Below are 72,089 nucleotides of genomic sequence, written 5' to 3' on the forward strand. Positions count from 1 at the left end.
CCTGGAACTCGGCGAGTTGTATGAACAACTCGGCGAGTAGGTTGAAGATAGCCTTGGACTCGGCGAGTCTGTTCTTGGACTCGGCGAGTCTTGTCGAAGAGTCCCAATATTTTATGGTCGAGTCAAGAATCGGTGAGTCAAGGGATGACTCGGTGAGTTGTGTGCGAGTGGACTCATAGTTGTTGAACTCGACGAGTCTCGGGGTGACTCGGCGAGTGAGGTCGCAGATTGAGGGAAGTTCTAAGTATGGGGACTCGGCGAGTCATCGGGTTGACTCGGCGAGTAGAGTCAGTCAGGGGTTGACTTTGACCTTGTCTTTGACCAAGGGTTGACTAGTGGTTTCCAGGGGCATTGTGGTAATTGTTGATTATTGTTTTGAGTTCAGTGCATTGGTGGTTGTCCAATGGTGGAGATCGTATCAGCGATCGGAGCAGCTTGGAGTATCTGTTCAGTCGGCAGTTTCGAGGTGAGTTATCCTCACTATATCAACGGGGTTTAAGGCACCAAGGCCGACCCTTTATCGGATGGAAATCTGGGTAGTTGTCTGTTGTTATGATATTACGGGATATGGGCCGGAAGGCATTATGTTATGGCCGGAAGGCATTATATGTTGTTGGCCGGAAGGCATTATATGTTGTGGGCCGGAAGGAATTGTGACGTGGACTGGAAGGTCATGGCCTGGAAAGGCGTATGTGCGTAATTAGTATGTTGGATGAGTCGTAGGGGGATGTTATGCTAGTGATCGGCTAGGCCGATATCTTGGTTAGGGTGATGATATGTTCTGTGATCTGTTTGACCGATTTGCTGACTGTGAACTGTTATATGATTATATGTTATGTGCACTCGGTTGCCTGGACTGGAGTTTGACCTGATATGCATGGCTGTTCTATATTCTGTTATGTTATGTATGCTGTTACGTTATGGGCCGGAAGGCAATATGTTATGGGCCGGAAGGCAATATGTTACGGGCCGGAAGGCAATATGTTTTGGACCGGAAGGTCGTGGCCTGGAAGGGCGTATATGTGGTTAGTATTTTGGGGGTATCTCACTAAGCTTTCGGGCTTACAGTTGTGGTTTTATGTTTTCAGGTTCTTCAGGAGATCGTGGCTAGGCGAAGGCGTGATCGTATCGCTCCTCATGATTTTATAGTGATGTGATTCTGGGAACACGTTAAATGTTTTGTATTGAAAACCTTTTTTGTAAAGATTTTAATGAAATCGAGCTGTTTTGAAAAATTTAAAATTGGTTGTGTTTTTTGGTCGTTACAAGTTGGTATCAGAGCCTTGGTTTGAGTGAATTGGAGGAACACTCGTGTGACTCCAGTCTCAAATCGAGGAAGGTTTTAAAAGAGAAATTAAAATGGTTTTTAAATTAAGTAAGAGGAGGATGCGGAGGTACGATCAGCCGGAGCCAGTAAGTAACCCCAAATTACCATTCATGACATTTGATTTATTGAGCTTTGATAGAACAGCATGCTAGTGATAGGCTAGGGATCTTTAGGATTTCATGATATGTTGCCTGATTTGTGATGCCTGTAGCCTAGGGTTCCTTATGGGAGATTTTCAGTGTTCCTCTAGTGGTGAGGGTTGAGTGTTGTTATGCATGTTTCTCTAGGGTGTTGTGGTAGTACTTCATACAAATATGGGTAGGTGTGGAAGGTAGTATGGGCCCGTACTACTGAAAGCACAGGACCCATACGCGTATCAGGGAAACCATGATCTCTAGGGATGGGTTGAGAGAGTTGGATCCTAGGATAAGTGGGAAGAGTCTGAGATTTTGTGTGGTGTTTTCCAGTATGGAGATTCCGAGGCATGATGAGAGTGGATCCGGATCAGGATCGGGAGCTGGAGAGAGAGTTCCGGGCGGATCGGTGCCGCCCGAGGTCATCGGTCAGATGAGCATGTACGAGTTGGATGCGAGGATTCGTGAGATCTTGCGTGATGAGATTGTTGATTTGTTTCGGGCTGAGTTGTCGGAGTTGTTTGGGTCGATCAAGACCGCCATGGTTGAGTATTTTGATGAGCGCTATGCGGCTCTCACAGAGACGGCTGTCGCGGCGGCTACAGCGGCTGTAGCGACAGCAGGGGGAGGAGCTGGTCGGGGTTTTCAGTATCGGGACTTCGCTAATACGAAGCCTCCCACTTTCGATGGAGTTCAGGACCTGATCGTCGCTATGAGATGGTTATCAGACGTGGAGGGGTGTTTCTTCACGTGTTTATGCCCTGCTGATCAGAGGGTGAGGTGTGCTCTGAACCTGTTGAGGCTCGGGGCGAAGGATTGGTGGAGATTGACCATGGGGTCATATTCAGATGCGCAGAGGGCTACGGTATGAGGGGATCAGTTCCGAGAGATGTTCATCACTCATTATGTTCCGCAGGTTGAGAGGGAGAGATTGGCTCAGGAGTCCCTTGAGCTGAAGCAGGATTCGGAGTCGGTGACTGAGATCACCAGGATGTTCACTGAGAGGGCAATGTTTTGCCCTGAGTTCGCTTCGGAGCAGGCTCAGATGTCCCGATATCTGGATATGCTCAAGAGGGACATCAGGCAGTTTGTGTCTGCGCAGAGATGCGGGACATAGTTGGAGATGCAGGAGGCTGCTAGGCGGCGTGAGTTAGAGATTGAGTTGCAGTTGCGTGAGCTGAGGCAGGCTCCGGTGCAGTCGCAACCGGTGCCGAAACGGTCCAAGACCGTTGATGTTAGAGTGGGGGATCTGAGCAGCCACACTTGTGGGAAGTGTGGGAAGGGTCACACCGGGGTTTGTTGGTCCGGTGGTGCATGCTGCAAGTGCGGAAAGGAGGGGCACTAAGCGAGGGATTGTCAACAGTCAGTGCAGGCTCGGGGTTTAAGGATCTGTTATCATTGTCATCGGATTGGACACTTGAGGGTCAAATGTCCACTGTTTGCTGCAAGACCGGTGCAGGCTCCAGCACCGGCCACTTCGAGGATTACAGGTGGAGGTCAGGGTGGAGCGGAGCCCCCAAGGGCTCAAGGTCGAGCTTTTCAGCTTGTAGCAGAGGAGGTCAGGGCAGTGTCGGATGCAGCTGCGGGTATGTATCTTTCTTGTTGCCTCGTGGATTTCTGATTATTGTGGAGTATCGTTTATCTGCTAGTCTCGTTGGAGAGTTTTCATTTTGGTATCCGTTGTTTCTTGAGAGTTTGGCATGATTATGGATTTGTGTTTCGGGTTTTTGTTTTGGTATCCGTTGCTCCCTGAAGGTTTGGTATGGTTATAGTTTGGTGTTTTGTGCTGGTATCTTTGTGTGGTTTTCGATGCGGTATTCGTCATCTTGCAGGTTGTGGTTTTGGTCATGGGTTATTGTTTTGGGAATTTCGTTGGTTATCATTCATGAGGGTTATTAGTGGAAACCCGACCTTGGGTTGCAGGCTGGGTAGCATCTGCTTTCTGAGGAGTGGTTTGATGCAGATTGAGTTTCTTTTGAGCAGGTTGATCAGTGTTGATGTGAGATCTCGTTGAGGTTGTTTATGCTTTTCGGAAGCAGTCCGCGTGTAAGTGTTTTCCTTGTGGAAGAGTTGTTCTGGGAGGTCGGTGATGGCGACCGGTGATTGATAGTTAGTGCCCAAGTGGGGGAGAATCGGAGAATTCTCCGGGAGATCGATGAGTATTTGAGAGTGCTTAGCTGTTGGGTTTCAGCAAGTGTTCTGTCAGCCTAGAGTATAGGCTGATAGGAGTAAGTGTCGGATATGCGGGGCGGGATTCAGAACTAGGGAATTTGAGTGTGGAGGGCCTGGGATCGGGCCGGGATTGAGTACGTATGTTGGAGATAGAGTTCGGAACCCTTAGAGGGCGAGAACAGTATGCATGGGAGGATTCCCGGAGTGATGGCTCGGAATGATGAGTGTTGTTTGAGCGGTCCGGAGAGACTGATGGCCGGAAGGCGAATCAGTCAGGCCGTAGGCTCGGGAGGACGGTCCAGCCAGACTGAAGACCTGGTGAGATGGACTAGTCATGCTGAAGACTCGGCAGGTATATTCGGATCGGTCCGAGGAAATGGGTTGGTTATGTTGTGATGTGTTAGCACTAGAAGGTCTGGCCCCGGGTATTGATCTTGATTAGTAGAGATGGTGCATGGACTCGAGAGTCCTTGCGAGCAGATTCAGGGCATATGTGTTGCATGGATAGCGCTTGCGCTAAAAAGGGTGGTGTAGCGTTGGGCGAGCACCATGGCACTTGTTGGAGTGGCGTTATGGCCAAGTGGATTCCTTGGAAAAGGAAGTGAGAGAGGTGTGTAACTCCGAGAGGGAGTGCAAGTTCACGGAAGTGAAAGCGGCAGAGCAGAGTTATGTTTAGAGTAATTCGAGTATAGTTTTTGAGCAGCGTGTTTGCGGCAGTGGAATAAAAGCTCATCTGGTTTGGGATGTCTGCTGAGGTTGCGGAGGAATTCCGCAGATGTAGAGCCAAAAGACTCGGAAGGGATGTAGGGAGAGAGTCTTGGGCTCTTAGTGTGATTTTGATCATGGTATTGGATATGTATTAGTGATTCATCCTGGGGGATGTTGGAGGATACCATCAGTGTATCGGTTTTTCCCAACCTGAGGGTGCTGGAGAAAGTTCAGCATATGTATGTGATTGCAAGAGGAGAACTCGTGGGAGTTGCTCTGAGATCGAGAATGGGTCTTTCCGTCATCACGGAATGGATAGAGTGGGATTCCGATCGGGGATCCGATAGTTCATGGCTTTCTAGTCCTTATGGGACGAGTGATTGTCGAGATTTGGGGCAGTGATGCATCATGGGTAATTCTCGGTTGTTGAGTGTGATTATCAGAGGGTACAGCCGGTGCCCGGCTCGAGACGATGGTCAGGACACCATAAGGAAAGAGAAAGTATGTTTGAGTTTCGATGGGTATGCCATGAGGGACTTGGCCCGGTTAAGGCCAGGTGGCGCGTTGTGGGAGTATCGTTGGGATTGAATTGCAGTAGGCTTTGAGGACGAAGCCTAATTTAAGCGGGGGAGAATTGTAACATCCCGAAATATCAAGAGTAGAGTAGAAGGGCTAAAAGAGTAAATTGGGAAAGAGTGACTCGGTGAGTCCATGGGTGGACTCAGCAAGTAGAGTCGCGACTGGGTCGCGTGTTAAGTAGCCGACTCGGCGAGTCAGTAAGATGGACTCGGCGAGTAGGCGCTGAGTGGAGAAAACCCTAATTCTCGGGGTTGAGCCCTATATAAAGAACATAACAGCCCTCTCTCAGCCTCTTTATTCATCCTCAAGTCCAGAAACCCTTAGCCTTCATGTGTGAGTGATCATATCTCATTTGGGAGCTTGAAGGAGGTGTTTGTTGAAGGAATTTTGGGAGTTTGAAGGCTTGGAGCAAGGGGCTTTGCTTGGATTCGAGTTTCATTGTAGTTGGGGCGTTCCTTGGAGGTAATATCTCGTTCTTGGGTTGTTGTTACGTTGTTTCTTCATTTTGGGGTTTGTGGGGAGCTTGTCTTTGGATGTAATTGGAGTCTAGAGGTTAGATCCGAGGTTTCTACCTCAGATCTGGAATGGAGAAAGATCAGGGAGCATGAAAGTCCCTGTGTTGGAGTGTTTTGTGGAGCCATCATTTCCCAAACCCTAGCCCAATGTGCAAAAGGCCTAGATATCTTTGGATTCACGTAAAGTTTGCCACTTTACGTGATGGATGAGTTGTAGGAGGCTAGATCTATGTTTTGGATCAATTGCATGGTCTGGAATGCTTCTGTATGGGTTCAGACCGATGGTACTCGGCGAGTCACATGGGTATACTCGACGAGTTGCTTGAAGATGAGCTGGAACTCGGCGAGTTGGAAGAACAACTCGGCGAGTTGGATGAAGATGGCTTGGAACTCGGCGAGTTGTATGAACAACTCGGAGAGTAGGTTGAAGATAGCCTTGGACTCGGCGAGTCTGTTCTTGGACTCGGCGAGTCTTGTCGAAGAGTCCCAATATTTTATGGTCGAGTAGAGAATCGGTGAGTCAAGGGATGACTCGGTGAGTTGTGTGCGAGTGGACTCAGAGTTGTTGAACTCGACGAGTCTCGGGGTGACTCGGCGAGTGAGGTCGCAGATTGAGGGAAGTTCTAAGTATGGGGACTCGGCGAGTCATCGGGTTGACTCGGCGAGTAGAGTCAGTCAGGGGTTGACTTTGACCTTGTCTTTGACCAAGGGTTGACCAGTGGTTTCCAGGGGCATTGTGGTAATTGTTGATTATTGTTTTGAGTTCAGTGCATTGGTGGTTGTCCAATGGTGGAGATCGTATCAGCGATCGGAGCAGCTTGGATTATCTGTTTAGTCGGCAGTTTTGAGGTGAGTTATCCTCACTATATCAACGGGGTTTAAGGCACCAAGGCCGACCCTTTATCGGATGGAAATCTGGGTAGTTGTCTGTTGTTATGATATTACGGGATATGGGCCGGAAGGCATTATGTTATGGCCGGAAGGCATTATATGTTGTTGGCCGGAAGGCATTGTTTGTTGTGGGCCGGAAGGAATTGTGACGTGGACCGGAAGGTCATGGCCTGGAAAGGCGTATGTGCGTAATTAGTATGTTGGATGAGTCGTAGGGGGATGTTATGCTAGTGATTGGCTAGGCCGATATCTTGGTTAGGGTGATGATATGTTCTGTGATCTGTTTGACCGATTTGCTGACTGTGAACTGTTATATGATTATATGTTATGTGCACTCGGTTGCCTGGACTGGAGTTTGACCCGATATGCATGGCTGTTCTATGTTCTGTTATGTTATGTATGCTGTTACGTTATGGGCCGGAAGGCAATATGTTATGGGCCGGAAGGCAATATGTTACGGGCCGGAAGGCAATATGTTTTGGACCGGAAGGTCGTGGCCTGGAAGGGCGTATATGTGGTTAGTATTTTGGGGGTATCTCACTAAGCTTTCGGGCTTACAGTTGTGGTTTTATGTTTTCAGGTTCTTCAGGAGATCGTGGCTTGGCGAAGGCGTGATCGTATCGTTCCTCATGATTTTATAGTGATGTGATTCTGGGAACACGTTAAATGTTTTGTATTGAAAACCTTTTTTGTAAAGATTTTAATGAAATTGAGCTGTTTTGAAAAATTTAAAATTGGTTGTATTTTTCGGTCGTTACAACAGAAACCACTGAAGGCTGAATTAGAAACAAAAATAAAGGATTTTAGAAGAATTCAGGCAGAGTACAGTGAGAAATGTGAATTGTAAAATTATGTTAAAAGGAAAAATGATGCGCTGACTGCTGAGCTTGATACATTGAAGAAAAGATTTGATTCTGCAAACTTTTCTTTTCAAAAATTTGATGGATCAAGCGAGGTAGTTGCCAACATGATCGATCATTGCATGGATTTTAAACGAAATCAGTCAAAGGGTCTAGGGTATGATAGTGTTCCTCCACCTTTCAATCATAACTACACATCCATCCCTATGACACAGAAAGAAATTGACAGGGAGGCACATCTTCGATATGGCGAACCAGCTGGATTTGTGTCAGGAGGTATTCAAGTTGAATATACTAATGCTTCTACTTTATGTGCAGGTAAAGTAGCATAGGATGAGAACAAGGAGAACACCATTGAACAAACCAACATCTCCTTGAACTCTAAATATGTTGCTTCGAACTCAACTGCTTCTGATAAACCTGCTGTTGAGAAATACATGCCACCAATTCCAGGGAAATAGAGTGCCTCCTGCAAGTGTGCATGTGGGAACAACAAGAGGCAAGGCAAAGACACGCCACCAGGGGCAGGAAGAAACAACTTTACAGTGAAGAAAAAGACATGTTTTCACTGTGGAACACCTGGACACATTGCCAGAAATTGTCCAAATCACGCATACGTTCCCTACTATGCACAAGGCTGGCAAAACGCGCCAAGAGGGAGATACTCCAAAAGAAACCCCTCAAGGTCACGTTCAGACCATGATGACTGGAACGCAGAAGGCCAAAAATCAAACCCAAAAGGCCAAGAATCAAAATCCCAAAGTCAAGAAGGGAATGTCGGCCAAGAAGCCAAATTCAAGAGATGCTCCCGTGAAGCCAAAATCAAAGTCATCTCAACGACCAACATCAAGATCAAAAGCAAGTACTGAGCCACCCATCAGATCAAAAAAGAAGTCAGTTAAACCCAACTATAAATGGGTTCCGAAGGCTCAATCTCCCAAATCAACTAATGATTCTAATATTTCTATGTCTTCTGTTTGTGATAAACAGGACATGTCATGGGAGAGAGTACCGTGCAAGGATGACAAAGGTCGACCCAGTTTTAAAATGGACTGGGTTCCAAAGACCAACTGATCCCGCTTTGTGTCGGAGCAGCTATGGAGGCATATCATCAGACTTCGGTTTGTTGGTAGTGGTTGTTCCTGGCACTTGATAGGAGACATCTCTCAATTGTACAACACTCAGAACATTGTTTGGGAGAATGTCTCCTCTGCGGGAAGGGAAGAAAAGAAGTGATCACTCACGGGGTTTGTACTTAATGACATGAAGAATTTTCGGATCTATTTTGAGTTTACGCGTGCTGTTCTCAGACCTTCTGGATGCAAATTCAATCAGTGACTTATGGTTTGAGTTTTCTTCTCTATACTACTGAGTTTTTCTTAAGTTGATTCGCTTTAAAGAAAAATTCTTGTTTTAAGATAGTTTAAATTTGTGCATTTACTTTCGTTTCTCTCCTATGTACAAATTTAGGGGGAGAAATAAAAACAAAACAAAAATTAGAAAAGTTTAAAAAATCCAAAAACATTAGAAAATCAAAAAATCAAAAAAATATATATGTTGGTTATGAAATGTGCTTGAGAAAGATGTTCTGGGAAGTGATATGATAAAGTGATAACAGGCAACCTGAGTCTGCGTAACGTACCCGAAGTTGAAGGGTCTATGCTTTGGTTTGATGCGTCGGTAGGCACGAAAAATTTTAAATGGACTTGACTAGGGAGAGTTGAACTTAGGAAATTTATAGACTTGACAAATCTTGACCTAGTTAGATCCATTCAGCCTGACAATACGTCGCTCGGATAGGTTGAGCAGGGAGATATATATGGGAATCTACTTGTCACATTAATGAACCCGTACTTGGAACCGTGGTTTAACTTTTCCTCGATGTGCGGATTCTGTCCTTAATTCCGGTTGGATGGAGCGACTGGTAAATTCCGATAAATTAGGTCTGTAGAATATCATTTTCTTTCGTTCCGTCTGTTAGTCATATGTTGTCTCCTTTTCGCGACTTCCAATCCGACCAGGTACACAACATATGCAACTCTATTTCTCTGCAGATTATATATGTGAAAGACTTCTTATCTGTTAGCCATATGCTGTCTCCTCTGCGCGACTTCTAATCCGACCTGGTACACAGCATATGTAACCTTCTACTTCTCAACCCCTCTAAAGTAATAAGTAATAAGTAATAGAATTCTGAATCTATCATCTCTCTGAATGGTTGTCTGCTCACCTGATGTAAGGAGTGCTCTGGAAGTTCTTGATGGCTGGGGCATATCAGGAAGCGGGAAACACGTTCTAGTACACTTAAAATTGAACACATACAGATTGTCTATAGATCTCGCTGCTCAATTTAGGTGGACAACAATATCCCTGGTCGTCGTCAGATGAATGGTCCTTAAGATATAGTATCTAAGAAATTAGGATCGGATATAATTTTTAGGAACTTAAGTTCACCTTGTCTTGTAACAAATAGTATGTCCTAAATAAGTCACAATTTTTCGTGTTTAAGTGGACAACAATACCGACGATCAACGAGACAAAGACGTGAAGATAGAAGGTACCGACAAGTGGATAAAGGTTGTCTAAAAAACTTTGATCCCAAATCTCTTTTAAAGTTAGATATCATTTTTATTTTTGTTAAATTTGTCATAGTTTCTTCTAATTTAAATATTATGGGAGAATTAAAAAAAATCAGAAAAATTTAAAAATCCAAAAATAGTGTTATTTCTGTTTTATTTCTTGTTCAGAAAAATCAAAAATCCAAAAATATTTTTGTTTCTGTTTTAATTTGTGTGCTAAGTTTTATTTTAGTTTTGTTTTGTCTTGAAAACTGATTTCAGGTATAGATAAGACTCATGGAGTTTGTGTTGAAGATTTCTAAGCCAAAGCTTCATCTGTGAGCATCGAAGAATTCGCATTCAAAGGAGCAAGAAATGAAGATTATTCTTTCGGCATTCAATCTTTCAACCCTAGAAGCAAGGTGAAGATGAAATTGAAGAATATGTAACGGATTGCATTGAAGCCTCCTCAATCAGTCTGCTGCTATTGTTGTACCTGCTGAACTGATCTAGAAGATTTGTTCTCTCTGATGTTTCTCTCTGAAGATTCTCAAGCTAAAAGCGCTATCTTTCAAGAATCAGTACGTAAAGCCTCCTCACCCGACGTGCGTTCAATGCCAAATTCTGAAGAAATGCCCAACTGCTCAAGATGAAGTCAATTATTGAAGATTCATCAAGTTCATCTTGAAGTCGTGAAGAATTTGAAGATAATAGCTGAAGCCAAAGCTCCCAACGAAGATTATCAAGAAAGCCAGCTACTTTTTAGGGGGAGCTTGTTGGGTCATTTAAGAAAAGAAAAGAAAGCTATAAACCAAGGGGGAGATTGTTGGGTCCATATTTTGGTTTATACTTTGCTTTTCTAGGAAATTAATTTGTTATGTAATATTATATAGATGTTTACGGCCCAATGGGTGTTTACGGCCGTAAACCCTGTTTACGACCCATATTCTCATGTGTATATATATATATATATATATATATATATATATATATATATATATATAGGGGTGAGGGGTGTGAGGAAAAGAGTGATGAACACCAAGGAGCTTAAGTGTGTGTACTCGAAGGTGTTCTAGAGAGAGAAACTAGAGAGTGTGTGTTAGTGTGTGTGAATCTTGTATCCTGATCTTCATTCTAATCATATCATAAAAGATTCATATTAATCTTCTTCAACTTCTCTTCTATTTGATCTAATATCATCCGTTTGATTGGGATTCCGCACCATCAAACGGATCTGATTGATACATAGGCATTTTTGGGGACTTACATGGTTACACAAACTCTGTGTTTTTGATCTTGGATGTGTACACCATGCACTAAGTGAAACCCAAAATTCAACATCTTTAAAGAATTAACGGTGAATTTTAATATTCAAGCTTTGACTTGTTACCTAAAGAAGTCTCATTTTATTTTCTTGTGTGCTCTTTATGAAATTGTCTAAAACCAAGACATTTCTTCCCAAAAAGATCCAGTTTAGTTTTTGTTTTTGAGATTTCTATTATCCATTCTACCACTTCCCACGTATCCAATCTCCTTTTTCAACAAACCACATTGGTCTCACAAGGACCTCTTCCAACATTCGGTCTTATGTTAAGCATCGAAGTTCGGTTGAGGTTTAGCCACCCTCTAAAAGCCTATGTTTAAAAAGAAGCCTTTCCATGTTTCTTAACAAACAATTGATCGTATTCTCACGGGATACCATACAAGCACTTCAAGTCTCTCTTGACTTTGAAGGAAGAGATTCGTGCCCGGGATCCTCAATTTTATGTCATACTTGACATCGCTCACCTCCCATACACTTATCGTTATATTTCTTTTTCTTTGACACACTAATGCACGAGAATCTTTATGATTCTCCATCAATCCTGAATGTGTTGATTATGAAATTTCATGATGTGTTGATCAGATTAGAAGTTCAAACGTATTTTTGGATAAGGGCGCGTGAATTTGAAACGGCTCCTAATATCACGCTTGCTGACGTCTATCTGGGGAAGCCAACTATCACATCCCTACTTTATAGGCGCCTTTTCAGAGATTGTATCATCATTATAACAAGATTTTTTCTCTCTCCTGGGAGCCGTATATAAAGAATTGATGACACTATTCCATCTTATTATCTTCCTCAAAACTTTCTCAAGAATTACAGGCAACGTTTAACTATTCATCTTCTTCACAAAGCTCAACAATGGCGGATTCTTCATCAATTCAGGATCAAACTGCATCGTCATCCCTGCTTTCGATCAAGCCTAATCAGAACATGATCATTCAGATGACACCATTCCCGTATGATCATTACATGCTTCAAGTTTTGGAGTCCCTCAAGTATTCCCCTCTCGTAATCGCCTTAACTCAAGTGGAATCTGTTCCCATGTCACTCCTGTCTCAAGTATACTCCACAGCCCACTACGACAAAATCAAAGATCGCATCTACTTTCAGATTCATACTCATAAAGTTTCGATTTCCAATGTACGATTTTGCTCTCTTCTAGGGCTTGCAGTAGACGCCTCATTCATCTCCCCAGACTTCATCACTACAACTCAATTGTTCAAGATGTTCTATGAGTTGGGATACACTGAGGTCCTTACCACCTTCACCAAGTTCAAGAAGTTGTGCTTACCTCCACAGTGGAATGGGTTGCTCACCCTTCTTCACAAGGGGTTAGCTGAACGTGCTGGTGGCTCTGATGGATCCAACAAATGCTTCATGATGCTCCTACACGGTATCTACAACGGAATCAATTTGGACTATGGGACTTTAATCTGGTCCCAACTTGTGCAACGTTTGTCCTCCTCGACCAAGCATTCTGAGATTTCTTGTGGTTGCTTTTGGACTATCGTCGCTCAAAGGGCAATCACATCCCTCAATGTTCCATTCATGAAGGACTCTCTGCTTTCCTCAATTTCATCCTTTCATACCAAAAAGATCATCATGGCTGATCCAACCAAGTTTTTTAACAAAGGGTCTATTCCGGAATCTATGTACCGGTCTGTCTCTCAAGAAAGCAAACTCATCTATGAATACAAACTGCTTCCTCCGACGAGTCCATGATAATTAACTCCAGAGATGCAAGCAGCCTTAGATAAGGTTGAAAAACCAGCTAAGCGAGGGTGATTCCTCTGCTCCTAAGAAGCTCAAGAAAATGGCTCGCAGACACCTCACCTCTTCACCTTCACATTCAGACCCGAAGGACGACCAGTCTGAAGGTGACGATGATGAAGGGCAACACAAAGGTTCACCTAGGGGTAATACACATCCTTGGTCTCCAACTCCTAAGGTTATTGTTAATGATTCTATTCCAACACCCCCTCCATCTCCACCCAAGACCACTGTTCAGGTCACTATTGCTCCACTACCGCCTGTCATTTCTACACCAATCACTACCTCTCCATTACAACCACCTCTATTTTCCAACGCAACCCTCACCTCTACACCTATCATCACTTCAACCATAGATTCTTCTGTCAACATCAGCACATCTGATGTGGGGGCGAAGACTGAAGAACCTCCTAAAGTCACCACGGAGCCTCTTTCACCAACTCCTTCTAATGAATCTAGTCTAGTTTTTGGAGGAGTTGATTTTGAATTTGATTCTACATATTACAGTCCCTACCAAATTCCTAATGAGGAAGATGAATCTGCTATAGCAACAAAGCAGCACTTTGACAGTGTTCATGAAAAGCTTGATAACCTGATCGCTTCAACAAAAAAGTATAATGATGTTGTTCTTAAAGCTTTCATGGATACAACCCTGAACCAATATACAGATTCCATCGACAAGTGTATTGCTACAATCGATGATTCAACTTCTCTATGCAGACGAGCCTCTGCTGATGTTAAAGATCTCATTCAGGACTCCAAGGTTTTTCTTGACTCTCTCAAGGGTCATGCTAATTCCAATGCTGCCAAGCTCACAGAGTCCATTGATTCGCTTTTTGAATCTCTTCAAGTGGAGCAGACCAAGTTTGAAATAGTCAGCTCCGACCTCTCTGCTGACAACAAGACTTTCTTGTCTTTCATTGACTCTCGGTTTTAAAAGCTCACTGCTGATCTTCTTATGGAACGACAACTCAAAGATGATCTAGCTCAACAGACGGCAATCAATGTAGCAGAGCAGACAACAGTTACCAAGGCTGAACACGAAATTGCCCTGTTGAAAACCGAACGGGCCGGTTTTCGCAGTTTTGCTAGGGATGTTCTGTCTCAGTTACATAATCTGTTTAAGGCTCATGATCCTATTCTCACGCTCTCTATTCGCAATCATTTGACCTCCAAACTACTTCCCTCTCTTGAACTCTTACGCGAAATGAAAGGTGTTTCGGAGAGAATTGTTCCTCCCCAACAAGGGGGGAGAAGAGAAGCCACACCCTATTCCTCTCAAACGGAAGGTAAAAACCGAATTGAAGGATAATTTAGCTTCAGGTTCTGGTGTCAAAGAATGAAAGAAGCGTGTTATTGGAGAAGATGATGAGGATGACGAAGATCAAGAAACTATTTCTATGATCTTGAACCGAAAGAAAGAAAAGGAGGAGATAGATGAAACTCTTCAAGCAGATAAGGAGGGTGTAGAAAAAGAAAAGAAGAAGAAAGAAGAGGATGATGCATTAAGTTGCAAGAAGGTGTTGTTCCCTTCCTGGACAAGAGAGACACTTATTGTCTTTCATTGACAATACAAGGGACTCGCAGTTCGACATGCCTATTACTCGAAAGGCTTTTGTTTTCCACTGTTTAAAACCGACGGTTGATGTGCCTTCACCCCATCCTCAGGTCGACCGTGAACTTATACATTTTTATCTTGAGTTCAATCAGCCTCAGTACCTAACGAAGTTTATCTCCCTGGCAGAACTTCCTAACCTGAATCATCATGATTAGATTCTGCTCTTCAATATCTTGCTTACTAATGCAACAGAGTATGAACCAATCTTAAGACATCTGAAAAGGATGTTGGCCTCTTATATTCATGAGGTGGCGAATATGGATCAATAGGTAGCGAATGTTATGAGGAAGAAACCAACGGTGAAGCCAACTGTGAAGCAAGGAGATGTCAACAAGATGGCTCTCGAACAGATTGATGTTGGTCATCTTATTGTGATGTTTACAAGAGCTAAAGGTGAAAGGTTCTTGTTTGCTCTGGTGGGCAAATACTTGTTCTCAATTGATTGCCTGGATATATCATCAATATTATTCATCGGTGCAAGGCGAATTCTGAGTCTGATAAGAAGAATTTCACAAACATGCTTCAGTGGTACATTACTTTTCGACAAACTCTTTTGTCCATCATACCGAATGTGTTCAAGACTATCAAATAGTCTGCTGCAAATCAGTTAAAGTAAGCTCTCGGCTCCATTGACGCAAAGGGGGAGATTGTTAGGTTTGATGTATTGCGTCATGGGCTGTTCTTTTGTATATCCAGTTTTGGGCCTGTCCAACTGTGATTATAGATTAGGGTTACATACTATATATACTGCATGCATGTATGCCTTAGTATGAGATTGATTAATTATCTTATGCATTGTAACCGTAAACACCTCTACAGACGAAGTTCTTAATCGACCTCTTCTGAGGTGTCAAAGGTTAATCATTCGACATCATTCAAACCATTCTTGTGTTCTTAATTTTTTCATTAATTGTTTTACTGCTTGAATCTATCGATCTTTAAGGAGTATTATTCCAACAGATCTTGATCTCATTAGGAGGGATCACAAGGGTTTCGTCAGATAAACACTTTTTAAGGTTTGAGACGTGGAAGACAGGATGAATATTGTTAAGCTCTTGTGGAAAACGAATTGTGTATGCTACGGGACCTATCCTAGCGATGATCTCAAATGGTCCTATGTATCTCGAATTCAGCTTTCCAAGCTTTTCGAAGCGTATCATGCCTTTCCAGGGTGAGACCTTCAATAGAACACGGTCACCAACCTGGAACTCCAAGGGTTTTTGTAAGTCCCTAATCTGCCTGTGTATCATTCAGATCCGTTTGATGGTGCGGAATCCCAATCAACCGGATGATGTAAGATCAAAATAAGAAGAAAAGAAGAAGAAGAATAATGTTGAATCTTGAATGTATTAATGATATGAATTAAGTTCCTTACACAAAAGATTCACACACACATAAAAGCTCCTGTTTCTCTCCTCTCTGGCCGTAAACTCCTTAGGGTTTATCAATCATCAATCACTACTCCTCACCCTAACACCTCTATTTATACATGTTGGATATGGACCGGAAACAAATGGGCCGTAAATGAGTTTACGGCCGTAAACTCAGCCGTAAACATGGCCAACAACTCCATAATTATTACACAAAAATACAATAGCCCAGAAAAGTAAAGTATAAACCATATTTTGACCCAACAATCTCCCCCTTGGTTTATAGCTTTCTTTTCTTAATTGACCGAACAAGCTCCCCCTAAAAAGTAGCTGGCTCTTCTTGTCAATCTTCAATGAGAGCTTGGCTTCAGCTTTAACCTTCGATTTCTTCACAACATCAGGATGAATATATGAATCTTCAATAATTGATTTCATCTTGAGCGGTTGGGTTTTTCTTCAGAATTTGGCATTGAACGCATATTAGGTGAGGAGGCTTGACGTACTGATTCTTGAAAGATAGCGCTTTCAGCTTGAGAATCTTCAGAGAGAACTTCAGAGAGAACAAAACTTCTGGATCACTTCAGCAGGTACAACAATAACAACAGACTGATTGAGGAGGCTTCAATGCAATCCGTCACATAATCTTCAATTGCAGCTTCACCTTGCTTCTGGGGTTGAAGGATTGAATGTTGAAAGAATAATCTTCATTTCTTGCTCCTTCGAATGCGAATTCTTCGATGCTCACGGACGAAGCCTTTGGCTCAGAAATCTTCAACACAAACTCCATGAGTCTTATCTATACCTGAAATCACTATTCAAGACAAAAACAAACTATAAGAAAACTTAGCACACAAATTAAAATAGAAACAAAAATATTTTTGGATTTTTGATTTTTCTGAACAAGAAATAAAACAGAAATAACAGTATTTTTGGATTTTTTAATTTTTCTGATTTTCTTTGATTTTTTTTATTATTTTTATTTTTTTTATTTTTTTTTTTAAATTTTTAATTATCCCCAAATATTTAAATTAGAAGAAACTATGACAAATTTAACAAAAACAAAATTAATATCTAACTTTAAGAGTGATTTGGGATCAAAGTTTTTAGACAGCCTTTATCCACTTGTCGGTACCTTCCATATTCAAATCTTTGTCTGGTCGATCGTCGGTATTGTTGTCCACTTAAAGACGAAAAATTGTGACTTATTTAGGACATACTATTTGTTACAAGACAAGCTGAACTTAAGTTCCTAAAAATTATATCTGATCCTAATTTCTTAGATACTATATCTTAAGGTCCATTCAGCTGACGACGACCAGCGATATTGTTGTCCACCTAAATTGAGCAGCGAGATCTATACACAATCTTTGAGTGTTCAATTTTAATTGTACTGGAACATGTTTCCCGCTTCCTGATATGCCCCAGCCATCAAGAACTTCCAGAGTACTCCTTACACCGGGTGAGCTGACAACCATTCAGAGAGAGAAGAGATTCAGAATTCTATTGCTAACTACTTCAGAGGGGTTGAGAAGAAGAAGGTTGCATATGTTGTGTACCAGGTCGGATTAGAAGTCACGCAAAGGAGACAACATATGGCTAACAGATGAGAAGTATTTCACACATACATATATATCCTGCAGAGAAATAGAGTTGCATATGTTGTGTACCAGGTCGGATTGGAAGTCACGCAAAGGAGACAACATATGACTAACAGACGGAAAGAAAGAAAATGATATTCTACAGACCTAATTTATCGGAATTTACCAGTCGCCCCATCCAACCGGAATTAAGGACAGAATCCGCACATCGAGGAAAAGTTAAACCACGGTTCCAAGTACGGGTTCAATTAATGTGACGAGTAGATTCCCATATATATCTCCCTGCTCAACCTATCCGAGCGTCATATTGTCAGGCTGAACGTATCTAACTAGGTCAAGATTTGTCAAGTCTATGAATTTCCTAAGTTCAACTCTCCCAAGTCAAGTCCATTTAAAAAATTTCGTGCCTACTGACGCATCAAGTCAGAGCATAGACCCTTCAACTTTGGGTACGTTACGCAGACTCAGGTTGCCTTTTATCACTTGATAATATCACTTCCCAAAACATCTCCCTCAAACACATTTCATATCTAACATTTTTTTATTTTCTGATTTTCTAATTTTTGTTTTGTTTTTATTTCTCCCCCTAAATTTGTGCATAGGAGAGAAACGAAAGTAAATGCGCAAATTTAAACTATCCTAAAACAAAAAGTAGTCTTTAAAGCGAATCAGGTTAAGAAAAACTTAGGAGTATAGAGAAGCAAAGGCAAACTGTAATTCACCGATTGAATCTGCATCCAGAAGGTCTGAGAACATCACGCATAATCTCAGAACAGATCCGAAAATTCTTCATGTCATTAAGCACTAACCCCATGAGTGATCTCTTTTTTTCTTCCTTTCCCACAAAAGACACATACTCTCAAACAAAGGTCTGAATGTTGTACAGTTGAGAGATGTCTCCTATCATGTGCCTGGAACAGCCATTACCAACAAACCGAAGTCTGATGATATGCCTCCATAGCTGTTCCGACACAGAGCGGGACCAGTTGGTCTTTGGAACCCAGTCCATTTTGAAACTGGGTCGACCTTTGTCATCAATGCAGGGTACTCTCTCCCATGACATATCCTATTTATCACAAACAGAAGATGTAGAAACATTAGAGTCGTTAGTTGATTTGGGAGATTGAGCCTTCGGAACCCATTTGTAGTTGGGTTTAACCCATTTCTTTTTCGATCCGATGGGTGGCTCAGTACTTGATTTGGAACTTAAAGCCGACTGCCAAGATGACGTTGACCTAACCGGTCTTGGCTTCACAAGAGCATCTCTTGAACTGGGCTTGTTGGCTGACATTTCCTTCTTGCCCTTGGGATTCGGATTCTTGGCCTTGGGAGTTGAATTCTTGGCCTTCTGCGCGTTCCAGTCGTCAATATCTGAACGTGACCTTGAGGGGTATCTTTTGGAGTGTCTCCCTCTTGACGCGTTCTGCCAGCCTTGTGCGTAGTAGGGAACATACGCGCGATTAGGACAATTTCTGGCAATGTGTCCAGGTGTTCCACAGTGAAAACATGTCCTTTTCTTCACTGTGGATTTGTCTCTTCCTGCCTATGGTGGCATATCCTTGCCTTGTCTCTTGCTTTTCCCATATGTACACTTACAACAGGCACTTTGTTGCGCTGGAATTGGAGGCCTATATTTCTCAACGGCAGGTTGAGCAGAAGCAGCAGATTTAGAGTTCAAGGGGTTATTGGTTTGTTCAGAAGAACTCTCCTTGTTCTCATCCTCTGCTACTTTACCTGCACATGTAACAGAAACATCAATATTTTCAACATTAATAACCCCTCCTGACACAAATCCAGCTGGTTTCCCGTATTTAAGATGTGCCTCCTTGTCAATTTCTTCTTGTTTCATAGGGATGTATGTGTAGTTATGATTGTAAGGAGGAGGTACACTATCATACCCTAGACCCTTGCTTTGATTTTCTTTGAATTTTAACTGGGTCTCATATAAGGACTCGACTGTCTGACTTGACGTAGTATAATTTTTCAAACTGACATCAGTTTTTCCACACTTAATTTTTAAAGCGTCAAGTTCTTCAGTTACAGCAGCAAGTTGACTCTTAACATAATCATAATTTTCACACTTGTTGTTGTACTCTTCCTGAAGTTTTCTAAAGTCCTTGGTTTTTGCTTCTAACTCGGCCTTCAGGGGTTTTTGTCCTTTTCTGAGTTGATATCCTTCATATCTCAGGTCTTCAACTTCTCTTTTGAGTATATCAATTTGTTCTCGAAGAAATTTAATCATGGCTTCACAAGCTGGAGAACATGTAACTTCAGTGACCGGAATACTTTCAGAACGCATTGTTTCTCTACACTTCAAAACATCAAGTTCTTGAATTACATCAGCAAGACTAAGATGATTGAGATCTTTTGTCTTCTTGATGATAGCCACGTTCATATCCCACGATTTCGGAAGTGAATTTAGCAACTTTTTGTTTATCTCGGACTTGGTCAAGAAGATCCCGGCTATATTCATCTCAGTAGTAAGTGTAGTAAATCGCTGCAACTGAGCTTCCAGGGTTTCTCCAGGGATAAAATCGAAAAAGTTGAAATTTTGTCTTAACGTCTCCTGACGACTCTCTTTCATGTTTTCAAATTCCCTCGTATACCTTAAAATCAATTAATTAAAAAAACAACTAGAAGCAAACGTCAAATTTAAAATGCCTTTTTTTTTTTTTTTTTTTAATTTTCTTATTATTATTTTTTTATTTTTAAAAAAACCTTAAAAGTCAAATTTAAAAAAAATTAAACTTGAAAAGTCAAACTTAAAAATCAAACCGAAAGGTTAAATTAGAAATTTTAAAAATTAAACGAAAAAGTCAAAGTTTAAAAATCAAAATTTGAAATAAAAAGTCAAAATTAAAAATAAAAAATAAAAAATAAAAACAATTATTATTATTTAATTAATTTATTTATTATTTTATTTTAATTTTTTTAATTTGGATGAAAAAGGAATTTAAAAAATAAAAGAAATTTAGTTTTTGGGCAGAAAGTGTCAAATTGGCGAAACTTTTGTGCGAATGGTAGTGGTTAACTTTAATATTTCGGAGGTAAGAAACAAAGTCGTTGCTGGTGGAGTTGTTAAAGGCGCTGTGTTATGGAGCTGGAGGTCGCGGGTTCGATCCCCGACACCTCCAATGCGCGTCTTATTTTTGATGCGATGCGAAGCTAGTTGGGAGGCCGAGGTGCGAGGATGAGCTGCGATGCCGTAAACCACCGAGGCCGAGGCCGCAAGCTCCGGCCGTAAATGTGCGAGGCCTCGGACTGTAACCTCTGACCGCGAACTCTTCGGAACCCTAGCCGTCGGCCGCAAAGAAACCCTAGCCGCAAGCTGTTTACGGCCGAGAACCCTTCAATGGCCGTAAACCCTTCAAAAAACGATGTTTTTCATCCCTTTTTGCTTTAAAACTCGATCAAAAACCTTTTTTTATGAAAAACACGAAGAATAAACCCCCCTTATTTTTCAGAGATCTATCCAAAAATGCAAAAATATTTCAAAAATAAGATCAAATTATGCCGCAAATAGAGTTTACGGCCCAAGAACTCGGAGTTTACGGCCGTAAGCTTGGACCGTAAACACAGAATATTCGATTCCAAACGAAATAAAACCTTTTGACTGATACAACTTGGCTCTGATACCAATTGTAAGTCCCTAATCTGCCTGTATATCAGTCGGATCCATTTGATGGTGTGGAATCCCAATCAACCGGATGATGTAAGATCAAAATAAGGAGAGAAGAAGAAGAAGAATAATTTTGAATGTTGAATGTATTAATGATATGAATTAAGTTCCTTACACAAAAGATTCACACACACATAAAAGCTCATGTTTCTCTCCTCTCTAGCCGTAAACTCCTTAGGGTTTATCAATCATCAATCACTACTCCTCACCCTAACACCTCTATTTATACATGTTGGATATGGACCGGAAACAAATGGGCCGTAAATGAGTTTACGGCCGTAAACTCAGCCGTAAACATGGCCAAAAACTCCACAATTATTACACAAAAATACAATAGCCCAGAAAAGTAAAGTATAAACCATATTTTGACCCAACAATTTTCGTCTCTTATCGGTGTAGCTCTTTTGTCTATCTCTTGAAGCTTTTAATCGTTCCCTAATTTGTAAGATATTTTCCGTGGTTTCACGGATGATTTCTGGGCCAGTGAAAGAGCTATCAGAAACTTGACCTCTAGCTAACTGTGTCACCCACCTCAGCCCAACACAAAGGAGATCTACACTTACAACCATAGAGGGATTCAAACGGCATAGCTTTGGTGCTAGTATGATAGTTGTTGTTGTAGTAGAACTCGACCATAGAGGGCTTCAACATGTCTTCCAATGTCTGAATGGTTCTGTCACTCTGCCCATGGGTTTGTGGATGGTAATTTGTGCTCATATCCAACTTACTTCCAAGATACTTCTGTAGTGACTGCCAAAATCTTGAGGTGAATCTCCTAACCCAATCGGAGATAATGGACATAGGCACACCATGTGTACGAACTATCTCTTGGATGTAGATTCGTGTAAGTGTTTCCATCTTGAATGTTTCTTTTATTGGAAGGAAGTGGGCGGATTTAGTCAATTGATCGAAATTACCCATATGGTTTGTACCCACTCGGAGACTTGGGCAACTTAGTGTTGAAATCCCTCGCAATCCTTTCCCACTTCCACTCAGGTATTTCTGGCTGCTGAAGTACACCTAATGGCTTTTGATATTCCATTTTCACCTTGGCGCAAGTCAGACACTTGCCCACGAAAGTAGTGATCTCTGCTTTCATGTTTGGCCACCAATAGAGCTTTTTGGGATCCAGGTACATCTTATCTGAACCTGGATGAATGTAGTATCTAGACTTGTCAGCTTCGTTCATGACAACCTCCTTTTAACCACTAAACTCTAGGGTCCAAATCCGGTTCACGAAATAATAAACTCCGTCTCCTCTGATCTCCAAGTTGTTTCCTATTCCCCCTCAAGGCTTCATCTGACATGTTCTCTGGTTTTAAGGGCTCCAGCTATGCCTCTTTGATTTGATCGGATAGATGGGAATGGATGATCATTGTCAGTGCCTTCACTCTATGACCTGAATACTCTTTCCAGATGAGGGCATTCATTACCACATTGGCTTTGCTGGGATGATAACGTATCTCACACTCATAATCATTGAGTAGCTCCACCTATTGCCTTTGCCTCATGTTCAATTCCTTCTGATCGAAAATGTGATGCAGGATCTGATGGTCAGTGAAGACAGTGCACTTGGTTCCGTCGAAATAATGTATCCATATTTTTAATGTGAAGCCACAGCTTCCAATTCCAGGTCATGAGTTGTATAATTGACTTCATGTGGTTTTAGCTATCTCGAGGCATAGACAATAGCATTTCCTTGTTGCATGAGCACATAGCTTAGGTCCAAATGATGTATCGCAGAAGACAATGAAGTCCTCCGTCCCTTCAGGCAGAGACAAGATAGGTGCACTGCATAGGGTTTGCTTCAATGTTTGAAATGCAGTGTCTTGTTTTTCTCCCTAACTAAACGATGCACCTTTCTGAGTCAGGGTGGTTAAAGGCTTAGCAATCCTGGAAAAATTCTAGATAAACCTACAATAGTAGCCAGCGAGACCCAAGAATTGACAGATTTCTTTGGGCGTCTTCGGTGCTGACCAATTTCAATCGCCTTCATTTTAGAAGGGTCCACGTGTATGCCTTCCTCACTAACCACGTGACCAATGAAAGCTAATTTTCTAATCCAGAATTCGCACTTTGAAAACTTTGCGTAAAGTTTCTCCGCCCTTAGTGTTTCTAAAACTAGCCCCAAGTGATGTCTATGATCTTCCTTACTCCGAGAGTAGACAAGTATATCATCAATAAACATTATTACGAATTTGTCTAGGAAAGGGTAGCACACCCAATTAATCAGATCCATGAATACCGTCGGTGTGTTGGTTAGACCAAAAGGGCATCACTACAAACACATAGTGACCATATCGAGTATGAAATGTTGTCTTAGCAACATCACCCTCATGGACTCGTAGTTGATGGTACCCCGATCTTAGGTCTATCTTTGAGAAGTAACTGGCTCCTTACAGTTGATCGAAGAGGTCGTCGATTCAGGGAAGAGGATAACAATTTTTTATGGTGATCTTGTTTAGTTCACGATAATCTATGCACATTCGAAAGGATCCATCCTTCCTTTTCACAAAAAAGACCGGGTCTCCCCAGGGTGAGGAACTCGGTATGATGAATCCCTTGCTGAGTAGCTCATTGAGTTGGCTAGATAAATCTTGCATTTCTGCTGGCGCTAGACGGTATAGGGATTTAGTAATTGGCACTCGGGAGGGATTCCGAGAAGGTCTTTGGTAAAGACATAAGGAAAGTTGCAGACTTCGAGGATGCTCTCGAGGTCTTTAACTTCTTGCTTCTCATTAACGACATGAGCTAGGGATGCAAGGCACTCCTTTCGAAGATATTTCTGGGCTTTGATGCATGAAATGATACAGAGGTTTGAGCTGAGTTTATCACTATAAATAATGAGGGCTCCGCCAGATGGTAGATTGAGGCGAATGGCTTTTTCATAACAGAGGATATCAGCATGACTGGGGCTCAAGCAATCAATGCCGATGATGAAATCAAAACTTTTTATGTAAACTGGCATAAGTTCAATTGGAGAGGAATAGTCGTCTTGGGTAAGGGTGCCGCCAATGAATACGTCGTTAGTGGTCTCTTTTGTTCTGTTAGCCATCTCGAGGATAAGTTTTCAGTTAAAGGCTGGGTTTTATGCTTGCGTAGATGCTTGAATGCATGACTAACAAAACTTCTCTCCGCACCAGAATAGAAAAGAATGCATCCATAAGAGTTGTAGAGGAGGAATGTACCCGTAACAATGGTGGGATCAGCAACTGCCTCCTCTTGATCCATAACTAGCACTCTCCCTACGTTCCCAGCTGTTTTTGCCTTAGGACAATTCCTCTTGAAGTGCCCGATCTCCCCACAGCTATAACAGGCTTGACCAACGTCCGCTCCAGGAGCCTGATTGGTTGGTTGGGCTGGTGTCTTGCAAAATCGAGATGTGTGCCCCTTCTTGCCACAACTATTGCATTGCATATCACGACAAGGTCCATGATGATGAAAGTTACACTTGTGGCACCTTGGAAGAGTACCAGCATATCTATTGGCAGGTGCTTGAGCTGCAGGAGTGGTAGCAGCATGAACTGCCACTATTTGTTGTTTCTTGGACGGCTCCTGCGAAGACTGGCCCTTACGCTTATTCCAAAACTTTTTCTTCCCACCACTCGCCTTCTGTGGTTCGGAAATGGCTGCCACTACATCTAGATCAACCCCGTGATCTATGAGAGTTTGCGCTAAAAACTTGGCGCTATCAAATGTGAGAGGTTTAGCAGCCAAAATATTTCCTTGAGTTGGGGGTGTCAATCCCCAATGTACCTTTCTATTTTCTTTCTTTCCGGGGTGACCATTCCTAGACAAAGAAGAGCCAGGTCGTAGAATCTAGCTGTATAAGTGGCAATGTCAAAACCCTTCATCTTTAGGTTCCAAAGTTCATGCTCCAACTTCTACATTTCGCCTCTTGAGCAGTACTCAACAAGCATAAGTTCCTTGAAACGCTCCCAACCTATGCCATTTGCTACCGGCAGAGTTAGGGATTTGACTCGGCTATTCCACCAAGTCAGGGGTCTTTTGATGAAGGTGCAGGTGGCGAACTTCACCTTGCTTTCCTCGGGGCTCACACAAATCTCGAAAACTGATTCAATCTTCTCGAACCAACGAGTGAGTGCAATGACACCTCCATTGCTATCGAAGGATTTGGGCTTCGCATTCATGAAAGCTTTATAGGAACACTCCTTCTAGTGTCCCTGACCACCATCAAGATTAACGGGATGGGTACCACTTCCAGACCCACTGGAGCCGCCAGAATTAATCTGCGACATCACAGAAGCTACAACGGATGTAACTGCTGCCTGGAACATGGCAGGATCGAACTGAGGAGTTGGTGGCATCGGATCTGTCGGGAGGATTGTTGTTCTTTCTGTTGGGTCTCTTCTTCGAAGGCATCTTATTCTAAAAGAATCAAGAAGAAGAGGATGGTAAGTCCCTTAGAATCAAGTGATATGAAACAAGACATATCACAACCTGATAGTCAAAGTGTTATACTATGCGATATACAGAGAAAGGCTACCAACATAAGTGAACTATCGCTAGAAAAGGTATAAGCAGCAACACTTGGAATGAATCTCTACACTGAGTTAGGATCTAGCTAAAATACTCCTATAGTATTTTAAAGTTGTGTTTCATTAGTATCGGATTTGGTAAGTTTTAGACTTGTCACGACACCACATCCACTCCCAAACACATGTTGGTCATATCTCGGAAAAATATAGTTGACCAGGTTATATTGGCCCCACATGTTACTAAATAACTGTCCAGGTTTAAACATAGTGTCCAACTCGTCTTAAATACTTTTATGTAGTTCTTACTGTGTTGTAGCTTCTTGTACCTATGTATTTCTTGTATACTTCTTGAAAAATACCTATATTTTAAAGTATACTTTTTAGTTTGAGAGCACTCCAGCCCTTTACTATTAATAGGTGTATACCATGTAAGGTTCGATATACTTAGTTCACTATAAACAATAGCTCTGATTCCAATCTCTCACACACCTAAACCGAAACGGCGGAAACGTTCGGGGGTAGAGGACGTCATGTACAATATCACAACAATTGCATCATAGTAATCAAAGTAAACATAACCATTACATTAAGATATGAATATTTATATATGTTTGATACGTAGTTTGCATACATCAAAAGTATAAAAAATCTAAAAGACGAGACTCTATACGCTCCGTCTTCTCAAAAGCTTGTGGGAGTACCTGTCTACTGATTTCCTGAGAATACAAGCGATTTTGAAAGAGTATCAGCATTAAGCTCGTAAGTTCATAAGTATGTTTTTGTAGTGAAAAACTATCACTGAATTCTGTAAAAATGCTCTTATGCTTCCCAAGAAAACCCAATATTTTCTAACATATATGTCTGTTACAGTGTTCTGTAGTAGTGTAGAATGTATTATTTTGTATGCCTGGTTACCACCAGCTGTATTGTATATCATTGTTTTGAATGAAAAACCTTTTGTATGAAAACTCTGGCTATTACCAGTAATGTATAGAATGTTTTGTTTGAAAACCCTAGTTACCACCAATATGTATAAAATGTTTCGTTTGAAAACCTTAGTTACCACCAATATGTATAGAATGTTCTGTTTGAAAACCCTGGTTACCACCCGTATGTATAGAATATTTTGTTTGAAAACCTTGGTCACTACCAGTATGTATAACAGTTTCGTTACTTAAAATAAAACCATTTATTGTATCCCCTAGAATCCCCGTAGTTCTATTAATTAAAATAAAACTAATGAATTTCTTCCGATTTAACCCAAAGATTTACTCGTTACTGTTCATCCGATTTCATCAACCCAAGTTTGTTTCACTTCCTCATTCCAATTACTGGTTTTTATCATCCATCATCGACAATATAGTCTTCCAACCATGGTTTCTCATTTATGTTTCGATCAATTGATTTATGTTTAAGATTCAATCAATGATTTATGACCGGGTCTGAAAATCGATTGTGATGTGTTGGACATTCGAATGTTCTTGTTTGCAAATTAAGTCTCATCCATCTTATGTTCTTTCAAAATCGAACCAACTAGAGAAGATTTCTTGTTGTAATTTATTTCAATTGGTTGTCTCATGGATTTTTGAGATTTATCGTTTTTGGTAAACGACTACATAGGTCTAGATGATGATGAATATGTGAAGGTTGATTTAATGTGTTGTTTGATTTCTTACTCAACTCGTTTAGCGTGGAAATGGAACTGAGAAAAGTTGATTTCTTTATTTGGCGTTAACTGGTGTTAGTGGTCATACCTTAAAAGTGAAAATTGAATTTGTGAATAAGAACTATTTCGCATACGAATGGTTGGAGCTTGACAACCTGCGAATGAAATCGGGACTCAATTTGGAAGGACAACAGTAAAATGAAAACTCAAAATTGAAATTTTGATGTTCTCATATGCTCGCTACTTCATGGTTCACAATTCTTATTGTTCTCGTTTAATGGTTCTCAGAATTGATATTCAATTGGGATGAACATTGCTCAACCTGTAAAGTCAAAATTGTGAGCATGCCTGCGAATGTTCATTGTTAGCGACTCGCAGCGAACCTGCCTGTCTCAATAACCTGTGATTGGATTCGGTTTCGCTAAGGTTTTGCTTTTGTTCGCATCGTGATGCTCGGAACTAACATGCTTTCATTTTTGTATCAACAAACATGGGATCGGTTGCTTGTGCTTGAAATGAAAGTGGACTCAGATTCGCATCTTTATGCTAGGAAATGATGGAATTGAATGTAATCATATTTGTGGTTTCGCTTGTGAACATTCATTTGAAATCACGTTCCACTCGTATTCTTTTAATCACACGTTCAATTGGGGAAGAAGACACAATGTTAGATTATTCGTCCTTGCATTTTAATGATTTGACATTTTTGGGCCCTGTTGTTTTCATAGTTTGTCTTTTTTGGATCAATTCCAGAAACTTGTTACAAATTAAAGAGAAAATGAAGCAGAATTACCATTCCAACCCATGTCTTTCAGCAAGTGACAGTTTCTGCCCAATAATGAGAAAATTTTGCAAATTTGAGGGCAGGTGAATAGTTTTGGATTTTTTAATGCATATATTTTTTCGTGAACAGAAAATTAAAGATTCCATCAAGTCTTGGCGGTTCAAAAAGTCGTTTTTCGTGATAACGACCAATTTTCACGACTTTTTCAGATTTTATACTTCATTGTGTATATCATTTTGTCACAGGGGAGCATAATAATTATTTATCCATTCAAGATCATTCTCATGACCATATGAAGGCTTTATAATGACGTTTTTTATTCGAAATCGCGGGAGGATTTGGTATGGCCATTCAAAATTGGATTTGTGATTTTTAAAATTTGAAGATTTTTGATAAAGCTTATGGTAGAATTATGAAGGTAGCTTTTAAAGTAGCAGTTCTTTATCGAGCTCTTCTAAAGCTTTTGCATAGTAGTTTCCTTTACAGTTGGACTTCTTCATCAAGCTCTTTTAAGGAATTGTTATATCTCCGAGTTCTAGTATTTTCTCGATCAAGTGGCGTTACGAATCTTAAAATTTGGGTTGTTACATGATAATTTTTGGTGGCTTATATCATCAGCTTATTTGAAGATCATTGTGACTTGGAGGGGGAGAAGTGATTCAGTTTCTTTGTTCTGAAATGGTTTTTATGGTGGGTTTGCTTTGGTTGAAGATCTTTGAGATTACATTAGAAAATGAAGTTTAAAGACATTACTTCAGTGCTTGTTTTATATATCCTAGAGCCCATTTTTGAAGATTATTGAAGAATCAAGATTCGTGGATTGCTTTACATTTCATCGTCGCGATATCTTTTCTTATTTGCTAGATGCTTATTTTGGAAGTTGAAGCATTGTCATCCATTCCATACTTTAAGGGGAGATTTTAGGGTTTCAAAGTACTCCATTGATTATGGCAATGAGCCCCCTTGATGAAGTGTCACACCCCCAAACCAAGGATGACAGAAACGACTGGGGGTGGACGACTTCATGTAGTATCATAACAACAATGACAATAGTGATGAAAGTAAACACAACCAACATATATATAATTGAAATAGTTACATCATTGTATGAATTATATGTTTCAAAATCAATTACAATATGTGGACAAAATATGAAAAGTTTGACGCCTCAACGTCCCATCCTCAAAAACACTGTGTTACCTGTTTAGTGATTTCCTGAGAATACAAGTTGTTTGAAAAAGGAAAGGTTGGTGAGTTCATAAGATTTTGCTAGTAAGAGTTTGAAAATCGATATTTGTAATGAGTTGTATGATACCAAGAAAATCCAATATTTTCCTTATAAAAGTTATGAGGTCCTAAGTGCCAGGACCGAAGGTGAACAAGTATTTGTCATACTTAAAAACAAAAAAAAGTGATTTTAACTCGACATAAAACCCCTTCTTATTTATAAAAATTCCCGTAAACTTTATGTGTTGTTAACTCTCTATGTGAGCCGCTATAACCATACTATGACTAGAGGTAACCTACACAACGTCTTTCAGACACCCTGATCCTATGACTCTTGTCACCCGCAGACCTGCCGGTCCGGCTGTAGCTAGCAGCGAGGTGTGGGATGTCAACCCCAATATAGATCCGTACACAATTATCACGCTCTCCCTACAAGAGATTCTGGTTGTAACTTACAGGAATTGATATCCCGTACTCGAACGTATGGGGAGAGTATGTCTCACAACTTAAGTTAGCAAGTTTACGTGTAGGGTGCGTGAGTGTAGAACCTTTTTCTGTGGGAATAAATCTTCCGAAAAGTGTTTATTGTATTAATAGAAACATAAACCATACCTATTATAGTTCATCAAAACAAGGGTAGTAGTAGTAATGTACATAAACTTTACTTAACATAGTTCATTCAAACGTTTGTATGTAATGGATGTAATTTGATTTTAACACCTTGTTGCTTCTATGCTTTATCTAGCAAAAACCCATTTGTTAACTGATGTATATCTATATACTAAGACATAATTACATTTATTGCAATTATACATAATCACATAAAGATATATGCCTTGCTCAACATGTTACAAGGTGAAATGAGATTGATAGTATTTTTCTGTTGATAACATTTTCTGTAACTGTTCTTAGAAAATTTATAGAAAAATCATCAAATGTCCAAATCAAATTCCATAAATTCTGAGAGTTTGGAAAATGAGTCTAGTTTATTCATAAATTTCGCTTGATTTTTAGTGACCTCTAACTTGTGTGAACAAGTCCATAATCACAGACTGGTCCGGATTGATGTTTGAAATGATAGACAGTTTTGTAAAAATCACTATAAATTGTAGAAAAACCGTATGGAGGTTTGCAAGTAGTCATTGTAAAGCTAAAAATCTGAACTACATGCACCTAAAACAGTTTTGAAAACTAAAATGTCTAAGTTTCCCAAAACAGTCCGTGAATGGGGTCCAACTTTTCTGATGAAAGCTGTTGGAAGTGTTTAGTTATGTCCTTGGTGTTTTAACTTGTATTCTTCCCCTTAAAACTTAAGAAAACATGAAAATAGAGGGGTATGAACTCACCTTGAATGATTTCAGTGGGTGAAAGTCAGAGTAGGGAGATGTTCAACTCAAGAACACTTGAAGATGCCTTGAATATTTTCGAGAATCTAACACCAACATGATGGAATTTGTGTAAGCAATCTATGATTTGAGTAGAATGGAGTGAAATTAACACAGGGAGGATTAATTATACTTACCAAGAATGTAAGAAAGCTTGGCGATCAGCCTTGGAGTCCCGAAATAGAGAGAATAAGCTTGAGAGAAAAGTGTTTGATCTTTTGTTGAAGAAATGAGAAAATAAATGAAGTGTGAGGAGAGACGATGGATGCTCCATCTCTAAGAACGTGGGGAGGGCTGATAATTGAGTGGAAAGGACACTGAAGTGACCTAGGTAAGGTGGGGAGGTGTGGCTGGTCATAGAGTGGGTGTGGGGGAGGTTGCTTGTGTCATAAGGTAAAGCAAAGTCAACACTCCACCTCCATTGTTCACCCACTAGATTTTATTCCTTTAATAAAGATTTTCACAAAAATATGCTTAAATTATATTTATTTAGGGTTTTAAATGTTAAAATATGATTTTTGGAGAAAATCCCGCGTTAAAATAATGAAAAACGGGCTTAAAATGTTAAAAATAGTGAAAACGGGTGAAAAGTGACAAAAATCCGAAGCCTGGCCTGGAGGTTCGGCCTCTGATGCTTGGGAACTGAAAGTAGAGAAGATGGATCGAGAGGGTGGAAATAAACCGAGGGTGTGAGATGTGGCTAGAGGCGAGGCTTGGTCGGAAGAGGGAAAGGAGACGACACCGAGGCTCGGTCTCGGCTGGCCACCGAGGTTCGGTCTCGGCTGGGTCTGAGAAGCGAGGTTCGGCCTCGGCTTTGACTAGGAAGCGAGGCTCGGCCTCGGCTATTCTCCGGTTCAGTTCTTCCTAGTCTCGGTTCAGAAGAGTGGCTTGGCTCCTAAGAGGTTTCGACCTCTAAGAGGAGTTTCGGCTCCTTAAGACCGTTTTTCGCGTAGACTCCCGTTTTTGAGCCGTTTTTGACCCGGTTAAGGGTCAGAATGGCCCGAAAGACTATAAAAAGTTACGGAAACTTTTGAGAGAGATTTGGAAGAGATTCTAGATAGAGAGAGATAAAGTGAAAACGATTGAGAGAGGATTCGTATGTGACACTCGTAAGTGTCAGGCTTCGCAACGCAAGGTCCGTAAACCCTGTTAAGCCATGATTTTGTGTCGCACACACTCCCGATGAGTGTGAAATGACGTGTTATCGCTTTGGTTCAATGTTCAACATTTCTAAGGCTACGGTAATTAAACACACAAATTTTCTGAATGATGATTTCTCATTAAAATTGCGCAATGAATAGTAATTACATAACGTGAACCCTAATACACAAGGGTTAATCGAGTCGATCGGTTTGACTTGTTGACTTTGACTTGACTCGAAATTGATGATTGTCACATCATCCCCCAGTTAGAGGGAATTTCGTCCCGAAATTTAAACTCTGATTGGGACTTCAAGGGTTTGGGAAGAGATGCGGGTATTTTTGTTTCATTTGATCTTCGTGTTCCCAAGTGAACTCAGGTCCTCGCTTCGCGTTCCAACGAACCTTCACTATGGGAATGCGACTTTGTTTCGTTCTTTTGATCTCCCGATCCATGATCTCGACTGGTTCCTCCACGAAGTGGAGATTTTCGTTAACTTCGATTTCATCGAGTGGTATTACGAGTGTCTCGTCAGACAGACACTTCTTTAGGTTCGATACGTGAAATGTGGGATATACCTTATTGAGTTCTTGAGGTAATCGAAGTTTGTACGCCACTGCTCCAATCCTGGCAAGGACCTCGAATGGACCAATGTACCTCGGATTTAGTTTCCCACGTTTGCCGAAACATATCATTCCTTTCCAAGGGGAAACTTTTAGTAGTACTCGATCACCGACCTGGAATTCCAAAGGTTTGCGTTGCGTATCCGCATAACTCTTTTGCCAATCTCGGGAGGCCTTCAGCCTTTCTCGAATCCGAACAATCTTTTCTGTGGTTTCCCTTATGATTTCGGGACCAGTGAGGGTGCTATTAGGTACTTGCCCCCTAGCTAGCTGAGTATCCCCCACTTCGGCCCAACACAGGGGTGATCTGTACTTGCGACTATAGAGGGATTCAAATAGAGCGACCTTAATGCTAGTGTGATAGCTGTTATTATAGGAGAATTCGATCAACGGTAAGTGGGTATCCCATGCTTTACCAAAGTCTGTCACACAGACTCTCAGAATGTCTTCCAAGGTCTGGATGGTTCTCTCGCTTTGTTCATCGGTTTTTGGATGGTAGACCGTACTCATGTTAAGCTTAGTTCCCAAAGATTTCTGTAAGGACTGCCAGAACCGTGAGGTGAATCTACTATCTCGGTCGGAGATAATGGATATTGGCACACCATGTAGTCGCACAAACTCTTTGATGTACGTCCTGGTTAACTTCTCCATCTTGTCTGTTTCCTTTATCGGCAGGAAGTGCGCAGACTTGGTCAATCTGTCTACGATAACCCATATGGTATCAAGCCCACCCGATGTCTTAGGCAGCATGGTTTTGAAGTCCGTGGTTATCCGCTCCCACTTCCACTCGGGTATATCTGGCTGCTGAAGTAGTCCTGATGGCTTCTTATATTCTACTTTGACCTTGGCGCAAGTCAGGCACTTGCTCACATAAGTAGCAATTTCAGCCTTCATGTTTGGCCACCGGTATAACTTTTTGAGGTCTAGATACATCTTATCTGACCCAGGATGGATGGAGTATCGAGTCTTGTGTGCTTCATTCGTTACAACGTCTCGTAACCCACCAAACTTCGATGTCCAGATTCGGTTCATGAGATAACAAGCTCCATCATCCTTGACTTCCAAGTTCATATCCATTCCTCTTAATGCCTCATTTTCCATGTTTTCTGGTTTCAAGGCTTCTAGCTGAGCATCCATGATCTGTGTGGTCAGGTGGGAATGGATGGTTATGGTTAAAGATTTCACTCGGTGGCCTGAATATTCCTTCCTCCTTAGGGCATCGGCCACTACATTGGCCTTTCCCGGGTGATAGCGAATTTCACATTCGTAGTCATTCAGCAGCTCTACCCATCTTCTTTGCCGCATGTTAAGTTCTTTCTGATTGAGAATACGCTGGAGACTTTTGTGATCAGTGAAGATAGTGCACTTGGTGCCGTAAAGGTAGTGCCTCCAGATCTTTAAGGCGGACACTACTGCTCCTAGGTCAAGGTCGTGGGTGGTATAATTGACTTCGTGTGTCTTAAGTTGCCTTAATGCGTAAGCGATGACTTTCCCTCTATGCATGAGTACGCATCCGATGCCTTGTTTTAAGGCATCACAATATACCACGAAGTCATCGGTTCCTTCTGGAAGAGACAAAACAAGTGCGCTGCATAGGGCTTGTTTTAATGTTTGGAAAATGGCTTCTTGTTTATCTTCCCACTTAAATACCACACCTTTCTGAGTCAAGGTGGTGAGTGGTTTGGCGATCTTGGAGAAGTTTTGTATGAATCTTCGGTAGTAGCCGGTGAGCCCTAAGAATTGTCGACCTTCTGTCGACGTTGTAGGTGTTGACCAGTTTTCAATAACTTTGATTTTCGAGGGATCCACATGTATCCCCTTTTCGCTGACCACACGGCCAAGAAAATTCACTTCTCTGATCCAGAATTCGCACTTAGAGAATTTGGCATAAAGCTTCTCCGTCCTTAGTGTTTCCAAGATTAGCCGAAGATGTTGACGGTGCTCTTCCTCGCTTCTAGAGTAGATTAAAATATTGTCGATCAATACGATCACGAATTTGTCTAAGTAGGGTCGGCACACTCGATTCATCAGGTCCATGAATATTGCCGGTGCATTCGTTAATCCGAAGGGCATTACCACAAACTTGTAGTGCCCATAGCGAGTTCTGAACGCAGTCTTGGGAATATCCTCTTCTTGAACTCGTAGTTGATGATAACCCGACGTCAGGTCGATTTTTGAAAAATAGCTTGCTCCTTGGAGTTGGTCGAAACGGTCGTCGATTTGGGGTAGGGGATATCGGTTCTTGATAGTGAGTTTGTTTAGCTCCCGATAGTCTATGCACATGCAAAAAGATCCGTCCTTTTTTTTACAAACAAGACCGGTGCTCCCCAAGGTGAGAGGCTTGGTCTGATGAACCCTTTGCTCAACAGTTCATTCAACTGTCTGGACAGTTCTTGCATTTCTGCCGGTGCTAAGCAGTATGGAGCTTTGGCGACGGGGAATACATCGGGGTAGTTTCACACCTCCGGAAAGTCTTTGATGTCCTTCACCTCTTGTTTCGTATCTACTACATGGGCTAAGAATGCGTGGTATTCCTTTCGGAGATACTTTTGGGACTTGACGCAAGAGATGATCTGCAAATGGGAACTGGGTGTATCGCCATAGATGAAGAGGGTTTCGCCATTTGGCAGATTAAGGAGAACGACCCTTTCGTAACACAGAATGTTGGCACGATGGGAACTTAACCAATCCATACCGATGATTATGTCGAAACATTTTATTGTGACCGGCATCAAGTCTATTTTAAATGAGTGGTTATCTAGAGTGAGGGTACACCCTGAGTATATATCATTAGTGCGTTCCTCTTTTCCATTTGCCATTTCTACTATGTATGCATCTTTTAGTGAATGAGGGGTTTGCTTAAGTATTTGTTTGAATTGGTGGCTCACAAAACTCCTTTCGGCTCCACTATCAAATAGTACGCATGCATATGTGTTATTGAGGAGAAACGTACCGGTAACCACGGTGGGGTCCCTGACTGCTTCCCCGTGTCCTAAAGTTAGGACTCTTCCTACATTCCCGGTATTTGTGTTTCGTGATTTTGGGCAGTTCCTTTTGTAGTGCCCTGTCTCTCTGCAGCCATAACAGGTTTGGCTTGCTCCGGTTCTGGCGGCCGTGATGGCTTGAGTGGCGGGTTGGGTCGATGCTTTACAGAATCGTGCAGTGTGTCCCTTCTTGTTGTAGTTATTATAGTGCAACTCTCGACAAGCACCGTTGTGGTTGTAGCTGCACTTGTTGCACTTGGGAAGAGTTCCTGCATACTGTTTCGGTGGCGTTGGAGTGGTGTCCCCATGATTCGAGTTGTCCCCATGATTCGAGTTAGTATTCCTGGATCCAGAACCGTTTGAACCATTTGTACCCATCTGCGACATTGTTGCAGCCACGGCTGCTGTTACTACAGCCTGAAACATCACAGGATCAAACTCCGGAGGTGGCGGCAGAAGAGGCGGTGCTGTGTTGCCGGAAGGTCTTGGTCTTTTCCTTGGTGGCATGGTTCTGTCATAAATTTTAAACAAATGACAAGTCGGTAAGAATTCAATAGTAAAAATACGATTCGAGTGCTACATGTTTTATCTCATTAGTATTATACCCAACTTTATTGTATTAGCAAGTAATTCATAGATGATTTTACGCTATTAATCTTATGAATTTAATAGTGGTGACTCAAACAGAGTCATGCGTTTGGTTCCGTGACTGACTCACTCCTAAGATTCACTCGATGTGTCTTAGTTATGCATAATTAAAATTTTAATAAACTGTTGATACTAATGAGTCTACCCTAAGTCCACAACCAAACAAGGAACAGGTCCTAAGGCGGACTCATCATTTCTAGGTCGATTACAATTTTAATTACACATAACAATGAGGTACACTTAAAATCTTAGAATTATCAGTTGTAAATTGTTTGTACCACATAGTAAATCTCATGTCAACATTCAATGAAATAAAATGCATGCCAAAACCATAGATAGCTTTTTAATACATATTGTTTTGAGGGAGTTTGACCTCATAAGGGTCTACATTACATCAATGCAAAAGATAGTTTGAACAGTACAAAAACCCCTTTGAATAGTGTAACCACTACTCGCGGCGGGTGGCATATGGTCCATGGTGGTTCTGAGATGAGGTCGAGGCTCCCTGAAGCTCCGCAATCCGGCGTTCGGCCGCGATCACTCTCTCCTCGAGAGTTGTGTGCCTCTCCTGGTACTCCCTTACCTCTGTTCGAGCGGTGGTGAGGTCCTCGATGAGTTGGTCCACTGGATAGAAGTCCCTCTCCAAATCCCTGGTGCGTGCATCGGTGGCTGCCATAATAGCACTGAGACTTCGAACCTGGTCTGCCATTTCCCTACTCTGGTTCCCCAAGTTCGTGATGTGTTGGACCATAACGGGGAGGGCTCTATCAGTCGGTCCCCATGGCTGAGGTCATAGTAACCACGTTGGTCGCCACATGGTGACCGTTGGCGTTGTTGTTGGCTCCACCTTTCGATTATTGTTGCCCAATAGGGCTCAAGCCTGTTGTGCCCCCAGCGGTTTGCAGGTACCCTTGCGATGTAAGGGGGTTGAAGACTTCTGGCTCTTCTTCACTTTCATCCTCGTCCATTTCTATCTCGACGTCTTCTTCTTCCTCATCTTCTTCTTCCGGTTCCTCTTTGGGATCCTCTTCAGGATCCTCTTCGGGCTCTTCTTCGATTGTTTCTTCGGGCTCTTCTTCGATCCAGCCAACATTTCCATGATTGGGAAAGTACAGGTCTCCTGGTAGGTGAAATCCTGCCATAACGTCTACACAATAAATGGGGGGGAGGGGGGTAAGAAGCACATAATGGATATTAATAATACTGCGCTATAGCAACATACAAATACTCCTATAGTATTCTAAATGTTTAGATTTGGTTCTTAGAGCGTTCCTTGTAAAGTGGAGTTAGGTTATTCGATTTGTTGCCCATTACGACTATCCCCCAAGATACGTAAGTCACTTCTCGGACGAATATAGTTGATTAGGCTATATCCTTCCCAGAACTAGTTACACATGCTAAGGAATACTCATAGTGTTCAACTCTTCTTCCTTCACTTAATGTTCTCCCTTGTTATGACACTATGCGAGCATGTAATGTATGTATGTATACTTTAACAAGAAAACTATTTATTTTCTAAAAGTATATCCAACTGAGAAATGTTTAAAATCAGAGACTTTTAGTCCCAAATGTGTTTATAGTTTGTATATCTTATGTGGTTTGACATACTTAATTCACTATAAACCGTGCTCTGATACCAATCTGTCACACCCCCAAACCAAGGATGGCGGAAACGTTCGGGGGTGGAGGACTGAAGAGTTATAAAAACTCTTTTGATCGATTAGATCTTTGTAACAGGTAAATAAAGAACGTAAAAGCAGTGAAATAAAACACAAGTATGGATCAGAATGAGTCGAATGATTTGATTACTCAATCCTCAACAGAGCTCGACTAAGAACTTCCACTGTAGAGGATTCTAGGGTTACAAAACAAGAACGATGAATATGCTTGAAAATACTTATCTAATCGTTTCTAATCCTTACGTTCTAGGATGCATGCAAGCATCTATTTATAATAAACCCTACATAAAACTCACGGATGGACAGGCCCATACCGGAGACAAAACATGGACTAGCTAACGAGCCCAACAGACGCAACACTAAGCTGGACCTAACAATCTCCCCCTTTGCGTCAATTTGGAGTGAGACTATCATTTCTTCTTGCTTGGACCAGCAGCTGGAACTTTCTTGGTTGTATCAAACAGACGTGAGATCAGGGCGAGGATTGTCTGTCTGAAGCGAATGTACCATTGAATCATATCATCAAAGTACTTCTTGTCATCCGTTGAATTTTGCTTGCACCGATGGATGATCCCTAAGACATGCTCCAGACATCCAGTGGTATAGAGATGTTTCTCTGCCAAAGCGAAAAGACGTTTCTGGCCTTCATCTCTGGTAAACATAACAGAGTTTCTCTTCGGATATATCTTCCCCATCTGCATCATGTTTAGTTCACTTGCTGAGCCAACAGGAGATATGGTAGGCTTTTTCTTAAATACGCTCGCAATCTCCTGATCCATCTTTCGCGACTTCCATGATATAACAAACAAGCATCCTCTTAAAGTGGTCGATGATCGGACCATATTCTGCTTCGTTAGTAAGAAGAATGTTGTGCAAGATGATCTAGTCGTGTGGATTCAAATTGGGAAGATCAGCAAGCGAGAGGGCATGTTCGGTCTTAGCAAATCCCCTTAGTACCTTAAACCGAACGTTGGTGAAGTTTCCTTCCCTGTACGGCTTCAGAACCCGAACATTGATAATCTTATGAGCGCTCCATGTTTGGTACTGTGGTTGAGCGGCCCTCAGATAGAATTCGACTAAGTCCCTATCAATTTTTGGATCTGGATGAGGGAACTCAACAATGTTGTCAAAGGCATGGAATATGAACGCCTTTCGGGTCAGTGGCATATCGAACTGAGAATCGATAGTATTAGAACGATCTAAAGAGATCACTGGTTCTAGCCACAAGATGCTGGGTGTTTCGATGGCTTCTTTCAGCAGCTTCTCAAGAGTCCAAGGAGGAAAAAGAGTTTTCCTGCTCTCGAGAAGGTCGTGAGCTTCTTCATGTCTTCTTTCGGCTTCTTCAGCCTCTCTAGCTACACGAGCGCTGATGTCAGCATCTTTGTCTCGACCTTGCCTTTTCTGAATGTCAGCAATAGTCTCCTTATCATCATCATCGCTCTCCTCAGCAATTTTCTTGCCCTTGTCTTTAACACCGGAACCTGAGGCTTGACGTGTAGGAGGAGGTTCGGTTGTGTGTGTTGCTGTTGAAGTAGGAGGCGGTTGAGACACATTCTCTTTTTCTCCCCCTTGTTCGGAATGGACACGAAATCAAGGAGCCCTTCATTCTTGCTTAGTAGTGAGAGGGCAGGAGAGAGCTTTTCTGCAAGGTCATGCCTCACAGAATAGTTGAGGATCGGGTCATGTGCTTCCAGGATGTTGGATATGGCTGAGTGGACATCCGAAACACACGAAGAAATTATCTATCTTTCAGATCGAAGAGACTCAATCTCCTTTTGTGAGTAGGAGAGTTGAATACTCTTGACCTTAAGAGCAGTGGTCTTCCTAGCAAGAGCATCCATGAGGGAGTTCTCAGCAGCTAGATCTTCTTGAAGCTTGGCGAGGCGCTCCTCAATGGTTGTCTTGAAAGCTGAGTTGTCATCTGATAGAGTTTGACGAAGAGAAGCGAACGACTTCAGCTCTGATGCAACTGATGTAGCCAGCTGGTTGACAATGGGTTCCAGCTTGATTTTGGTGGCTTCAGCAGTGTCCTGTAATGATTGTAATAAAGAAGACGCATCAGTGAATAGTTTATCGACTTTTTCGGTCACAGCCTCACAGGCTTTGGTTGAGGCATCAATGGCTGCAGTGGCGGAGTCAAGAGAGACTTGATGAGCTTTGGAAAAAGCATCAACAATCTTCGGAATAGCAGCTTCAAAGATAGTAGACTGGGATGAGGAAGAGGATGCGATGAGCGAATCGACCTTGTCGTGAAGCTCCTTGAGATGCTTCTTGGTAACGGGAGCATCATCATCGTCATCACTCTGAGCTTGAAACGGACTATAGTAGACCGAATCAAAGGTCATGTCCTCTCCGCCGAGGAATGGTTCTTCACTCTCTGCTGCATGAGCAGGAGATGATGGTGGTGGTGAAGCTGGAGGTTCAGTAGTAAAGGTAGGTTCGGGTTGGGTGGTTTTGGGTGCGTCGGTATGAGCCCCCGTATCAGATATGTTGGTTCTTACTTCTGTAATTGTTGTTGTCGCTTCTGTAAAGATGGGTGGGGGTACTGGGATGGAGGTGGATGGTATTTGAGTGGTGGAGGTTATGGGGGGAATGGAAATAGGAATTGTAACTGGTGAAGAGGATATTGGAGAAGTTGAAAAGTGAGCTTCTGGAGTAGGTGATCGTGCTGGAGTGTTACCACGAGGAGATCCGTCAGAATCAGAACTCTCTCCCTCAGATTCGCTTGAGGAGGAAGCGATAACTAGCTTTCGCCATGGTTGGGTTTTTCTCTTCTTCATCGGAGGGGATTGGACAGTCTTGGTGGTTTTCCTTTTCTTGGGAGAAGGGCCTTTCCCTCCCTTTGCAATCTGCTTGTCTTTTCCCTTGTCAGTCTTCTTTCCTCTTGCAGCAGGCTTGTCAGCCTCATGAATAGACTTGAGCATATCAGGAGTAAGCTCTCTCGGACCAGAGCGTCGAAACTCCTTGTAAGTGTGAATAATCCTGCTGTCGGCAGGAACATCTCCATACATCGTCTCTGGGATTGAGCCAATAAATTGAAATTTGGAGGCATTGGAGACAATGATCTTCGTGGTATGGAAAGTACCAATCGAAGACATTCGAGAACCTGCAACAATGGGGACGTGCTACTTGTCCATCACCCATTTGGTAACAAGAGTCCAAAAATGAGCGTAAGAAATCTTTGAATGCCGATATGTAGAAGATAGACTCTGAATCAACTGTTGCCAAAGGACCGACCCGTAGTCCAAGTTGATACCATTGTAGATCCCGTAGAGTATCGAGATGAACAGGCGGCTTGCTCCGTCTGATCCAGCACTTCGTTCAGATAGCCCTTTGAATAGTACTGTGAACAACCCATTCTACTGAGGAGGCAGGCACGATTTCTTGAACTTCGTGACAGTTGTCAGCACCTCAGTATATCCCATGTTGTAGAACATTGAAAATAGGTGGCCCACCGGAATCGATTTAGGGTTAACCCTAGTTGAATCAGGTTCAAACCCCAAAATCGAACAGAAACGTTGTTTGGAGATCGACGCCTTGTGATCGAGCACGTCGAAGAAAATCTTGTCGACTGCCTTGTCGTAATGAGCAGTGGCGAAGATCTGAGATAAGAACTCCATAGGAACTACTTCAACCTTTGTAAGAGCAGGAGCAATCAGCGAGTACTTGAGACACTTGATAATCGGGAACATGAAAGTGTCGTACACCTGAGGAGTAAGATCGATGATCAAACTCTGCTAGGGACGAATTGGCAAGATGTGAGAGGTAGCATGAACTGATGAAGAATCCGCCATTGTTGTGAAGAAGATGGGAGAGATGATGAACATTAGAATGCTTGAAGGTTTCTTGCTCTCTGAAATATGGGGGCAGTAAAGAGGTAAACAATGGTTTACGTTACCTTTTATACTGTGGGTAGAGGAGAGAGAAGAATCTGTCCCAAATCTTCGAGAGAAATGCGAAGAGTTTTTCGAAAGTGATGGATGTGTGACAGTTATGAGCGCCGATGATCAAGCATTAGAGAGAGTGTTAGTCCTGATTAGCATGCCTTCCCATCAGGTGCCGTTTAGAAATGAAACGGTTCCTCTTCACACGCCTGGCTGTCAAGCGCTGTTTGAAAATCAAATCGATTGGACTCCCGCCTGAGTCAACAAATTATCATCTTATCCTTTTAACGTCATCGAAAAGCAAAGTTGCCCACGTGGATCAATATTAACCACAATCTTTTTATAATTTCACATCCCAAAAAGAACTTGTAACTGATGAAACCAGAATTTTGGAAAATCAAAATGATTTTCTTGCTGAGTGTGTAAAAGAAAAGGAAATAAAGCAACACATATGAAGGATTTTGTGATGTCATTAAAGACACGAAACAAAGGATCCCGGGCATGAATCTCTTCCTTCAAAGTCAAGAGAGACTTTAAAGTGTTTGTGTGGTTTCCCGTTAAATAACGATCAGACACTTATTGAGAAGTGTTGAAAGGCTTCTTTTAATTAGGCTAATTTGGGTGGCTTTAGCTTCAATTCAGAATTCCTGATCTTGACATAAGATAGAAAACGAACGAAGTACTTGTGGGACCAATGTAGTCTATTGAACAAGTAGGTTTGAAACAATTTAAGTGGCTAGATAAAGTAGTTTATGTAAAATCTCAAAAAAAAAAAAAAAAAAAAAAAAAAAAAAAATTGGATTCCAAGGGAAGAAATGTTATTGGTTTTAACAATTTCATAAAAATCACTCAAAAGGAAATTAGAGATTTTACTTTGTATCCCCATGGAAAAGTCCGTCAATTCATTAGTGAAAGCTAGAGCAAATTTATTGTTCACCGTCAATGCATAGTAGGTATGGAATTGTGGGTTTCACTTAGCATGTAGTGGCACGAAGCTAAGATCATAAACACAGAAATTGGGTAACCATAAACCTCAGTGGTAATTTCTGAGAGTCTCAAGGGTTACGTTTATGAAGCGAATGAGATGGAGAAGTAGTGTAGATGGTGTAAAGAAACCAAAGTACCTCTGCTGTTAAAATATGGACCAAGCAGAAAAGCCTTATCTCATGTGAGAAGAGAGTTAGGTAGCTTATGATTAGAATAAATATGAAAGCCTAATTGGGAAGACAAGGTTTGTTTGTACCAAGTCAGTAAGGCTATTATTCAGAATCACGTGAGGCTTTGGACACATACAGCAGCATGCTTCTAGGGACACTTAACTAAGGAAACGATTTCCTCACAAATAGACATACAAAAAGATAAGACATAAAAAAAATATAAAATAAAATAAAATAAATATTTTTGGAGTTTTTGAAGTAACGAAAAGAAAACAAGAAAAAGAGTAAAAACAATATTTTTGGAATTTTTGATTTAAAAAAAAAACTCTAAAAAAATGGAAACACGAACAAAAAAAAATTGGAACCAAACCCGAGCATTCGGTCTATTTCGGTTTAAAAATTTTGGAACCGAACCCGAGCGTTCGGTCTATTTCGGTTGATCAAAACATAAGTTTGAAAAAGAGCAGAAGTTTGAAAATATGAGAAATGAAGTTGAGAGAATAATACAAAATGTTTACAACCAAAGAAACTACCTTTGAGTGATAGGCGACGATCAGATGATACGACCGAACCCGAGCGTTCAGTTCATTTCGGTATACCAAAACAAGATCCGAACCCGAGCGTTCGGTTCATTTCGGCACACATGAGACGCGAACCCGAACGTTTGGTATATTTCGCTTCCAACTTTTAATTTTGAGAAGTAGTCTTTGGTACTGACTCCGATTCCATCATTCCTAGCCCTTGTAGAATTTTGTGGAAAGATGTTTCAGGAAGAGCTTTGGTGAAGATGTCGGCCAGTTGATCAGTGGTTCGAACAAAGTGAATTTCGACATTCCCATCTTCCACATGATCCTTTATGAAGTGATACCTCAGTGCTATATGCTTGGTCTTGGAATGTTGCACTGGGTTATGACAGATCCTAATTGCACTTTTTGAGTCCCAATATAGTGGGATCTTTTTCATATTGAGTCCATAGTCCCGGAGTTGGCTTTGGATCCAAATCACTTGAGATGTACAGGAGGCAGCTGTGATGTACTCTGCTTCGACTGTAGACAGAGATACACATGTCTGTTTCTTTGATTGCCAGCTAACCAACTTCCCGTCTAGGAATTGGCAGCCTCTAGTGGTGCTTTTCCTGTCTAAACCACAACCTCCAAGATCTGCATCTGAGTAGGCTTGAACGAAGAAACCTGAGTTTGATGGATACCATAAACCGAGAGAGGTGGTTCGTTTCAGATACCAGAGTATGTTTTTCACAGCAAGCATATGAGGTTCACGAGGATTCGCCTGAAATCTAGCACAGTAACAAACAGAAAACATTATATCAGGCCTGCTAGCAGTAAGGTACATTAAAGAACCAATCATCTGGCGATATAACGTAATATCGACTGCCGGTTTCTCCAAGGATGGTGTAAGCTTGGTGCCGAATACCATTGGAACTTTAACTTTTGAGTCTCCCATCATGCCAAATTTAGAAAGAAGAGTCTTGGTGTAAACTTCCTGGTTGATAAAGATGCCTTCGAGTCCCTGTCTAATATTTAAACCAAGGAAAAAGTTAATCGGACCCATTGAGCTCATTTCAAATTTAGTCTCCATCAGCTTTCTGAATTCAGCTGTTAAGCTAGGATTCGTTGAGCCAATGATGATGTCATCGACATAGATTTGAACAATCATAAGGTGGTTACCTTCCTTCTTACGAAAGAAGGTTGGGTCAACCGAACCTTGTTTGAATTTTGACATCTTTAAAAACTTGGTTAGCGTTTCATACCATGCCCTTGGTGCTTGTTTCAGACCGTAAACCGCCTTGTCCAGAATATAACAGTGATTGGGGTACTTTTAATTGACAAAACTAGGAGGTTGTTCCACGTAAATGGTTTCTTCAAGATCTCCATTCAGAAAGGCGCATTTCACGTCCATTTGGTAGACCTCAAAGTTCTTATGTGCAGCATAGGCCAGAAATATTCGAACAGATTCCAGCCTTGCTACCGGAGCAAAAGTTTCCTCATAATCAATTCCTTCCTCCTGGCAGTATCCTTTCACCATGAGACGAGCTTTGTTTCGAATCACATTGCCTTCCTTGTCCATTTTATTTCTGAATACCCATTTGAGACCAACAACTGAGGCGTCTTTAGGAGTTGGAATGAGGCGCCAAACCTTGTTTCTTTCAAACTCGTTGAGTTCGTCTTGCATAGCTTGAACCTAGTCAGAGTGATCAAGAGCAGTATTAACTGTCTTTGGTTCAACTTTTGAGACGAAAGAATCGTACATACATAACTCTACTTTCGAGAATAGAGAAGTTTACTTTGCCTTCAGTTGAGATCGGGCCAAAACCTTTTCAGAAACATTACCCACTACTTGAGATACAGCATGATCTATGGTCCACTTAACAAGAGGAGGGTAATTTGGATCATAGGATGGATCCAATTCAGCATTCACCATTTCTTCTATTTCAGATTGACTATCATCGTCGTAGAACATGTCGGCATTCTCCCCCTCGATTGATGAGCTCTCCGGTGTAGTTGGACTTTCTGGTGCTATAGGACTTTCAGGTGGTGTTGAGCTTTCGGGTGCAGTTGAGCCTTCGGGTGGAACTGAGCTTTCAGGTGGAACTGGAATGGAATTCTCCCCCTCAATTTGTGAGCTTAGTTGTTTTGAAGAAGGTGGATTCTCCCCCTCAACTGAAGCACCATGCTTTGGAGGTTCGTTTGGAACATGTTCTCCTTCACCCATTCGTTTGGCGGCATCTTCGACGATCTGCTTTAGATGGTCGACTTTGTTGTCTGCTGCCTTGGCTTCCGAGAGAGTAGCTTTCTCTGGTTCATCGAATAGTTCTACAAACTGTTCAAATAAATTAGCAATCGAGGCCGTAACTTGACCTATTTGAGGGAAAATCTCTCCAATTGCTTCTTCAGTGGCCTTTAGCTTCTTGACGTAGCTGTCGTCGAAAGTCACATAATACGTTTCTTCGATCTTCCTCGAACGCTTATTTAAAACCCGGTACGCTTTTGAAGTGAGTGAGTATCCCAGAAAAATTCCTTCATCAGCTTTAACATCAAACTTGTTACGATGTTCTTTAGAGTTGAAGATGAAGCATCGTGAGCCAAATACATGGAAGAATTTTACGTTCGGCTTCCTGTTGTTGATGATCTCATAAGGAGTAAGAGAAAAACGCTTGTTGAGATAGGACCTGTTCTACGTAAAACATGTTGCAGCAATAGCATGAGCCCAGAAATATAAAGGTAGAGAAGCGAAAGTTAGCATTGTTCATGCCGCCTCACACAAGGACCGGTTTCATCTTTCGACAATACCGTTCTGTTGAGGGGTGTAGGGAGCTGAGAAGTTGTGGCTGGTTCCTTTTTCTGCCAAAAAGTCTTCAAATTCTTTGTTTTTGAACTCCAGTCCATTGTCGCTTCTGATGTTGCGAACGACTTTTCTCAGTTGCACTTCAACCTACTTAATAAACATCTTTAGCTTGAGAGTTGCCTTAGATTTGTGCTTCAGAAAGAATACCCATGTAAAACGTGAAAAGTCATCAACAATAACAAGAATATACTTGCTACCGCCAATGCTTTCGATAGATGATGGACCACATAAGTCAGTGTGAAGTAACTCAAGCGGTTCAACAACTTTAGTGTTTATAATGGACGGGTGACTTTGACGACTCTGCTTCCCCATTTCACATGCAGCACACAAATGTTCTCGATCAAACTTGAGCAATGGGAGACCCCTAACATGACCTCCTATGACAAGCTTGTTGATGTCTTTGAAGTTAAGGTGTGAGAGCCTTCGGTGCCATAACCAGCTTTCGTCAGAATGTGCTTTGGATAAAAGACATATAGCTTGGTTTCCGTTGATAGGTTTGAGATTGAGAGGAAACATTTCTCCTTTGCGTTCTGATTTGAGAATCACTCTCTTTGTTTGCTTTTCTATGATTTCTAAACCTTCATCGTCAAATGAAACTTTGAGACCGGTACCTCCTACCAGTTGAGATACACTGATGAGATTATGTTGTAGCCCTTCAACGTACGCCACCTTTCTTACGGTGAAGTAACCATTGGTTATCATACCATAACCCTTTATCGTTCCATATGAGTTGTTTCCGAACTTGACATTCCCACCATTCTGAAGAGATCAAAACTCCCTTAGCTCCTCCTTTCTCCCTATCATGTGACGTGAGCAGCCACTGTCAATGTACCATTCTTTGTCGAACTGCTCGTCACTTATAACATGCAAAAATTAAGCAGATTTAGGAACCCAAAGTTTCTTGGGTCCACGTGAGCCTTTCATAGGAACATGAATAGTAAGAGAAGCATCAACAAGATATGTTCTTTTTATTAATGTTGTTTCATCTTACTTCATAATGGTGTATACTTTGATTTTGTTAGAATTAATTACAGTCGATTTGGTTTTAGGTTTTAGCGTTTGGGCCTTAGACTGCTTTCGGTCATCCTTGACAGAGGAAATCTTCGCTTTTCCTTTCAAATCCTTTGTTGATTTTGAACTTTGATCAGGAACAGAATTAGGTTTAGAAGAGAATTGAGAGTGAGAAGAATTAGAATGGGAATTTCTTCTGACTTGCAGTTCGATATGACCCTTTTGTTTTTGGTCATTGGAGGGACCGAACCTGGACGTTCGGTAGCTATTGCTTTCAGGACAGAACCTGTCCTTTCGGTTACTGTTTGAACCGAATCTGTCCTTTCGGTTTCGTTCCTCATGTGGCTTGAAATCATTTTTCTCTTGCTTTGAATTCTTATCGTGATAAGAGAAATGATTTTTTTGAGAGCGCCAAAACTGCTTTCGCTCAGAGAGATTCTTTTTGTATCTTTGATTCCTTTGCTGCTTTTGATCCTTCACTTGTTTCAGCTGTTTGATGTTCGGTTACTCCTATGACCTTATATACCTGATTTGGTGTAGTTCTCACCTTTTGTTACACAACAGCCTTTTCTTCTAGAGTCGGGGACTTATTTTGGGACAATCGTGCAAACTCCACAGAATTTTCAGAAATAAGATTTTTGTGGTTTTCGGGTTCGCTCTTGACAAACTCAGAACAGTCGACTTCATCCTCTACAGAAATTACACTCATATCATCGTCCTCATTAAGTTCAAACGCGTTTTCAATATCAATTTTATTTTCTGAACTTAAATTGGCATTCAATGAGTCAAATTTTTATATAGTTTCGGTCGTTAGTTTCAGCTTATCATTTTCATCCAAAAGGTTTTTCAGCATGTCCTTATGGTCATTGGACTTTATGAAAGATTCTATTTTGTCCAGACCATACATGTAAGTGGGATTTACATCATCAGACGAAACAACACTTTCGCAGTTATATGCCTCAGCATCGATTTCATCCTCCTTAAATTCAAGGAAGGGCAAAATCATGCGATGAATTTTCTGCCCTATTTCACAGTTTAGATGCAGTTGAGTGATGTTAGCGTAAAGACGTTTAGCAATTAGGCAAAAAAACATTTCTCTGTTTTAAAAGGTATAAATTGTCTCTTTGTAAATAAATGTTTTCGTCTTTAGACTTAATCAGCTCCGACTCCTTCAGCTCTATCCACATCCTCCGCTCTTCACTCTTGGATGACACCCTGCTTATTTGGTCAGTTAGGTTAGAATTGGTGACCCTTGTTTGAGTTAAACAACTATCTAGATTTGAGATTCTTGAATTTAAGCTATTTAATTCTTTTTCATATGATTTTTGTAGGACTTTGAATGAAACAAAAAGAGATTGTACCTTCTTGATCAATTCATCAAGCTCATTGATCTGCACACTGACAGGTTTTGCTGTGAAGCATAAGTCCTCTCGCTCCTTGGTGTCCTATTTTCCACCATCAGTATTGTATCCCCTCATGTGAGATACATCAGTCATCATCAGACATTTCCCATTGCTTTTGTCACCTCTTGCCACATACGCCTTTCCATGTGAAGGCCTTCTCACTTCATCATCCTCTGAGTCGGTAGACCATACCTACACGCCACCGAACTCGTCATCTTCTGCCGAACCCTGTACAATAAGAGCATTCATAGAATGGTTAGTAGTAGTTTTCTTCCTCTTGATCTCTTCCAGCTTTTTCATCAAGACAGCTTCTTCATCTTTTTCTTCATCTTTCTCTGCCATTCTCTTCAGAACACAGTCTTTGGCATAATGGTTCTTTCCTCCACAGTAGTAGCAGTTGACACCAGAATCTCCTTCAACCTTCACCTCTTTCTTTGGTTCTTCTGTCTTCGGCTCCTCTCTAACCTTTTCAGAACTATAGCTTCCCTACCAATTTTGGTTCTTATTGGTAGGGAACCTTTTCTTGATAAACCTCTTTGGATTAGACACCAACATTGCATAATATTCAGAAGTAAGATCATAGTCTTCTAGGTTTAGATCTTCATCTTCTACCACATTTTTTGCTTTTAGACAAGAGGGCCAAGGACCCCAAACTTGAGACCACATTCTTCTCTTGCATGAAAATCTTTTCTTGGGATTTCAAAATTCCCACCAGCTTTGCCAGCGAATAAGACTTGAACTGCTCATGAGCTTTGACTGTAGACACAACAGCTCTCCATTCGGGTCTTAGGCCATTCAAAAAGGTGACCTTCTGTTCAATCAGCTTCCTTTCTATATCATGTTTGATCATCTTGCTAAGAAGATGGTTGAAGCGATCGAATGTCTGAGTGACAGTTTCATCAGAATTCTGCTTAAATTCACCAAACTCAGACAACAGGAACGTCTGAATGGAATGCTCCAAATCTTTATCTGTGGAATAAAGCTCTTGCAACCTATCCCATATTTCTTTAGCGGTACTGTAGGAACTCACCAACCTGAATGTATCAGATTGAAGAGCGAATCGGATCAGTCTCAATGCTTTGATATTGCACTGAAACTTTTCCTTTTCGTCTTGAGCAACGTCTTTTACATCTTTTAACAGATCATTATATTCTTTCTGAGTTTTGATGATCTTTGATGTTCCTGAGTGAGTGAATGGTCCAAACACGATTGCTTCCCAAATAAGATATCCATTATCTTCAGATCCGATGACATAATCTTCAAAATGATGCGCCCATACTTCATAATCCTGGGTGTATAGAATAGGAATCTTCGTCGTTGAACCAATGTTGTTTGAGATGTTGATAGGATTAGATTGAGACTCGTCCATGCTTGATCGTTTAACCTGTTTGAAAGATCAGACTTGTAATACATAAAATTAGGGCAAAACGAATAAATGCTGAGTTACATCAATTATGGAATGACGGCTCAATAAATATTAGTTAATGCGGAATAACCCTAATCGCTTCTTTCACAGAAAAGATGTGTATGAATTACACAGCCTCCTGCTCTGATACCAATTGAAGATTTATAAAAACTCTTTTGATCGATTAGATCTTTGTAACAGGTAAATAAAGAACGTAAAAATAGTGAAATAAAACACAAATATAGATCTGAATGAGTCGAATGATTCGATTACTCAATCCTCAGCAGAGCTCGACTAAGAACTTCCGTTGTAGAGGATTCTAGGGTTACAAAACAAGAATGATGAATATGCTTGAAAATACTTATCTAATTGTTTCTAATCCTTACGTTCTAGGATGCATGCAAGCATCTATTTATAATAAACCCTACATAAAACTCACGGATGGACTAGCTAACGAGCCCAACAGATGCAACACTAAGCTGGACCTAACAAGGACTTCATGTAGTATCATAACAACAATGGCAATAGTGATGAAAGTAAACACAACCAACATATATATAACTGAAAAAGTTACATCATTGTATGAATTACATGTTTCAAAATCAATTACCATATATGGACAAAATATGAAAAGTTTGACGCCTCAACGTCCCATCCTCAAAAGCACTTGGTTACATGTTTAGTAATCTGAGAATACAAGTTGTTTAAAAAAGTGTCAACACCAAGGTTGGTGAGTTCATAAGCTTTTGCTAGTAAGAGTTTGAAAATCGATCTTTGTAATGAGTTGTATGATACCAAGAAAATCCAATATTTTCCTTATAAAAGTTATGAGGTCCTAAGTGCCAGGACCGAAGGTGAACAAGTATTTGTCATACTTAAAAACAAAAAAAGTGATTTTAACTCGACATAAAACCCCTTCTTATTTATAAAAATTCCCGTAAACTTTATGTGTTGTTAACTCTCTATGTGAGCCGCTATAACCATACTATGACTAGAGGTAACCTACACAACGTCTTTCAGACACCCTGATCCTATGACTCTTGTCACCCGCAGACCTGCCGGTCCGGCTGTAGCTAGCAGCGAGGTGTGGGATGTCAACCCCAATATAAATCTATACACAATTATAATGCTCTCCCTACAAGAGATTCTGGTTGTAACTTATAGGAATTGATATCCCGTACTCGAACGTACGGGGAGAGTATGTCTCACAACTTAAGTTAACAAGTTGACGTGTAGGGTGCGTGAGTGTAGAACCTTTTTCTGTGGGAATAAATCTTCCAAAAAGTGTTTATTGTATTAATAGAAACATAAACCATACCTATTATACTTTATCAAAACAAGGGTAGTAGTAGTAATGTACATAAACTATACTTAACATAGTTCATTCAAACGTTTGTATGTAATGGATGTAATTTGATTTTAACACCTTGTTGCTTCTATGCTTTATCTAGCAAAAACCAATTTGTTAACTGATGTATATCTATATACTAAGACATAATGACATTTATTGCAATTACACAAAATCACATAAAGATATGTGCCTTGCTCAACATGTTACAATGTGAAATGAGATTGATAGTATTTTTCTGTTGATAACATTTTCTGTAACTGTTCTTAGAAAATTTATAGAAAAATCATCAAATGCCCAAATCAAATTCCATAAATTCTAAGAGTTTGGAAAATGAGTCTAGTTTATTCATAAATTTCTCTTGATTTTTAGTGACCTCTAACTTGTGTGAACAAGTCCATAATCACAGACTAGTCCGGATTGATGTTTGAAATGATAGACAGTTTTGTAAAAATCACTATAAATTGTAGAAAAACCGTATGGAGGTTTGCAAGTAGTCATTGTAAAGCTAAAAACCTGAAATACATGCACCTAAATCATTTTTGAAAACTAAAATGTTTAAGTTTCCCAAAACAGTCCGTGAATGGGGTCCAACTTTTCTGATGAAAGCTGTTGGAAGTGTTTAGTTATGTCCTTGGTGTTTTAACTTGTATTCTTCCCCTTAAAACTTAAGAAAACATGAAAATAGAGGGGTATGAACTCACCTTGAATGATTTCAGTGGGTGAAAGTCGGAGTAGGGAGATGTTCAACTCAAGAACACTTGAAGATGCCTTGAATATTTTCGAGAATCTAAGACCAACATGATGGAATTTGTGTAAGCAATCTATGATTTGAGTAGAATGGAGTGAAATTAAGACAGGGAGGATTAATTATACTTACCAAGAATGTAAGAAAGCTTGGCGATCAGCCTTGGAGTCCCGAAATAGAGAGAATAAGCTTGAGAGAAAAGTGTTTGATCTTTTGTTGAAGAAATGAGAAAATAAATGAAGTGTGAGGAGAGACGATGGATGCTCCATCTCTAAGAACGTGGGGAGGGCTGATAATTGAGTGGAAAGGACATTGAAGTGACCTAGGTAAGGTGGGGAGGTGTGGTTGGTCATAGAGTGGGTGTGGGGGAGGTTGCTTGTGTCATAAGGTAAAGCAAAGTCAACACTCAACCTCCATTGTTCACCCACTAGATTTTATTCCTTTAATAAAGATTTTCACAAAAATATGCTTAAATTATAATTATTTAGGGTTTTAAATGTTAAAATATGATTTTTGGAGAAAATCCCGCGTTAAAATAATGAAAAACGGGCTTAAAATGTTAAAAATAGTGAAAACGGGTGAAAAGTGACAAAAATCCGAAGCCTGGCCCGGTGGTTCGGCTTCTGATGCTTGGGAACCGAAAGTAGAGAAGATGGACCGAGAGGGTGGAAATGAACCGAGGGTGCTAGATGTGGCTAGAGGCGAGGCTCGGTCGGAAGGGGGAAAGGAGGCGACACCGAGGCTCGTTCTCGGCGGGCCACCGAGGCTCGGTCTGGGAAGCGAGGTTCGGCCTCGGCTTTGACTAGGAAGCGAGGCTCGGCCTCAGCTCTTCTCAGGTTCGGTTCCTCCTAGTCTCAGTTTAGAAGAGTGGCTCGGCTCCTAAGAGGTTTCGGCCTCTAAGAGGAGTTTCGGCTCCTTAAGTCCGTTTTTCGCGTAGACTACCGTTTTGGAGTCGTTTTTGACCCGGTTAAGGGTCGGGATGGCCCGAAAGACTATAAAAAGTTACGGGAACTTTTGAGAGAGATTTGGGAGAGATTCTAGATAGAGAGAGATAAAGTGAAAACGATTGAGAGAGGTTTCGTATGTTACACTCGTGAGTGTCCGGCTTCGCAACGCAAGGTCCATAAACCCTGTTAAGCCATGATTTAGTGTCGCACACACTCCCGATGAGTGTGAAATGACGTGTTATTGCTTTGGTTCAATGTTCAACATTTCTAAGGCTACGGTAATTAAACACACAAATTTTCTGAATGATGATTTCTCATTAAAATTGTGCAATGAATAGTAATTACATAACGTGAACCCTAATACACAAGGGTTAATCGAGTCGATTGGTTTGACTTGTTGACTTTGACTTGACTCGAAATCGACGATTTTCACATGAAGTGTATGTTAAAAGCCGAAGACTTGTCTTTTCCCTATAAATAGTCATGTATTACTCATAATTAGGGTTAAGAGTGAGGCAAAATGTAGCCGCCACATTGTGAGGTTTATTGTAGAGTTAGATTCATATTTCTTAAAGTGTAATTTTTTCCTAATAATTGAATAAATCGGGTGATCATTCAACATATCTTCATATTTGTTTTTGTTCTTATTCTTTGCATCTTGTTCATCAAATCTCAATTAGGGTTTTATTCCCAATATGTATATTAATATTTATAAAAATAAATAAAAGGATTATTTGGTTCATTTTTCTCATGTTCCTTTCGTATATGTATTTCTTTTTCATGGTTTTCATTGCATGCATTCATTCTTAGCTTTTAGGACCCTTCTGTCCCATTTTGCTCTATGTTTCTTTTTGCTATCTACAAGTCATCCTGTTTCGTCCGGTTCTTGTTCTTTCTTGAGGACAAGAAAGGTATAAGCTTAGGGATATTTGTTAGGTGCATTTTGTGCACCTTTTAGTCCCATTTATGCATCTATTTAGCATAGTTGTTATTCATTTTTCTTGCATTTCATCCAATTCATGCTAGTCTCTAGAAAAACCTTATTTGCACACTTTCATGTTCTTTTCAGGTAAATCGAAGTTTAGAACATGCTTTGGGAGGTGCTGGGAAGCATTCGTGAAGATTTCGGGATGATCGGGCGAAGAACGGAAAAGTTGGAAAAATCAAGTTTGGATTCAGAGTCAGAGGAGTACACGGGTCGTGTTGGATTCACATTGAAAACTGGGCATGGGGAGTCTTTGACCAAGAAGAAGCTATTAACCATGTTTAACATGAATCATGTCAGTTTAACCTATTCTGACACGGGCCGTGTTGGACCCAAAAACTGCCTTTTGACAATTTTTATTATCTTTCATATCACGGGATGAGGATCATTTTTACACAGACACATCATATCAGAGCACTATTGGTGTGGGTATTTCGAAGGTTTTTTCAAGGATTTGATCATTTATCATTTGGAAACATTATTTCTCTTATTTGTAATTTATAACTACACATTATTTCCAACTTCATGTTTTGACTTCTTATTTGTGATTTCAATCATATGAACTGATGTTTGCTTTTAATTTCTATCTAGTGAAATTAATTTTGCTTTAATCGAATGTTTGATTCTAATTGTAATTCTTATTGGCCATTTAAATTAGGGTAGGTCATTCAAGTTATCTATTTTGCAAAATCTATAATTGTTTTGTGAATTGGGCTAAGTAACAGGCACTAAACAGATTTCCATTTAATGGAGTTAGTGTAAATCTAATTCATACATTCTTACACTCCTGAGCTTGTGAGGAGTATTCAGTGTTGTTGGAAACATTCACATAAAGCTTAAAGCAATCTTTTAATCTAATTCTAAGAGCTTGTTTAGATTAGGTTAGTAAGGTTAGGGTTAATCAAAGAGCGTGTTTTGGTTAAATAATGTGGTGAATGGGAATTATTAGAGATTGTTAACACTTTCAAGTACCAACTTATATAGAATTGAGCAAGTATGTAGTCATCTTTGAATTGCATTGCTAACGTATCATACATAGAGTTGGAGTCCTTACAATTTCTTAATTGAATTCACATATTTAGTCAATTACTTTTGTCTTTAATTATGTCACACCCCCGAACCAAGGATGGTGGAAACGTCCAGGGGTGGAGGACTTCATGTGTAGTATCATAACAACAATGGTAATAGTGATGAAAGTAAACGCAACCAACATATATATAATTGAAAGAGTTACATCATTGTATGAATTACATGTTTCAAAATCAATTACAATATGTTGACAAAATATGATAAGTTTGACGCCTCAACGTCCCATCCTCAAAAGTACTTTGTTACCTGTTTAGCGATTTCCTGAGAATACAAGTAGTTTAAAAAAAATGTCAGCACAATGGTTGGTGAGTTCATAAGTTTTTGTATGTAATTATGAAAAAGCTCGTCATGTAATTGTATAGTTGTTCCAGAAAAATCAGATATTTTCCTTAAAATGAATAATGTAGTCTTGTATCCAAAGACTGAAATATATGAGTAATCTTTCTTATTTACAGAAAATAATGTGTGTTTATTTCAACACAAACGCGTATGATATCAGTGAAACTCTCGTATATTCTTAAGTTTGTTAATACTTTCTGTGAGCTATTATAACCATACTATGACCTAGGTGGCCTGAATACGACGTTCTTCGGCCGTCGTAGAACTGAAATGACACTTGTCACCACAGACCTGCCGGTCTAGCTGTTGCGAGCAGCTCTGGTGTGGGTTGTCAAGCCCAATATAGATCTATATACAACTATCACGCTCTCCTTCCAGGAGACTCCGGTTACAATACAGGACTTATGATTTATGTGAAGAGGATGTCTCACAAAGTTATTAACGAATTTACACTTAATCATAATGAAAGTTTCCTTTTTGTAATGTATGCATTTTGAAATCCATCGTAAACTATACCTATTATAGTTTGGCAAAACGAAGGTAGTACAGTAAAGTACGTAATTTTTACTTAACATAGTTTATTTAACGTTTGTGTGTAATGGGTATACTTCAATAATAACGCTTTGTGTAATCTATGCTTTGTCTAGTAAAAATCCATTTGTTAACAGGTTTATGTCCAGATTCTAACACAAGAATGTCATATATTGCAAATATACATGTACACGTAATAATATACACCTTGCTCAACATGTTACAAGGTGTTATGAAAATTATATGATGTTAACTAAATTAGACCTTCCTGCACTGCTTTAGAAAAGCCATAGAAAAATCATACGAAGTCGAAAACTAAATCCGTAAATTCTGAGAGTTCCCAAAATGTGTCTAGTTTACTCATAATTTTTATCATGATTTTTAATGACCTCCAACTTGGGTGAAAAAGTCCATAATCACAGACTGGTCCGGATTGGTGCTTGGAATGATAGGCAGTTTTGTAAAAGTCACCATAAATTGTAGAAAAATCGTATGGAGATGTGCAAGTAGTCATTTTAAAGCTAAGAAGTGGAACTATATGCACCTAAAACAGTTTTGAAAACAAAAATGTTTAAGATGTCCAAAACAGTCCGTGAATGGAGTTGAACTTTTCTGATGAAAGCTGTTAGAAAAATGTAGTTATGTTCTTAATGTTTTAACTTGTATTCCCCCCCATAAAAACTTTGAGAAAACATGAAAATGTAGGGGTATGAACTCACCTTAAGTGTTTTCAGGAGATGATTATTGAAGAATGGAGGTGTTTAACTCAAGGATACTTGGAAATGCCTTGAAGATTTTCGAGAATCTAGCATGATAGTTATGGAGTTTGTATAACCTATCAATGATTTGAGTAGAATGAAGTGTAAGAATCACAAGGGGGGTGGATTACACTTACCAAGAGTGGAAGAACACTTGATGATTAGCCTTGAAATCGTGAGTGAGAGAGAGAGAAGTTGGAGAGAAAGAGTTGGAGTTCAATCTTGGTGAAATTTGAGAGTGTTTGAAGAGAATGAGGAGAGAGGGTGTATGATCAGCCCTTAGATTGTGGGGGTGACTTGTGAATGAGAGTAAAAGGTACAAGGTATGGTGGGGAGGAGTGTGGGTTGTCATGGAGTGGGTGTGGGGGTTGCTTGCGTCATAACTAAGGTAAGGTCAACACTCTTCTTTTTGTACTTTACCAACTCCTTTTTAAATAAGATTTTATCCTTAAAATGTGATTAAATCATTAATTTAGGGGTCTTATAATTAAAAATAAAGTTTTTGGGTGAAAATCCTATGTTAAAATAATTAAAAATGGGTTTAAAACGCAAAAATACGCAAAGACGGGTGAAAAATGAACTTTCCCAGCGAGACTCCTCGGATCTCGGCCGAGGCTCGGTCTCTGGGCCGAAGTTCGGTCAGGTGATGCAGGGTTCGGACGCGAGTGGCTGAATCAGGAGGCGGGACGCGAAGCGATGGCTCGGTCCGATGAGAAGCTGTCCGAAGCGAAGGCGAGGGTTCGGTCCGAAGTGAGGCCAGAACCGAAGGAACTGTTGTGAACAGTAATGAACAGTACTTTCGGTTCGGACCTTCCTTCTATGCGAGGTTCGGTTCGGACCTTCCTTCTATGTGCGGTTCGGCTCGGATGAACAGTGGCTTCGGTTCGATTCATGAACAGTACTCTCGGTTTGGTTGATGAATAGTACTTTCGGTTCGGTTGATGAATAGTACTTTCGGTTCGGAGGGTTCGTTTCCTTGAGTCCGTTTTTCGCGTAGACTTCCGTTTTTGGGCTATTTTTCGCCAAATTCGAGGGTCGGGATGTCCCGAGTGATTATAGAAAGTTGGGAGAGATTTCGAGAGAGATTTGGGAGAGATTCCTCGTTCTCAGAGAGATTTGGGAGAGATTTCACATACTTAGAGAGATTTGGGAGAGATTTGACATACTTGGAGAGATTTCACATACAAAGAGATATTTGAGAGAGATTTCACATGCTTAGAGAGATTTGGGAGAGATTTGACATACTTGGAGAGATTTCACATACGAAGAGATATTTGAGAGAGATTTCACATGCTTAGAGAGATTTAGGAGAGATTTGACATACTTGGAGAGATTTGGGAGAGATTTCAAATAAGGAGAGATAGAGTGAAAACGATTGAGAGCGTTTTCGTGTGTGATGAATGAAAGTGTCCGGCTTCGCAATGCAAGGTCCTTGGACCCCGTTGTGCCATGTTTTAGGATCTTACACACCCCCTATGAGTATGCAACATTGTTTTATTGTTTTTGTTCATTGTTTAGCACTAAGGTTACAGAAATTTAAACACACGAACTTTCCAAGTGATGTTTTCTCATTAAAATAGTGAGTTATACAGTATTATACAATATAAACCCTATTATACAAGGTTTTAATTGAGTTGACCGGTTTGACTCGTTGACCTTGTCTGGCTTAGACTTGACCCGAAATTGACTATTGTCACATCATCCCCCCGTTAGAGGGAATTTCGTCCCGAAATTTACGCTTTGGCCAGGGCTTTAAGGGTTTAGGAAAAGGTGCGGGTACTTTTGTTTCATTTGGTCTTCGCGCTCCTAGGTGAACTCAGGTCCTCGTTTAGCATTCCATCGAACCTTCACGATGGGAATACGACTTTGTTTCGTTCTTTTGACCTCCCGATCCATAATCTCTACTGGCTCCTCTACGAAGTGGAGATTTTCGTCAACTTCGATCTCTTCGAGAGGTATTACAAGTGTCTCGTCGGACAGACACTTCTTCAGGTTCGATACATGAAAGGTGGGATGTACCTTATCGAGTTCTTGAGGTAATCGAAGTTTGTACGCCACGGGACCAATCCTGGCGAGGATTTCGAACGGTTCAATGTACCTCGGGTTTAGTTTCCCACGTTTGCCGAAATGTATCATTCCTTTCCAAGGGGAAACTTTTAGTAACACACGATCGCCAACCTGGAATTCCAAAGGTTTGCGTCGCTTATCCGCGTAACTCTTTTTGTCGATCTCGGGAGACCTTCAGCCTTTCTCGGATTTGAACAATCTTCTCGGTGGTCTCCCTTATGATTTCAGGACCAGTGAGGGTGCTATTCAGAATTTGCTCCCTAGCTAACTGAGTATCCCCCACTTCAGCCTAACATAGAGGTGATCTGCACTTGCGACCGTAAAGAGCTTCGAATGGAGCGACTTTAATGCTGGCGTGATAGCTGTTATTGTAGGAGAATTCAATCAACGGCAAATGGGTATCCCACGCTTTACCAAAGTCTATCACACATGCTCTCAACATGTCTTCTAAGGTTTGTATAGTGCGCTCGCTCTGCCCGTCGGTTTGTGGATGGTAGGCCGTACTCATGTCTAGCCTAGTACCCAAGGATTTCTGCAGGGACTGCCAAAATCTCGAAGTGAACCTACTATCTCGGTCTGAGATGATAGATATTGGTACACCATGCTGTCGTATAATCTCCTTGAGGTATATCCTGGTTAACTTCTCCATCTTGTCGGTTTCCTTTATTGGCAGGAAGTGCGCAGACTTGGTCAATCTGTCTACGATTACCCATATAGTGTCAAACCCACCCGAAGTCTTAGGCAGCTTGGTTATGAAGTCCATGGTTATCCGTTCCCACTTCCATTCCGGTATATCAGGCTGTTGTAGTAGTCCTGAAGGTTTCTGGTATTCCACCTTGACCTTGGCGCAAGTCAGACACTTGCCCACATATGTAGCAATCTCGGCTTTCATATTCGGCCACCAGTATAACTTTTTGAGGTCTAGGTACATCTTGTCTGACCCTGGATGGATGGAGTATCGAGTCTTGTGTGCTTCATTCATGACCACATCTCGGATCCCACCGAACTTCGGTGTCCAGATCCGGTTACTGAGATAACGGGTTCCGTCATCCTTGACTTCTAAGTTCTTATCCATTCCCCTTAATGCCTCACCTGCCACATTCTCTGGTTTCAAGGCTTCTAGTTGGGCTTCCCGGATTTGCGTGGCCAGGTGGGAATGGATGGTCATGGTTAAGGATCTTACTCGGCGGCCCGAATATTCCTTCCTGCTTAGGGCATCAGCCACTACATTGGCCTTGCCCGGGTGGTAGCGAATTTCGCACTCGTAATCGTTTAGCAGTTCAACCCATCTTCGTTGCCGCATGTTGAGCTCTTTCTGATTGAGGATATGCTGAAGACGTTTGTGATCGGTGAAGATGGTACATTTTGTGCCGTAGAGGTAGTGCCTCCAGATCTTTAAAGCGAACACCACCGCTCCCAATTCAAGGTCATGGGTAGTGTAATTAACTTCGTGTGTTTTAAGCTGTCTTGACGCGTAGGCGATGACTTTTCCTCTCTGCATGAGCACGCATCCGAGGCCTTGATTTGAAGCATCGCAATATACTACGAAGTCGTTAGTTCCTTTTGGAAGAGACAAAACTAGTGCGCTGCATAGGGCTTGTTTTAATGTCTGGAAAGCGGTTTCTTGTTTATCTCCCCACTTGAATACCACACCTTTTTGAGTCAGGGTGGTGAGTGGTTTGGCGATCTTCGAGAAGTTTTGTATGAATCTTCGGTAATAGCCGGCGAGCCCTAAAAATTGTCGAATTTCCGTCGGGGTTGTAGGTGCTGACCAGTTTTTAATAGCTTTGATTTTTGCGGGATCCATGTGTATCCCCTTCTCGCTAACCACATGGCCAAGAAAATTCACCTCTCTAATCCAAAATTCGCATTTAGAGAATTTGGCGTAAAGCTTCTCGGCCCTCAGTGTTTCCAAGATTAGCCGGAGGTGTTGACGGTGCTCTTCCTCGCTTCGGGAGTAGATTAAAATATCGTCGATGAACACAATCACGAATTTGTTGAAGTAGGGTCGACACACTCGATTCATCAGGTCCATAAATATTGCCGGTGCGTTCGTTAATCCGAAGGGCATTACCACAAACTCATAGTGCCCGTAACGAGTTCTGAACGCAGTCTTGGGAATATCCTCTTCTTGTACTCGCAGTTGATGATAACCCGACCGCAGGTCGATTTTTGAAAAGTAGCTTGCTCCTTGGAGTTGGTCAAAGAGATCATCGATTCGGGGTAAGGGATATCGGTTTTTGATAGTAAGTTTGTTTAGCTCCCGGTAGTCTATGCACATGCGAAAAGATCCGTCCTTCTTCTTTACGAACAGGACCGGCGCTCCCCAGGGTGAGAAGCTTGGCCTGATAAATCCTTTGCTTAACAGTTCATTTAACTGGCTGGAAAGTTCTTGCATTTCTGCCGGTGCTAAACGGTATGGAGCCTTGGCGACGGGGGTAGCTCCTGGGATTAAGTCGATCCGGAATTCGACTTGTCGTGCGAAGGGTACACCTGGAAGATCTTCAGGGAATACATCGCGATAGTTGCACACCTCGGGAATGTCGTTGATATCCTTCACCTCTCGTTTCGTATCTACTACGTGGGCTAGAAATGCGTGGTACTCCTTTCGGAGGTACTTTTGGGCCTTGACGTAAGAGATGACTTGCAAATTTGAACTGGGTTTGTCGCCATAGATGAAGAGGGTTTCGCCATTCGGCAGATTAAGGCGAACGGCCCTTTCGTAACATAGAATGTCGGCACGATGTGAACTTAACCAATCCATACCGATGATTATGTCAAAGCATTTTATTATGACCGGCATCAGGTCTACTTTAAACGAATTGTTGTCTAGAGTGAGGGTACACCCTGAGTATATATCATTAGCGTGCTCTTCTTTCCCATTAGCCATTTCTACTACGTATGTATCTTTTAATGAATGAGGGGTTTGTTTTAGTAATTGTTTGAATTCATGGCTCACAAAACTCCTCTCTGCTCCACTATCAAATAGTACGCATGCATATGTGTTATTGAGGAGAAACGTACCAGAAACCACCGAGGGATCCTTGACTGCTTCTCCGTGTCCCATCGTCAGGACTCTCCCTGCACCACCAACATTAGGAGCTTGTGCCTTGGGGCAGTCTCTCCTGAAGTGTCCTGCTTCACCACATTCATAGCAGGTTTGGCTTGCCCCCGCATTGGCAACTTGGTTGTTTGATCGTGCTGGCGCTTTACAGAAACGAGCGGTATGCCCTTTCTTGTTGCAGTTTCTGCAGTGCATTTCCCGACAAGCACCGGTATGGTGGAAGTTGCACTTGTTGCACTTGGGGAGATTTCCAGCATATGGCCTTGGCGGCGCTAGAGCAGAAGCAGTAGTGGCTACACGGACAGCAACTGTCTGTCGCTTCTTTGCGGGGTCCTGCACCGGTTGTTTCTTTTTAACATTCCAGAACTTCCTCTTGTTGCTTCCTCCTTTCGTTTGGTTGGTGGTGGCTACCATGGTGCCACAGCTGGCCCTATGATCGATAAGTTGTTGTGCCAATTCCTTGGCACTTTCAAAGGTAGTGGGTTTCGAGGCCAGAACACTATCATGAATCTGGGATGATAACCCCCAAAGGTATCGTTCTACCTTTTTCTCCTCCGGAGTAACCATTGCAGGACAGAGGAGTGCTAGGTCATTGAATCGGGCGGTATAAGCTTCGAGATCCATCCCTGACATCTTGAGATTCCAGAGTTCCTCTTCGAGTTTTTGTATTTCTCCCCTCGGGCAGTACTCCTTTAACATCAATACTTTTAAGTTTTCCCAGCCGATGGAGTTAGCCACTGCAGGAGTAAGTGACTTAACTCGGCCATTCCACCAAGTAAGAGCTTTTCTTGTGAAAGTGAATGCCGCATACTTGACTTTGCTTGCTTCGGGACAAGCACAGATTTCGAAGACTGCTTCGGTCCTTTCGAACCATTGCATCAGCGCTATGACGCCCCCGCTTCCGTCGAAAGAATCGGGTTTGCCATTAGTGAAGTCCTTGTACGTACACTCCTTAGTGTGCCCCGTGCTGTCCCCCTGATTCGAGTTAGTATTCCCGGATCCGGAACCGCCGGAACCATTTGTACCCATTTGCGACATTGCTGCCGCCACGGCTGCTGTTACTGCAGCCTGAAACATCACCGGATCAAACTCCGGAGGTGGCGGCGGAGTGGGCGGTGCTGAGTTTCTGGAAGGTCTTGGTCTTTTCCTTGGTGGCATGGTTCTGACATAAGAAAATAAAAAGAAAGGCTTGGCGGTAAGACTTCAATGGTGATACGAGTCGAGCGTTACTGGTTTCATCTCAATTGTATTTTGTCCGTGTTTTAATAATTTAGAAGGCAATTAATTGTCAAGTTTATGCAACTAAACTTATGAATTATTTAGTGTTGAGTCCAGCAGAGTCAAGTGCTTGGTTTGTGTCAGCATCAAAAGAAATAAAGTACAAACCACATTCACTGATAAATTGCTAGTACATATTGTTCTTAGAAATTTGAACCCATAAAGGTCTATATTACATTAATATAAAGATAAAGTTTTGGTAGTACAAAAGCCCCTTCGACTAGTGTGATCACTTAGTCGCGGGGTTAACCTATTCGCAATAAAGAGTAGCACCAACGCATACTCGAAATCCTAGATTTATAACAAAATATAAGTAGCGCGAACACTACTCGTGGCGTGAAGCATCTGATCCATGGCGGCCCTGGGATGAGGTCGAGGCTCCCTGAAGCTCTACAATCCGGCGCTCGGCCGCGATCACTCTCTCCTCGAGAGCTGCGTGCCTCACCTGGTACTCCCTTACCTCCGCCCGAGCGGCGGTAAGGTCCTCGATAAGTCGGTCCAATGGATAGAAGTCCCTCTCCAAATCCCGGGTGCGTGCATCGGTGGCTGCCGTAATAGCGCTGAGATTTCGAATCTGGTCTGCCATTTCCCTACTCTGGTTTCCCAAGTTTGTGATGTGCTGGGTCATAACGGGGAGAGCTCTGTCAGCCGGTCCCCCGTGACTGAGGTCATAATAACCTCGTTGGTCGCCATAGGGTGACCTCTGATGCTGTTGCCGACTCCACCTCTCGATCATGGTTGCCCAACGGGGCTCGGGCCCATTGTGCCCCCAGCGGTTAGCAGGCACCCTAGCAATGTAAGGAGGGTTGAAGACTTCCTCCTCTGGCTCTTCTTCACTTTCATCTTCATCCATGTCCACCTCGTCGTCTTCCTCTTCTTCTTCTTCGTCTACCTCCTCTTCTTCTTCTTCGGGCTCTTCTTCGGGATCTTCTTCAATCAGCTCTTCGGGCTCTTCCTCAATCCAGCCGGCATTTCCCTAGTTGGGAAAGTATGGGTCTCCTGGTAGGTGAAATCCTGCCATGTCGTCTATGCGAGAATAGAGAGGTAAGAAGCGGATAGCGGTAGATATTAATAATATTGCGATATAGTAACATACAAATACTCCTATAGTATTTTAAATGTTTAGATTTGGTTCTTATAACACTCTTTGTAGGGTGAAGTTAGGTTATTAGACTTGTTGCCCTCCTACGACTATCCCCCGATATGAGTAAGTCACTTTCAGGACTAATATAGTTGATCAGGCTATATCCTTCCCAAAACTGATTACTCATACCAAGGCATACTCGTAGCGTTCAACTCCTCTTCTTTTAGTTTATGTTCTTCTAGTTATGACACTACACGAGTATGCAATGCATGTAGGTATACTTTTAAACAAAACTTATTCGTTTTCAAAAAGTATAACCGGTTAGAATGTTTTAAAATCAGAGGCTCTTAGTCCCAAATGTGTTTATAGTTTGTATATCCTATGTTGTTTGATATACTTAATTCACTGTAAACCGTGCTCTGATACCAATCTGTCACACCCCCGAACCAAGGATGGCGGAAACGTCCAGGGGTGGAGGACTTCATGTGTAGTATCATAACAACAATGGTAATAGTGATGAAAGTAAACGCAACCAACATATATATAATTGAAAGAGTTACATCATTGTATGAATTACATGTTTCAAAATCAATTACAATATGTTGACAAAATATGATAAGTTTGACGCCTCAACGTCCCATCCTCAAAAGTACTTTGTTACCTGTTTAGCGATTTCCTGAGAATACAAGTAGTTTAAAAAAAATGTCAACACAATGGTTGGTGAGTTCATAAGTTTTTGTATGTAATTATGAAAAAGCTCGTCATGTAATTGTATAGTTGTTCCAGAAAAATCCGATATTTTCCTTAAAATGAATAATGTAGTCTTGTATCCAAAGACTGAAATATATGAGTAATCTTTCTTATTTACAAAAAATAATGTGTGTTTATTTCAACACAAACGCGTATGATATCAGTGAAACTCTCGTATATTCTTAAGTTTGTTAATACTTTCTGTGAGCTATTATAACCATACTATGACCTAGGTGGCCTGAATACGACGTTCTTCGGGCGTCGTAGAACTGAAATGACACTTGTCACCACAGACCTGCCGGTCTAGCTGTTGCGAGCAGCTCTGGTGTGGGTTGTCAAGCCCAATATAGATCTATATACAACTATCACGCTCTCCTTCCAGGAGACTCTGGTTACAATACAGGACTTATGATTTATGTGAAGAGGATGTCTCACAAAGTTATTAACGAATTTACACTTAATCATAATGAAAGTTTCCTTTTTGTAATGTATGCATTTTGAAATCCATCGTAAACTATACCTATTATAGTTTGGCAAAACGAAGGTAGTATAGTAAAGTACGTAATTTTTACTTAACATAGTTTATTTAACGTTTGTGTGTAATGGGTATACTTCAATAATAACGCTTTGTGTAATCTATGCTTTGTCTAGTAAAAATCCATTTGTTAACAGGTTTATGTCCAGATTCTAACACAAGAATGTCATATATTGCAAATATACATGTACACGTAATAATATACACCTTGCTCAACATGTTACAAGGTGTTATGAAAATTATATGATGTTAACTAAATTAGACCCTCCTGCACTGTTTTAGAAAAGCCATAGAAAAATCATACGAAGTCGAAAACTAAATCCGTAAAGTCTGAGAGTTCCCAAAATGTCTCTAGTTTACTCATAATTTTTATCATGATTTTTAATGACCTCCAACTTGGGTGAAAAAGTCCATAATCACAGACTGGTCCGGATTGGTGCTTGGAATGATAGGCAGTTTTGTAAAAATCACCATAAATTGTAGAAAAATCGTTTGGAGATGTGCAAGTAGTCATTTTAAAGCTAAGAAGTGGAACTATATGCACCTAAAACAATTTTGAAAACAAAAATGTTTAAGATGTCCAAAACAGTCCGTGAATGGAGTTGAACTTTTCTAATGAAAGCTGTTAGAAAAATGTAGTTATGTTCTTAATGTTTTAACTTGTATTCCCCCCCATAAAAACTTTGAGAAAACATGAAAATGTAGGGGTATGAACTCACCTTAAGTGTTTTCAGGAGATGATTGTTGAAGAATGGAGGTGTTTAACTCAAGGATACTTGGAAATGCCTTGAAGATTTTCGAGAATCTAGCATGATAGTTATGGAGTTTGTATAAGCTATCAATGATTTGAGTAGAATGAAGTGTAAGAATCAAAAGGGGGGTGGATTACACTTACCAAGAGTGGAAGAACACTTGATGATTAGCCTTGAAATCGTGAGTGAGAGAGAGAGAAGTTGGAGAGAAAGAGTTGGAGTTCAATCTTGGTGAAATTTGAGAGTGTTTGAAGAGAATGAGGAGAGAGGGTGTATGATCAGCCCTTAGATTGTGGGGGTGACTTGTGAATGAGAGTAAAAGGTACAAGGTATGGTGGGGAGGAGTGTGGGTTGTCATGGAGTGGGTGTGGGGGTTGCTTGCGTCATAACTAAGGTAAGGTCAACACTCTTCTTTTTGTACTTTACCAACTCCTTTTTAAATAAGATTTTATCCTTAAAATGTGATTAAATCATTAATTTAGGGGTCTTATAATTAAAAATAAAGTTTTTGGGTGAAAATCCTATGTTAAAATAATTAAAAATGGGTTTAAAACGCAAAAATACGCAAAAACGGGTGAAAAATGAACTTTCCCAGCGAGACTCCTCGGATCTCGGCCGAGGCTCGGTCTCTGGGCCGAAGTTCGGTCAGGTGATGCAGGGTTCGGACGCGAGTGGCTGAATCAGGAGGCGGGACGCGAAGCGATGGCTCGGTCCGATGAGAAGCTGTCCGAAGCGAAGGCGAGGGTTCGGTCCGAAGTGAGGCCAGAACCGAAGGAACTGTTGTGAACAGTAATGAACAGTACTTTCGGTTCGGACCTTCCTTCTATGCGAGGTTCGGTTCGGACCTTCCTTCTATGCGCGGTTCGGCTCGGATGAACAGTGGCTTCGGTTCGATTCATGAACAGTACTCTCGGTTTGGTTGATGAATAGTACTTTCGGTTCGGTTGATGAATAGTACTTTCGGTTCGGAGGGTTCGTTTCCTTGAGTCCGTTTTTCGCGTAGACTTCCGTTTTTGGGCTATTTTTCGCCAAATTCGAGGGTCGGGATGTCCCGAGTGATTATAGAAAGTTGGGAGAGATTTCGAGAGAGATTTGGGAGAGATTCCTCGTTCTCAGAGAGATTTGGGAGAGATTTCACATACTTAGAGAGATTTGGGAGAGATTTGACATACTTGGAGAGATTTCACATACAAAGAGATATTTGAGAGAGATTTCACATGCTTAGAGAGATTTGGGAGAGATTTGACATACTTGGAGAGATTTCACATACGAAGAGATATTTGAGAGAGATTTCACATGCTTAGAGAGATTTGGGAGAGATTTGACATACTTGGAGAGATTTCACATACGAAGAGATATTTGAGAGAGATTTCACATGCTTAGAGAGATTCGGGAGAGATTTGACATACTTGGAGAGATTTCACATACGAAGAGGTATTTGAGAGAGATTTCACATGCTTAGAGAGATTTGTGAGAGATTTGACATACTTGGAGAGATTTCACATACGAAGAGATATTTGAGAGAGATTTCACATGCTTAGAGACATTTGGGAGAGATTTGACATACTTGGAGAGATTTCACATACGAAGAGATATTTGAGAGAGATTTCACATGCTTAGAGAGATTTGGGAGAGATTTGACATACTTGGAGAGATTTGGGAGAGATTTCACATAAGGAGAGATAGATTGAAAACGATTGAGAGCGTTTTCGTGTGTGATGAATGAAAGTGTCCGGCTTCGCAATGCAAGGTCCTTGGACCCCGTTGTGCCATGTTTTAGGATCTTACACACTCCCTATGAGTATGCAACATTGTTTTATTGTTTTTGTTCATTGTTTAGCACTAAGGTTACAGAAATTTAAACACACGAACTTTCCAAGTGATGTTTTCTCATTAAAATAGTGAGTTATACAGTATTATACAATATAAACCCTATTATACAAGGTTTTAATTGAGTTGACCGGTTTGACTCGTTGACCTTGTCCGGCTTAGACTTGACCCGAAATTGAGTATTGTCACAAATTATTTGTGCTAATCATTGCATTAAAAACCCCCTCTATTTACTTTTGGTGACCAAAGTATCTTGCGCAAAGAAATTTACACTGATTGTCCTGTGTCTCTGTGGATCGACCCTTCTTGCCTTGTACTACATTTTAATGCAATATAGTAGTGTTCTTTTAGAGTATATCGTACCCCTTTATTATTTGGGTTTGACACGCCTAACACCAAGTGGTACATCACCTTGGCAATCGCGGCTGCACCTGGCACAAGGCAATCCTGAACTCGACCTGCCTCTCGGGAGGCACACCGAGTAACTCCTCCTGAAACACATCTGCAAACTGCCTGACCATCGGGACCTCTAAAACTGAAATTTAATCCCCCACATGCATATTCACCAATTAAGCCAAGTAGCCCGCATACCTAAGTTGAATATATTGAGGAGCCCTAACCGCTGAACAAAACCCCAAACCCATCTTGGTTCCCTCTCTATAGATAATCAGTTCTCCCCCACTTAGGGTTCGAACTACAACTCGCTGGCCCTCACAATCAATCATGGCACCAAATCGGGTCAGCCAACCCGTACCTATAATCATGCAAACATCCCCCATGGGAATAGGGATCAGATCGATCGGATAAGCCACCCCGAAGATCTCTAATACACAACCCTGATACACTAGTGATGCGGAAAGCCCGTTTTCATCGGCAATAGAAACCCACAACAGACACTCTAACTCTGCAATAGGCATATCAAACTCACTATAGAGTGATCGGGATAAAAAGGACCGACTCGCACCTGAGTCAAACAACACAAGAGCAGACAAAGAGTTCACCAGGAATGTACCTAACAGGGGTACATATAAGCATAACACAAAAGATAATTGACAAAATAATGGATACAAACATACCAGTCACAACATCTGGAGCTGATCTGGCCTCCTCGATAGTAAGCTGGAAAGGGCAACCTCGATCTCTCGGGGCCTCCGCCCTGCCCTGACTCCCATCAGTAATCCTCAAAGTAGCCACTGCTGGAGCATAGGCCAGCCTAGAAGCAAGCAAGTGGCATTTGGCCTTCAAATGGCCAACCTGGTCACAATGGAAACAAATCCTAGAGCTAAGTTTTGGTGCCTACTGGCATCAATCCCTCGCCATATCGCCATGTCGGCCATAATTGTGGCACCAAGAATATGATCGACAAGCACCCTCATGAACCTAGTCACACTTCCCACAAATGTGGCCCTTGCAACCTCCATATCTGACATCAACGGCCTTGTACCGCTTCGGTGCAGGCTAAGACAATGTCACACCCCAATAAAGCGAAAATACAAGGCGTGACAGTACAAAGGGTTTCATAGCATAAGTTAAAAGACAACACCAACCATAGTATTAAAAATCATTACAAATTTACAATGAGTTTGACAACATTTTTTAAAAGAAATTACAATGTATTTAAAAGTCAACACATGCAAATACTCTTACAAGGGTTGTGTCTCTACATTCCTCTTCCTAGATGATTCCTAAAAAAGCATGTAAAACGCACGTCACTTATAAAAAATAGTTGGTGAGTACTCACACGTTAAAATAATATTAGCTTCATGAATCATAATCTAAGTTTTAATAAGTGTTTCCATAAATAAAAGTACATTGTTAAAATGAGTAAATAAGTTTGCATAAACAAAGTTAGTTGTCATCATGAGAAATAAAGTATGTTGCCAAAATGAGATGGAAACCTCAAATTCTCATGGGAAATAACGTTAGTTGCTAAAACGAGTACACAACTTTCGTTGCTAAACTGAGTATACAAGTTCTGTTGATAAAATGATTATAAATGTTTCACCGCTAAAATGAGTATAAAAGTTTTGTTACTAAAATGAGATGTAAGATTCATATGTGCATGAAGTTTCCATTCATGAGTTCATAAGCCAAGCCTAATGACCGAATCGTTCCCAATTGATTATTATGTGTATCGCAAAACTAAAGAATAAAATCGTAAAATACACTTAAGGGAATCATGCCACCAAGAATATGATCGACAAGCACCCTCATGAACCTTGTCACACTTCCCACAAATGTGGACCTTGCAACCCCCAGATCTGACATCAACGGCCTTGTACCGCTTCGGTGCAGGCTAAGACAATGTCACACCCCAATAAAGCGAAAATACAAGGTGTGACAGTACAAAGGGTTTCATAGCATAAGTTAAAAGACAACACCAACCATAGTATTAAAAATCATTACAAATTTACAATGAGTTTGAACAACATTTTTTAAAAGAAATTACAATGTATTTAAAAGTCAACACATGCAAATACTCTTACAAGGGTTGTGTCTCTACATTCCTCTTCCTAGATGATTCCTAAAAAAGCATGTAAATCGCACGTCACTTATAAAAAATAGTTAGTGAGTACTCACACGTTAAAATAATATTAGCTTCATGAATCATAATCTAAGTTTTAATAAGTGTTTCCATAAATAAAAGTACATTGTTAAAATGAGTAAATAAGTTTGCCTAAACAAAGTTCGTTGTCATCATGAGAAATAAAGTATGTTGCCAAAATGAGATGGAAACTTCAAATTCTCATGGGAAATAAAGTTAGTTGCTAAAACGAGTACACAACTTTCGTTGCTAAACTGAGTATACAAGTTCTGTTGATAAAATGATTATAAATGTTCCACCGCTAAAATGAGTATAAAAGTTTTGTTACTAAAATGAGATGTAAGATTCATATGTGCATGAAGTTTCCATTCATGAGTTCATAAGCCAAGCCTAATGACCGAATCGTTCCCAATTGATTATTATGTGTATCGCAAAAATAAAGAATAAAATCGTAAAATACACTTAAGGGAATCATGCGAGTGATGAATTGTCTACCTGAAGGGGTTTGAGCATTCTAACAATCCTATGATGTACCTGCAACCCTAGAAACCTTGGATCTATGTTTTACTAAGATACATGCAAATTTGATTTTCCAAGGTTATTAAACTAACTAGCCTGGCATCAGGAACTTTTAAACATAATAGCTAGTTGAAGTACATACCTTTTGTTGTTTGGATTCCTTGAGAACCTTGTAAGCCTAGCACCTCAAGTGTGATGCCTCAAATGTCTCACACAAAACCACAACACTTAGAATAACCTTAATAGAAGTTCACTTACACTCAAAATTCGGCTAGCCCTCTTACACTTTCTTGTAGTGGCCGATTTTGCTAGACATGGGGTCTTTATATAGTTGTGACCCAAGTAGGGTTGCACCATGTAAACCCTAATTGTCATGGCCTTCCATATTCCATGATCCATTGGTTTATAACTCCCATGGACTATCTGTGGAGCACCTTATGGATTTAGCCCAATTCATATAAACCATGGGTCACTAACCCGCTATACAAGAATGGATGATTTACACAATCAACCCTATATATTTAATTAGTTTCTTTTTTATCACATAGTTTATTCCAAATTAATTCTTCGATCAATACTAATTAAATTATAGTATTAACATATTAGTACTTATAATATATCAATAATTCTTAAGTGTACTTTCTCTCATTTAGTCTATCCAATTGTTGCAATGTCATGCAACCCAAATGGACCATGCCAATTGGGTCAAGTACATTCCAGAAATAGTTATGAACTTAGACACCTAATCCAACAGTCTCCCACTTTGATAAGTCTAATATCTATAACTGCAAGAATGACTTCAGGAACCGATCAACAATCGTAGCACCTCTTGCTATGTCCAACAACTTAGAAATCTACAAGCCAACTCATGACAGTCTTGATTCACATCTGATGAGATTTAAAACCTTTAATCTATGAAGATCGATTAGATCTTGAACAAGTAAGTAAATATAAAA

The 72,089-nt window shown here is 41.0% G+C and overlaps 1 protein-coding gene across 1 annotated transcript; it reads left to right on the forward strand.

Moving 5' to 3' along the window:
• Nucleotides 1–12,884: 12,884 nt before the first annotated feature.
• LOC111920610 (pectinesterase inhibitor 10-like) lies at nucleotides 12,885–13,778 on the forward strand. Its single transcript, XM_023916186.1, has one exon. The coding sequence runs from the start codon at nucleotides 12,885–12,887 to the stop codon at nucleotides 13,776–13,778; it is 894 nt and encodes a 297-aa protein (XP_023771954.1).
• The last annotated feature ends 58,311 nt before the right edge of the window (nucleotides 13,779–72,089 follow it).

The sequence above is a fragment of the Lactuca sativa genome, chromosome 5, assembly GCF_002870075.4.
Source record: "Lactuca sativa cultivar Salinas chromosome 5, Lsat_Salinas_v11, whole genome shotgun sequence".
Classification (NCBI taxonomy): domain Eukaryota; kingdom Viridiplantae; phylum Streptophyta; class Magnoliopsida; order Asterales; family Asteraceae; genus Lactuca; species Lactuca sativa.

Coding starts and splice junctions, on each gene's coding strand:
- LOC111920610 (XM_023916186.1), top strand. CDS start 12,885: ATGGCTCGCAGACACCTCACCTCTTCACCTTCACATTCAGACCCGAAG.